The following is a 72,089-nucleotide window of genomic DNA, read 5'->3' on the forward strand; positions in this document are numbered from 1 at the left end:
CCTTTTTGTCTTCTACCAATCCAATACCAAACTAATCAGGTGGTTGTTCGACGAAACAAATCTTCGAACGTCATTGATCACGTGCTTCTGATAAAGTCATATAGGCATCGGCACACTGCTTCGAAGTACACTTCTTAGCGATTTCGACGCATGCCTTGGAGCTCCAGTATCAAACGTAACATCACTAGTAAATACTACAGTATACTACAATCTGCAAAAACACTACATTAGTTACTATAGTAGTGGGGGAAAAAAGTATTTAGTCAGCCACCAATTGTGCAAGTTCTCCCACTTAAAAAGATGAGAGAGGCCTGTAATTTTCATCATAGGTACACGTCAACTATGACAGACAAAATTCCAGAAAATCAAATTGTAGGATTTTTTATGAATTTATTTGCAAATTATTGTCACGGTTTACTTAGCCAGAACCCAGAAGCAGACCAGGACAAGGTACGTTGAGACAAAGGTGAGTGTTTATTAATAGATTCCGAGTGAGGCTGAATAATCCAGGGAACAGAGCGGGTGGCGTGGATGGGTTGTTGAGGGTGCAGTGGTTGGTCCGGTACTGGCTCGGCAGCCGCCGACCATCAGGCAGAGGTTGGGTGAAGGTTCCGGGTGAGAGACTGCAGACAGAACAAAACGGAGGTCAGTACACAGCAAGTCAAAAAGGTGCAAAACAACAAAACTAACACTAATGGCTCAGAGACTGATACGCTGACAAACATACTGTTCATGGCTAACGATCCGGCAGGAACTGGATGTTGGGCCAGAGCCTAAGAAGGGTGATGATCAGGACCAGGTGTGCAGATTGCTGATGGGATGCAGGTGCGGAAAACAAGAGCGCTCCCCGGAGCGTTCCCGAACCCTCGGGAAACTGGAGATTACGAACAGGAACACTAGTCACCAGACAGGACCCGACTCAGACAGCCGGGATCGTTACAGTACCCCCCTCCGACGAACGCCACCGGGCGGACTCCCGGAGCGCCAGGATGGAGGCGGTAGAAGTCACTGATGAGGTCCGCATCTAGGACCTGTCGCCGCGGAATCCAACTCCTCTCCTCAGGGCCATACCCCCTCCCAGTCCACGAGATACTGGAAACCCCGGCCCCGCCGTCTGGAATCCATGATGCGACGCACCGTGTAGGCAGGACCACCTCCGATCATCCGAGGAGGAGGAGGAGGAGGCGGAGGAGGCAACAGAGGACTGAGGAAGACAGGCTTGAGGCAGGAGACATGAAAGGTGGGATGGACTCTGAGCGTCCTCGGTAGTTTGAGTCGAACTGCCACTGGATTGATCACCTTCTCCACCACAAACGGACCAATGAACTTCGGTAACAACTTCCTAGACTCAGTCCGTAACGGAAGATCCCGTGTGGCCAACCAAACCCTATCCCCGATGGTATAGGTGGGAGCGGGGATCCGGCGACGATTCGCCTGGAGCTGATACCGGTCCGAAACTCTAAGGAGTGCCTTTCTGGCCCGATGCCAGGTCCGGTGGCAACGACGAATATGGGCCTGAACAGAAGGCACTGAGAGCTCCTTCTCCTGAGAAGGAAACAGGGGAGGTTGGTAGCCATACAGGCACTGGAAGGGAGACATCCCAGTGGCAGATGTAGGAAGAGTATTGTGGGCATACTCAACCCAAGGCAACTGAGAGACCCAGGAGGTGGGGTTGGAAGAGACCAGACAGCGTAGCGTGGATTCCATCTTCTGGTTGGCTCTCTCCGCCTGACCATTGGATTGGGGGTGAAAACCAGATGTGAGACTGACTGTAGCTCCAATGGCCAAACAGAAGGACTTCCAGACAGCAGAGGTAAACTGAGGGCCACGGTCAGAAACGATATCACTGGGCAAACCGTGGACCCTGAAAACCTCCCTAACCAGGATCTCGGACGTCTCCGAGGCAGAGGGAAGCTTGGCAATAGGCACAAAGTGGGCGAACTTGCTGAATCTGTCCACGATAGTCAGAACGACCGTGTTCCCCTCAGAAGCGGGCAACCCAGTGACGAAGTCCAGGGCCAGATGCGACCATGGTCGCCGGGGAATAGGAAGGGGGTGAAGTAGTCCAGAGCTGGGCCGATTGGTACTCTTATTCTGCGCACACACTGGACAGGCAGCAACAAAACCCCGAGTATCCTCGGCCATGGCAGGCCACCAAAAACGTCTGCGAAGAAACGCCATTGTCCGAGCCACGCCAGGGTGACAAGCCATCTTGCTGGCGTGGGACCATTTGAGGACAGCAGGACGAACCGACTCAGGCACAAACAACCGACCCGGGTGGACCGTTACCGGGACCGGGCTGAGTCCGAAGGGCCGCCAGCACCTCCTCCTCAATCTTCCACATAACTGCTCCCACGACGCAGTTCCGGGGGAGGATTGTCTCGGTCTTGGACCCACTCTCCTCCGTCTTGGAGAACATCCGGGACAAGGCGTCCGCCTTGCCGTTCTTAGATCCAGGTCGGAACGTCAGGGCAAACTTGAATCGTCCGAAAAACAACGCCCACCTGGCCTGACGGGGAGTTGAGACGTTTAGCCGATTGCACGTAAGCAAGATTCTTGTGGTCAGTCCAGACAATAAACGGTTGCTCCGCCCCCTCCAACCAGTGGCGCCACTCCTCCAAGGCAAGTTTCACCGCGAGAAGCTCCCGGTTACCCACATCGTAATTCCTCTCCGCAGGCGAAAGGCGACGAGAGTAGTAGGCGCAGGGATGGAGTTTACTGTCCGTGGAGCATCGCTGCGACAGGATGGCGCCAACTCCCACATCAGACGCGTCCACTTCAACGACGAACTGACGGGCCGTGTCCGGTTGAGAGAGAATCGGTGCGTTGGTGAATCGCCTCTTCAAATCCAGAAACGCTCGATCCGCCTCCGGATTCCACTTGAAGGTCCTGATACTGGAAGTCAAGGCAGTTAACGGAGCGGCCACACGGCTGTAATCCCGGATGAATCTGCGGTAGAAATTCGCAAACCCCAAAAATCTCTGGAGTTGCAATCTCGTACCGGGCTGGGCCCATTCCAGAACCGCTCTAACCTTCTCCTGGTCCATCCTAATCTCTCCCCTGGAGATGATGTACCCGAGAAAGGATGTCGTGTGGGCGTGAAACTCGCACTTCTCGGCCTTCACGAACAGGCGATTCTCCAACAATCGCTGCAGAACCTGCCGGACATGCTGGACGTGGTCGGAAGGTTCCTTCGAGAAGATCAGAATGTCATCCAGGTAAACAAACACAAAGAGACCGATCATATCTCTCAGGACGTCGTTCACCATACTCTGGAATACCGCTGGAGCATTGGTCAGTCCAAACGGCATCACCTGATACTCGAAGTGACCCATCGGTGTATTGAAACCCGTCAACCACTCGTCCCCCTCTCTGATCCGGACCAGGTGATACGCATTGCGTAGGTCTAGCTTGGTGAACACCGTAGCACCCTGTAAGGAGTCGAAGGCAGAACTCATCAAGGGCAGGGGATACTTGTTCTTGACCGTGATGTCATTCAACCCCCGATAATCAATACACGGTCGAAGAGAGCCATCCTTCTTCCCCACAAAGAAGAATCCTGCCCCCAGGGGGTGATGACGAGGGACGAACGAGACCAGCAGCTAGGGACTCCTTGATGTAGGTCTCCAACGCCTCACGTTCAGGTCGGGAGATACTGTATAACCTTCCCTTGGGGTAGACAGCTCCAGGGACCAGGTTGATGGCACAATCATATGGTCGGTGGGGAGGGAGTGACAGAGCCTTCTGCTTACTGAAAACTTCCCCCAAATCGTGATATGTCTCGGGAACCAGGGACAACTCTAGGGGTTTAGCCTCAATCACCTGACTGGGAACCGAATGGGGGCAGGCAGTCTTGAGACAAGCATGACAATCAAGGCTCCAACTCGTTACCTTGCCCGTCACCCAATCGAACGTGGGATTGTGTTCCTTCAGCCAGGGGTATCCAAGGACCAGAGGAACATGGGAAGACGGCAGAATGAAGAATGAAATCATCTCAGAATGATTCCCCGACAACCGCATCTTAACCGGTTCAGTCCTCATCGTGATACGTGCCAGACTACTGCCGTTCAGAGTGGTCGCTTCAATGGCTTCCGGCAATTGCTCCTTGGAAAGCCCCAGCTGTTCCACCAACTCGGCATCAAGAAAGCTTCCATCGGCACCTGAATCGATAAAAGCGTTAAGCGCTAAGCTCTGATTCCTGTTCACAAGGGTAGCCGGAAACGGGGTCTGACAGAGGTACTGAGAGGTTGAAACTGGCTCGCTAAAAGTCCTCCCAACTTTAGCGAGCCGGGCAGTTTGACGACCGCCGGGAACAAGTGGAGATGTAATGTCCCGAGCTACCACAGTAGAGGCAGCAGTTGGTCTTACGTCTATGTTGACGCTCCTCCTTGGTTAACCCGTGCCGCCCCACTTGCATGGGTTCAGAATCGGGATAGAGGACCTCTCCACTAATCCATTGTGGTGGAGAATGATCGACGTGTTCTGGTCCACCACCCGACCCGACTGGGAACTGAGAAGCTGATCGATTGGACGGACCCCATTGCTTCTCCCTCCTTCGCTCTCGGACTCGATTATCCACCCGAATAGACAAAGCTACCAAGCTGTCCAGGTCACTAGGCTCCGGATAGGAGATCAACTCATCCTTGAGCTGCTCCGACAGACCCTGGTAAAAGGCCGCTTGCAGAGATTCCTCGTTCCACCCACTCTCCACAGCCAACGTCTTGAACTCGATCACGAAGTCGGCCACGCTGCGAGTTCCTTGGCGAAGCGAAAACAGGCGCCTAGCTGCGTCCCTCCCTCGGACGGAATGGTCGAAGAGCTTCCTCATCTCGGCCGTGAACCCCTGGTATGAAGCCATGCAGGGATCCTGTCGTTCCCAAACGGCTGAAGCCCACTCCAGCGCTCGACCACGCAGCAACTCAATCACAAAGGCTATCCTAGCCTTGTCTGTGGCATAAGAGTAGGGCTGTAGATCGAACACTAGTCCACACTGCATAAGGAAGGAACGGCATCTTCCCAGCTCCCCCTCATATTTATCCGGCGTCGGAACCTTGGGCTCACGGATGGACACAGCTTCAGAAGCGGCAGGCGAGATGGGTGAAACCGGTAGTGGATCCTCCACCGGACACTTGCGTTGGTTCTGGACCTCCGTCAGACCGGTAGAAAGGTTCCGAACTGACAACGCGATCTCCTGTAGTACCATGCTATGATGGCCCAACATCTTCTCCTGCTGGGTAATAGCATGGCGAACAGAGTCCAGGTCCGCTGGGTTCATTACTGGCCGGATCGTTCTGTCACGGTTTACTTAGCCAGAACCCAGAAGCAGACCAGGACAAGGTACGTTGAGACAAAGGTGAGTGTTTATTAATAGATTCCGAGTGAGGCTGAATAATCCAGGGAACAGAGCGGGTGGCGTGGATGGGTTGTTGAGGGTGCAGTGGTTGGTCCGGTACTGGCTCGGCAGCCGCCGACCATCAGGCAGAGGTTGGGTGAAGGTTCCGGGTGAGAGACTGCAGACAGAACAAAACGGAGGTCAGTACACAGCAAGTCAAAAAGGTGCAAAACAACAAAACTAACACTAATGGCTCAGAGACTGATACGCTGACAAACATACTGTTCATGGCTAACGATCCGGCAGGAACTGGATGTTGGGCCAGAGCCTAAGAAGGGTGATGATCAGGACCAGGTGTGCAGATTGCTGATGGGATGCAGGTGCGGAAAACAAGAGCGCTCCCCGGAGCGTTCCCGAACCCTCGGGAAACTGGAGATTACGAACAGGAACACTAGTCACCAGACAGGACCCGACTCAGACAGCCGGGATCGTTACAATTATGGTGGAAAATAAGTATTTGGTCAATAACAAAAGTTTCTCAATACTTTGTTATATACCCTTTGTTGGCAATGACACAGGTCAAACGTTTTCTGTAAGTCTTCACAAGGTTTTCACACACTGTTGCTGGTATTTTGGCCCATTCCTCCATGCAGATCTCCTCTAGAGCAGTGATGTTTTGGGGCTGTCGCTGGGCAACACAGACTTTCAACTCCCTCCAAAGATTTTCTATGGGGTTGAGATCTGGAGACTGGCTAGGCCACTCCAGGACCTTGAAATGCTTCTTACGAAGCCACTCCTTCGTTGCCCGGGCGGTGTGTTTGGGATCATTGTCATGCTGAAAGACCCAGCCACGTTTAATCTTCAATGCCCTTGCTGATGGAAGGAGGTTTTCACTCAAAATCTCACGATACATGGCCCCATTCATTCTTTCCTTTACACGGATCAGTCGTCCTGGTCCCTTTGCAGAAAAACAGCCCCAAAGCATGATGTTTCCACCCCCATGCTTCACAGTAGGTATGGTGTTCTTTGGATGCAACTCAGCATTCTTTGTCCTCCAAACACGACGGGTTGAGTTTTTACCAAAAAGTTATATTTTGGTTTCATCTGACCATACGACATTCTCCCAATCCTCTTCTGGATCATCCAAATGCACTCTAGCAAACTTTAGACGGGCCTGGACATGTACTGGCTTAAGCAGGGGGACACGTCTGGCACTGCAGGATTTGAGTCCCTGGCGGCGTAGTGTGTTACTGATGGTAGGCTTTGTTACTTTGGTCCCAGCTCTCTGCAGGTCATTCACTAGGTCCCCCCGTGTGGTTCTGGGATTTTTTGTGGTTCCGGGGTGAGATCTTGCGTGGAGCCCCAGATCGAGGGAGATTATCAGTGGTCTTGTATGTCTTCCATTTCCTAATAATTGCTCCCACAGTTGATTTCTTCAAACCAAGCTGCTTACCTATTGCAGATTCAGTCTTCCCAGCCTGGTGCAGGTCTACAATTTTGTTTCTGGTGTCCTTTGACAGCTCTTTGGTCTTGGCCATAGTGGAGTTTGGAGTGTGACTGTTTGAGGTTGTGGACAGGTGTCTTTTATACTGATAACAAGTTCAAACAGGTGCCATTAATACAGGTAACGAGTGGAGGACAGAGGAGCCTCTTAAAGAAGAAGTTACAGGTCTGTGAGAGCCAGAAATCTTGCTTGTTTGTAGGTGACCAAATACTTATTTTCCACCATAATTTGCAAATAAATTCATAAAAAATCCTACAATGTGATTTTCTGGATTTTCTTTCCTCAATTTCTCTGTCATAGTTGACGTGTACCTATGATGAAAATTACAGGCCTCTCTCATCTTTTTAAGTGGGAGAACTTGCACAATTGGTGGCTGACTAAATACTTTTTTTCCCCACTGTATACTACAGTATTTTCCAGACGTTTGACGTTAGGTTCATTTTAGGTTCTGAATGAAAGGTGAAAATACTTTTCCAGATGTCGAAAATATGTCTTTCCGGATGTTGAAATCAGGTTAATTTCGGTTCTGAATGAAAGTTGAAACGACGTAATTTGCAGCGATGATATTCAAAGTAGTCCAACCTACAGAATAAACCAACAGACCACTTCAACTAGAATAACATTCTCAGTAACGGTTCTTGCTATGACTGTGATATGTGGTTATCTACCTTAGTTGAATGCACTGACTAAGTCGCTCTGGATAAGAGTGTCTGCTGAATTACCAAAATGTAAATGTAAAAACAAACACTTGCAAAGCATGCTGGTAAAAATAAATATGTGCTACGCCCCGCAAAAAGTAAAAATTTGGTCGGTCCGGACCAGACATTTACATTTTAGTCATTTAGCAGACGCTCTTATCCAGAGCGACTTACAGTTAGTGAGTGCATACATCCTTTTTTATACTGGCCCCCCGTGGGAATCGAACCCACAACCCTGGCGTTGCAAATGCCATGCTCTACCAACTGAGCTACATCCCTGCCGGCCATTCCCTCCCCTACCCTGGACGACGCTGGGCCAATTGTGCGCCGCCCCATGGGTCTCCCGGTCGCGGCCGGCTACGACAGAGCCTGGATACGAACCAGGATCTCTAGTGGCACAGCTAGCACTGCGATGCAGTGCCTTAGACCACTGCGCCACTCGGGACACCAAATCTGAACAAATCATAGACGTCTAGGCTGTGGTTTCACAAGTTTGAACAGTACAGCACAGTTTAGTACAGTAGAGTAGAGTAGCTAATAGAGATCCCTAATAAATACAAATACAAAATACAAATACAATAGATTACAGTACGGTACAGGACAGTAGAGTTTATTCAGTAGAGTAGTGTACAGTAGTTTAATTCAGTAGAGTACAGTAGAGTACAGTGCAATTCAGTACAGTATAGTTTAGTTCAGTAGAGAAGGGTACATTAGAGTAAAGTAGGGTACAATACAGTACATTATACTGTACTATACTCTACTGTGCTGTACTGAACTATACTTTTCTTTTCTGTACTGTACTCTGCTGTGTTCTACTGTGCTGTACTGTGATGTCCAAACTTGTGAACCATAGATGTCTATGATCGGTCCAGACCGGACCAAAAATCAAAGTCCGTAGACATTGAAATAAAGGCCGGTCTAGGCCGCACCAAAAAAAAAGATGGCCGGTCCGGACAGGACCAAGGGACTTCGGCGTCGGTCCATGCTTAGTGGGTAAGCATTATGACGACAGTGAGCTCTTGCAACTGGTCTTGTGAGTAAAGGGTTAACATGACATGACAATGACCTCTCTTACGGATCAGTGGAGGCTGCTGAGGGGAGGACGATACCATTCCACCAATAACGCTCCAGCCATTACCATGAGCCCGTCCTCCCCAATTAAGGTGCCACCATCTCCTGTGTTACAGATACACAACTGTGTTTCCAGCGTATAATTGTCCGGACACTTGCCTGTAAAGCACAGAAGCAGTGTTTGAAGTGTATTCCTAATCAGTTTGAGGCCCAGACAAATAATGACATAATTACAACCAGGGAGATTTCTATCAGACCTAATCCACAGGGTCATGTCCCCACAAAGCCTCTGCACTGTCCTCATCAGAATAACTATTCTAAGAAAGTGTGTGTTTGCGCGTGTGTGTGTGTCTGTGTATGTGTGTACACCTTCACAGTCTCAACCCTGCCTTTATTGCTCTTCTCGCTCTCTCTCTCAAACACGTAATAATAGATATACAAAGAGTAACGATAACTTGGCTATATACAAGGGGTACCAGTACCAAGTCGATGTGCAGGGGTACGAGGTAATTGAGGTAGATATGTACATACAACTAGGAATAAAGTGACAGATAGTAAACAGTAGCAGCAGCGTATATGATGAGTAAAAAAAAGTTAGTGCAAAAAGGGACAATGCAGATAGTCTGGGTAGCTATTTTATTAACTATTTAACAAACTATTTAGCAGTCTTATGGCTTGGGGGGTAGAAGCTGTTCAGGGTCCTGTTGGTTCCAGACTTGGTGCATCGGTACCGCTTGCTGTGCAGTAGCAGAGAGAACAGTTTATGACTTGGGTGGCTGGAGTCTTTTACCCTTTTCAGGGCCTTCCTCTGACACAGCCTGGTATATAGGTCCTGGATGGCAGGGAGCTCAGCCCCAGTAATGTACTGGGCCGTCCACACTAGTAGCCTCTGTAGAACCTTGCGGTCGGATGCCAAGCAGTTGCCATACCAAGCGGTGATGCAGCCAGTCAAGATGCTCTCAATGGTGCAGCTGTAGAACTTTTTGAGGATCTGAGGGTTCATGCCAAATATTTTCAGCCTCCTGAGGGGGAGGAGGCATTGTCGTGCCCTCTTCACGACTGTGTTGGTGTGTTTGAACCATGATAGCTCCTTAGTGATGTGGACACTGAGGAACTTGAAGCTCTCAATCCGCTCCACTACAGCCCCGTCGATGTGAATGGGGGCGTGCTCGGCCATCCATTTCCTGTAGTCCACCATCAGCTCCTTTGTCTTGCTGACGTTGAGGGATGTGTGTGTATGTGTGACATTGTGTTCTGAGTTTTTTCTTTGACTAATCAACACTTTTATAACCTGCAGTTGATTGCCCTCACACCTGCTGTGAGATTACAGGGACTTTGACATAAAACCACAGGCTAATCATTAACATCAGCTATTGGTAGCATATAATATTTTTATATTTCAGACCAAAACTTCCTCAGAGTTCTTGAGAGTTCCTGATATAAGCGTAGCAGTTAATGAGGGAAATACCTAAAGTTAAACCGAGCATGGAAGAGTGAAGGGAGGGAAGGGAAAAGGAATGTGAGAGAGGAAGGAGATAGAGAAGAAGAGGAAGGACAGAAGCGAAAGAGGAGGGTCTCAGATTTTTCTGATGCTAAAGCAGTGTGGGGTTCTCCTTTGTTGTGGCTGTGAGGGTCTCTGGCATGCTGATTTGTGACTGAAGATGAAAATCACATTGCCAGGGATTACCACAATGCCATGGCCTTGGCGTCTGTGACAGTAGCTGGAGGAGACTCATCTGACACAAGAAATGTCCAAGCTGTGTGCGTGTGTTTAGCTACTCTTTCTGGCCAGGTGCTGAGCTTAGTTGACTAGTGAACACGGAGTGTTTTCAATTTGTTCACAGTGGTTAAGTTCTTCACCTGAACAGAGACTGGGTAAAATATAACAGAATCTATTGTGAAATGTTTGTGACGTATCACATAGAAAGTCAGATTGCTGGAGAAATAACATTTCTTTGTAGGATTGAGCTAAATATGAGAACTGATGCTAAGTAAAAACAGGTCCGTTTTGAATGGGAGGAATGTTAATAATTGTCATTATAAAAACAAATACGTTATCATGGAGCAAATAATTAAACTAAGCAATCAACACTTGCTGCTAAGAGATGACAGATGTTGGAGAGTAATGATACAACATTTCTAAGTTGAATCTATGTCATGCAGTTTAACAGAGTATTGCATTGATGCTTTGTCCTTAACTTACCCTGTGCTGTGCATGGCCGGCTGTTTGACTTTGATTCCTCTTTCTAGTGTGATGTCCAGAAGTCCAGAACCTGGTCTCCTGTACCTTCTGAGCTGATAACAGTTCTACAAAAAAACTGGCTCAGTTCAGCAGGAACAGGTGTCTGGCCCACTGATCATAGGGTCCCTCGAAGGTCTAAGTTTAGCCTGCTACGCGATACTTACTTGCCTTATTTTATGTGTCTGAGTGTTTTGTATGTCTTCTGTAGGCTAGCCTACTTATAGCTTTAAGAGATGTTCTGGATATTCACAACCTTAAAGGAACTCTGTGGTGTATTCATTACATCTTCCCACAGAAACCGTTTAAGGCCAGGCACCACACCTTCATAGGGTAAATTGTTTCCCTTAATCCTATCACAATCAACTTTTACCAGTTGAATGCAGACACAAATAAAATAAAAAGTATATTGAAAAAAAAGTTAATATTTTATTAAAACATGCAAATGAGGCGATATCTAATTAAATATGCACATATTTGCATATCGCGCAAATCCATTTTTCTGGACACTGGATGAAGTCAGAATAAAAATGGTGGTTTCATTTTGTTAAGACACTCCAGGACAAGAGCAGATTGTGGATAGATACTTTTCTTATCTTTCTATCTGTATAATACTTAATTAAGACGTACATCAAATGCATTTCTGGTGCATTTTTCCAAATTAAAATGTATCTAGATATTTTTTTTTTTACAACATATCAACAATTCCCTCTGGGCAAATCTGGAGAATATACTGTATCTAAGGATAACCACACCACATTTGGTGAATGCAGATGCTTCTGAAGCTGAGGAAAATGAGATGGCGTGTGGGAAGAGTCTGACTTTTGGGAAATGGCAGTTAAAGACAAGTACACTGAATTTAGACTACCAAACGCCAAACACCTATTTAGACCCAATCACCATCTCTTCAAAGCAAGTTACTAATTACTACTAATAATTGCTCCCACAGTTGATTTCTTCAAACCAAGCTGCTTACCTATTGCAGATTCAGTCTTTCCAGCCTGGTGCAGGTCTACAATTTTGTTTCTGGTGTCCTTTGACAGCTCTTTGGTCTTGGCCATAGTGGAGTTTGGAGTGTGACTGTTTGAGGTTGTGGACAGGTGTCTTTTATACTGATAACAAGTTCAAACAGGTGCCATTAATACAGGTAACGAGTGGAGGACAGAGGAGCCTCTTAAAGAAGAAGTTACAGGTCTGTGAGAGCCAGAAATCTTGCTTGTTTGTAGGTGACCAAATACTTATTTTCCACCATAATTTGCAAATAAATTCATTAAAAATCCTACAATGTGATTGTAGTGTCTTAGAGTCTGTGATGTGCTGACCTTTGCAAAAAGTGTGTTAGAGGAAACTTGGCTCTAGGATTTTGCTGATGTTGCAAAATGGGGTAACAGATGAACTTTACTCTACTTTGCTGAAACATCTGGAAAGCATTACTAAAGTTCATGGAAAAATGATATGGGGAGAGATGTGGAAAAGGCCAGGGATTGGTTTTTAGAATCACACCATATTACGTCATAAATGATATAAAACCATGTCTTGAACAATAGGAGAGAGGAATAGCGAATTACAGAATTTGGCTCTTGCTGTTCTTAAGATATCTGCAGGGATCTGTAAATTCGATGCTGAAAACCCTTTGTTATAATAAACCTTTATAAACAAAGTACAGTGTCGGCGGACTCCTTATCATCACAGCATGGATCAGCAAAGGTGTGTCTTTTAGACACTACATGATTTTCTGGAGAAAAAAATTCTCAATTTGTCTGTCATAGTTGACGTGTACCTATGATGAAAAATTACAGGCCTCTCATCTTTTTTAGTGGGAGAACTTGCACAATCGGTGGCTGACTAAATACTTTTTTTCCCCACTGTATTTGCTTCCATTTAAAAAATGTTTTGCAGCAGAATTGGCGTAATGAATACGCTCTCTGGTCTGATAATTTCAAAATAAAAGACTACTAACCTGATTGGCTAAACGCAATACGCAACATCCAGGACTAGCATTAGCTACTCTAGCATGGTGGTGAAAAATGGTGTTTCATAAAGAAAATATGCATATTTAGTCCCGTGTAGCTCAGTTGGTAGAGCATGGCATTTGCAACGCCAGGGTTGTGGGTCTGATTCCCACGGGGGACCAGTATGAAAATGTATGCACTCACTACAAAACTGTAAATCGCTCTGGATAAGAGCGTCTGCTAAATGACTAAAATGTAATACATATCTGACTGTTTTTTCCACCTTCTCGCTATTAAAATCGAGTAAAGGAGGAAATCGATGCCTTTGCAGTAGTACTGAGCGATTAGTCCTTTTTAGCTCGGTTTGGTTTCGGTTAGATTATAAAAAAATTATCACGGTTTACTATTTCGGTTTCAAGTGTTTTTGTAAACATTAAATGCATTATTAAATAATTACATTACATTTGTTTTATGGTAATTCAAAAGCCCAAAATAGTGAACATTGAATTGCCAAAACATTGAAAATATTATATTGTAACTGTCAGGTCCACATTGGGTAGAAAGTAAAGTAAAAATTCCTTCGCTTGCTTGCTATTCGGTGGAGAGGGTGGTGGTCCAAGTCTGGGTTTAAGGATTTAAAACATCTGTCTGAAATGGTAACATTCACTCGCAACACCATGGGCCAGAAAAGGTTGAATACATTGGCCATGCTGTCAATCCAGCATGACTTCGTTCAAAACAACTGGAAACTCGGAACTGGGAAATCTCAGACTTGGCCATGCTGACAACTGGGAACGCTAGCTCCGACTGGGAAAATACGTTTGGGAATCCAACTCAGAATTCCAAACCGGGAACTCTGGCCTCTTTCTAGAGCTCCGACCTGAAGATCACTGAGGTCGAATATTTTTTTTTTGAGTTCCCAGTTGTCTTGAAAGCACCTTTGATGACAAAATTTGCCCACAAGAAGGACCACCGCGCCACCTTCCTGTTCAAGTGAGCACAGCACAACAACGGTGAGTCCAAAAATGTCTTGTATGCTGCTGCTAAATTAGCTGTGATGTGCTTTTCTTCACGAGGACGGGATACTATATACTGTTGTTGGGTCTGTAACCATGTTTGCCAGTGACAGTCTCTTCCCATTCAAATATTTGTTTTCAACTAAAAGTTCAGTAATAGACCCATGTAATTCTAGTTGATATTGCAAGGGTTGTTTTTTGTTTTGCTGTCACCGTTATAGTGAAATTAATGTATTGTTTAGTGTTGTGTAGTGGCTTTGCTGGCATGCATTTAAAAAAAAAGAGTTTGCCCCACCAAGATTTACATGCTAAAATAGCCACTGTGTACATTCCTCTCTCATGCGGTCTATCTATGCGGTCTGTGTGTATCTAATGTAATGTAGCAGGCGTAAAAATGAATCCATCTCTGCCTGAGCCGGAAAAAACAGGTGCAATGGATTATGGTCATTGTAGTTAATTACCACTTTCTGCACTGAACTAGGCTTAATATTTGCTTAATGAAAACTATAACTCCCTTCAGTCCAGCATCCCACATAGTTATTGAGTTGATTTCTCTTGTGAATGATTAGATTTCTCTGTAGAGAAACGGCGGGTTGTGCTCACAAAAAACCTAACTAAATGAAATTCAAGTAATTGACATAGGTCAATTAGTTGTTTAACACCCGGAAATGTCGGTTCATCGCGTAGCACTACCTTGCAGCCTGAATGGAGAATATTTTATATACGAACCGGTCCATGGGGATAACGAGTGTATAGCCGGCTGCATACGTTCCTTTTGGATAGTAAGATGAAACGACGCAATGTCGCCATCTGCCGGCCTTTGGGTTAGCCTAGGCCGGGACTAGGCCAGAGATACCTGGTATTGGGCAATGAATGGAGGACCGTAGAACACTCCACCCAGCAGACTGTCGACCAATCGTGTATAGATTGTCATGCTGCGTCACGCGGTAGCTAAACTAATCGTCATGCAATCCCTTCTCAAAGTCAGGGTATGGGGTCCACACAAAACATGACATAATACAGAACATGAATAGACAAGAACAGCTCAAGGACAGAACGACATCAATTTTTAAATGTCACACGTAGCCTACATATCAATACATATACACAAAGTATCTAGGTCAAATAGGGGAGAGACGTTGTGCCTTGAGGTGTTGCTTTATCTGTTGTTGTTTTTTAAACCAGGTTTGCTGTTCATTTGAGCAATATGAGATGGAAGGGAGTTCCATGCAATAATGGCTCTATATAATACTGTATGCTTTCTTGATTTTGTTTTGGATTTGGGGACTGTGAAAAGAGCCCTGGTGGCATGTCTGGTGGGGTAAGTGTGTGTGTGTGTGTGTGTGTGTGTGTGTGTGTGTGTGTGTGTGTGTGACTATGCAAACAATTTGGAATTTTCAACACATTCATGTTTCTTATAAAAAGAAGTGATGTAGCCAGTCTCTCCTCAACTCTTAGCCAAAAGAGACTGGCATGCATAGTATTTATATTAGCCCTCTGATTACAATGAAGAGCAAGACTCACTCTGTTCTGGGCCAGCTGCAGTTTAAGTAGGTCTTTCCTGTTCCATCCAGTTCCTGGGGCTGAAATATTTCACAGCAAATGAGTTACATGCCGTATCACCTTCTCAGGTCCTAGAGCCTGAGAAGGGAGATATGGAGAACTAAAAGAAGGAGGAAGTGGGAGTTTTGTTTGTTTTGGCAATGTACAATTTTTATTAGGGTGGATTGTTAGAATCACTAAGTATGGATTTATTTATTTATTTGTTTCAAATCGTCCAGTTGGTGGCGGCAAATATAACTTTTGGATGTATTCTGCCATAAAACCCACAGAAGAAGAAGAAGTTGGGTTGGGGAACTATTGCCTTGGGACATCAGGCCAAAACATGAGGGGAAGCAAGTGTAACACCGAGGGACATCATTTCCGGGATATTTTCAAAAACGATTTCCTCACATTGGTAGCTAGCTACTTGCCAGCAGTTAAGTTATAATTCTATTCAGTACTTTTTGATAAGCATGTTTCATAAATCTTGAATGAATAATTGTTAATTTGCAGGAATGTTGAGTAACGAGACTTTTCAGAGACAATTATCAACCATTGTCGAGGTATTAGTTGCAGCGGCAGTTGCGGAGATGGGAAGACTCCTCGATGAGTGCTCTGCTGCTGTTATGCCTCTAAAGTTGGTCCAGCAGAATGATGGAAGTATTTTGCTGAAGAGTAGGCTTCAACGTGTGAACAAAACCAGTACAGTGAGTACAACATTTGGTCGGTTACTGTTGGGAAAACGAGTTTGCAGGCGACTGGCGACAAACTTGGCTAGCAAGCAAACTTTTACCAGGGGTGTACAGTATTCATTACGTTGTACAACGGAAACCGTTTAGAACCAAATGGAAGCAAACTGAACGACACTGGGAGTGCCCTAATTTATCCAATAGAAACTCTCGTTTTGTTGCAAAACGTTTCTGGAAAACGAACAAACACTTTGAGAAAATGAACTGCAATTTTTTAAGTTTACTTCAAACGGAAAACGTTTTACAACGAAAACGAGAGTTTATTTGAAAAATTATGGTAGGTCCCTCCCCGTTTCGTACTATTTGCTTCCGTTTGTTTGTTAAACGGTTTCCGTTACAATACGTAATGCATATACCCCATCTAACGTTAGTTAACTACCTACTAGCTCACAAACTATGCAGCATTCTGCCTTCTTCCTACAGTTTTCAGCCATTAGTTTCGCCCATGACTGCCTCATGTGAACTACAATCCCGACGCTGTGTTGAGAAACGTCAATAATCATTGCTTCCTGTACTGTTTTCGAAACATATGGCCCCTGGCCTTATCTTTCATCAGGTAGAAAGAATCCTTCAGTTTTTCACAGATCCATACAGCAATGGGTGCCTCTATCCGACGAAACAACACTTCCACTACACTTCCGAGTTACACTTACACACAGGTGGTCGGAACATGCTAGATAGATAATTAGCACAGGTAGTCGCCTCTTGTCTTAAGTCTCTTTTCTGTAAACAAGCTCTGTAACAGATGGATACGGCCGTGTGGGAACACTAACCCTATCAAGGTGTGTATACATTTTAACCTTTGGTTTTTTGAAAATTATTTCCAGGTGATATGAAAGATAAGGTCCTTATGCTCCCAAAACCGTACCGCAAGCGATGCAAACTGAGCGTCTAGGATCTTAACAAAACTCCCCCTTACAGAAGACTGCTTCGTCCAATGACTTATGTGTAATGGAACTGAGTCATTGTCAAGGGCTAGCTACTTACAGTTGAAGTCGGAAGTTTACATGCACTTAGGTTAGAGTCATTAAAACTCGTTTTTCAACCACTCCACAAATTTCTTGAACATACCGCTCAGGAAGGAGACGCGTTCTGTCTCCTAGAGATGAATGTACTTTGGTGCGAAAAGTGCAAATCAATCCCAGAACAACAGCAAAGGACCTTGTGAAGATGCTGGAGGGAACAGGTACAAAAGTATCTATATCCATAGTAAAACGAGTCCTATATCGACATAACCTGAAAGGCTGCTCAGCAAGGAAGAAGCCACTGCTCCAAAACCGCCATAAAAAAGCCAGACTACGGTTTGCAACTGCACATGGGGACAAAGATCGTACTTTTTGGAGAAATGTCCTCTGGTCTGATGAAACAAAAATATAACTGTTTGGCCATAATGACCATCGTTATGTTTGGAGGAAAAAGGGGTTGGCTTGCAAGACGAAGAACACCATCCCAACCGTGAAGTACGGGGTGGCAGCATCATGCTGTGGGGGTGCTTTGCTGCAGGAGGGACTGGTGCACTTCACAAAATAGATGGCATCATAAGGAAGGAAAATTATGTGGATATATTGACGCAACATCTCAAGACATCAGTCAGGAAGTTAAAGCTTGGTCGCAAATAGGTCTTCCAAATGGACAATGACCCCAAGCATACTTCCAACGTTGTGGCAAAATGGCTTAAGGACAACAAAGTCAAGGTATTGGAGTGGCCAAAGCCCTGACCTCAATCCTATAGAAAATCTGTGGGCAGAACTGAAAAAGCATGTGTGAGCAAGGAGGCCTACAAACCTGACTCAGCTATGTCAGGAGGAATGGGCCAAATTTCACCCAACTTATTGTGGGAAGCTTGTGGAAGGCTACCCAAAACGTTTGACCCAAGTTAAATAATTTAAAGGCAATGCTACCAAATACTAATTGAGTGTATGTAAACTTCTGACCCACTGGGAATGTGATTAAATAAATAAAAGCTGAAATAAATCATTCTCTACTATTATTCTGACATTTCACATTCTTAAAATAGTGGTGATCCTAACTGACCTAAGACAGGGAATTTTTACTAGGATTAAATGTCAGGAATTGTGAAAAACTGAGTTTAAATGTATTTGGCTAAGGTGTATGTAAACTTCCGACTTCAACTGTACCTACTGAACCAAAGATACTTCCCCTTTCATCTGTGACTGAACTGTCGTTAGCCCACCTAGCTAGCTACCTGAACATCAGTTGGAACCTGCTACGTCACTAACTTCATATTTTAATCTTTCAGAGACAATTTTCATCATTCATGGAGATGTTGGGTAAAACATCGTTGGAAAAAATGGCGATGTTAATGAACGTGATCATGGTCGAAAAGGAGAAGACTGCCACAGGCATGAGCGCACAACGGAGTGTCAGTCGGGCGAGGGGGACAGAGGAAGGAGCACCAAGAGGTACACACCCATAGGGAAGATGGCCTTTCTCCTTGTCTCCTTCTCAAAACCTATTGGAGTGGGAGGGACCTCTGCATGGCCTAAAATTAAAACCCGCCAAATGCGGGTGCCTATTTCACCGGCCACGTGTGTGGGTGCAAGCATTTCACCCGAATTTGCATATACAAAGACGCTCAAAGTCAAGTATGAGCACATTAATAGCAAAGTAAATGCTGCAGTAGTTGCAAATTACGAATCCTATAATATTCCACCCAATTGTGTGGAAATTTACTTAACTTTGTCCTTGTGTTTATTGGCTATTTACATTGTTTGGTTCACAAGCTAGGTTGTTTTTCAATGTTTGAGTTTGCTTCAAATGCTAGTGAAGACGTATCCACTACTAGTCAGATTCTCTATCTCACAGGCACATTGTCACTTAAAGGGGGTGGGGGGGGGTTTAATGATGAAAAACAAATATTTAGACTGGTTTAAAAAATCTGGGTGCTTGGTAGATAAAAAAATATTTTCAGGCCCTGGACCTCTGGCTTTCTCATCCAATGGGTTTTTAGAAGGAGACGAGGAGAGGGGATGCGAGGAGTATGGACAGTGCATTCGGAAACTATTTAGACCCCTTTACCTTTTCCACATTTTGTTACGTTACAGCCTTATTCTAAAACGGATTAAATGTTTTTTCCCTCATCAATCTACACACAATACCCCATAAGCAAAAACAGGTTTTTAGGAATGAATGCAATTTTATAAAAAATTAACTGAAATATCACATTTACATAAGTAATTTATTCAGATCCTTTACTCAGTACTTTGTTGAATCACCTTTGGCAGCGATTACAGCCTAGAGTCATCTTCGGGATGATCCTACAAGCTTGGCACACCTGTATTTCGGTAGTTTCTCCCATTCTTCCCTGCAAATCCTCTCAAGCTCTGTAAGGTTGGATGGGGAGCGTTGCTGCACAGCTATTTTCAGGTCTCTCCAGAGATGTTCGATCGGGTTCAAGTCCGTGCTCTGGCTGGGCCACTCAAGGACATTCAGAGACTTGTCCCGAAGCCCCTCCTGCATTGTCTTGGCTGTGTGCTTAGGGTCGTTGTCCTGTTGGAAGGTTAATCTTCTCCCCAGTTTGAGGTCCTGAGCGCTCTGGAGCAGGTTTTAATCGAGGATCTCTGCTTTCCCTCGATCCTGACTAGTCTCCCAATCCCTGCCTCTGAAAAACATCCCCACAGCAGAATACTGCCACCACCATGCTTCACCGTAGGGATGGTGCCAGGTTTCCTCCAGACGTGACGCTTGGCATTCAGGCCAAAGAGTTCAATCTTGGTTTCATCAGACCAGAGAATCTTGTTTCTCATGGTCTGAGAGTCCTTTAGGTGCCTTTTGGCAAACTCCAAGCAGGCTGTCGTGCCTTTTACTGATGAGTGGCTTCCCCCTGGCTACGGCCTGAATGGTGAGGGCTAGGGCCCCTCTACCATACGGCCTGATTGGTGGAGTGCTGCAGAGGTTATTGTACTTCTGGAAGGTTCTCCCAGCTCCACAGAGGAACTCTGAAGCTCTGTCAGAGTGAACATCGTATTCTTGGTCACCTCCCTGACCAAGGCCCTTCTCCCCCGATTGCTCAGTTTGGCTGGATGGCCAGCTCGAGGAAGAGTCTTGGTGATTCCAAACTTCTTCCATTTAAGAATGATGGAGGGCACTGTGTTCTTGGGGACCTTCAATGCTGCAGAAATGTTTTGGTACCCTTTCTCAGATCTGTGCCTTGACACAATCCTGTCTCAGAGCTTTACGGACAATTCCTTCGACCTCATGGCTTGGTTTTTGCTCTGACCATGCGCTGCCGACTGTGGGACCATTATATAGACAGGTGTGTGCCTTTCCAAATCATGTCCAATCAATTGAATTTACCACAGGTGGACTCCCAAGTTGTAGAAACATCTCAAGGATGATCAATTGAAACAGGATGCGCCTGAGCTCAATTTCGAGTCTCATAGCAAAGTGTCTGAATACTTATGTAAATAAGGTATTTCTGTTTTTTGTTTGTAATACATTTGCAAACATTTCTAAAAGCCTTCGCTTTGTCATTATGGGGTATTGTGTGTAGATTGAGGGGGGGAAAATAATTAAATACATTTTAGAATAAGGCTGTAACGTCACAAAATGTGGAAAAAGTCCAGGGGTCTGAATACTTTCCGAATGCACTGTATGCAATTGAGATCTTCCCATTGGCTATATCAGAAATATTTGAGAAACAAGCAAAGTATTTCTGGCTAGGGCTGGGCAATATAATGTATGTTTTTGCACGATATTCCAAATGCCTGTATCGCACTTTTTTCAAACATGAGCTCTTGTTGTCTTTTTGGTCTCGTCTGCGTCGCTCCTTCTGTGCTGTGAGCACCTTCCCATTTTATACCAGAGATCTGTATATAATGACGTAATGCTAATATTTCCACCCTAAAAATGGGAGTTGTTATTCCCAAAGGCGGGAAGATGGGCGACAAGCTTAGGTCCAAAATAAGCCCATAGATACGCATTGGGTGTGTCTTGGCGAGAGTGAAACGTCTCACTTCAGAGGGTTTGGGTTAAATGCGGAAGACACATTTCAGTTGAATGCATTGTTGTACAACTGACTAGGTATCTTCCTTTCACTTTGCCTCTTCCTCTGTTTACACACACATACCAAGCCCCTGCCACTCACACAACAAAGAAATCACTTTGTCCTCTGACAAGCGGTTTCAACTCGCTATTTGCATTTGAGGTTTGGTCCAACAGAATCGGTCATATGGACACCAACACATTGAGACATTATTTTACTGTAATAGAGGAGAAGTTAACCTTTCTAACAATACCCCTGTATTTCTATGGGCACAAGTACTGTTCATGACACAAACTGTTCACACCCCTCTTGTTGGTGGAGAGGATTTTGCAGGTTTAAAGCTTATTTCCTGTTGTCATGGGGTGCAAATAAGATTTTGTAGTTTTAAAGCAAATTTTCTTGCAATTCTATACAAGAAGAACTGATAATGCGCTATCCAATTTTGAAAATGCACCTTGGCCATTCTTAAACTCAGCAAATAACTTCACAGATCTTAATTGTAAAGGGTTTAAACACTGTTTCCCATGCTTGACCAATGAACCATAAACAATTAATGAACATGCACCTGTGGAACGGTCGTTAAGACACTAACAGCTTACAGACGGTAGGCAATTAAGGTCACAGTTATAAAAACTTAGGACACTAAAGAGGCCTTTCTACTGACTCCGAAAAACACCAAAAGAAAGATGCCCAGGGTCCCTGCTCATCTGCGTGAACGTACCTTAGGCATGCTGCAAGGAGGCATGAGGACTGCAGATGTGGCCAGGGCAATAAATTGCAATGTCCGTACTGTGAGACGCCTAAGACAACGCTACAGGAAGACGGGACGGACAGCTGATCGTCCTTGCAGTGGCAGACCACGTGTAACAACACCTGCACAAGATCGGTACATCCGAACATCACACCTGCGGGACATGTACAGGATTTTAACAACAACTGCCCGAGTTACACCAGGAACGCACAATCCCTCCATCAGTGCTCAGACTGTCCGCAATAGGCTGGACTGAGGCCTGTTGTAAGGCAGGTCCTCACCGGCAACAACGTCGCCTATGGGCACAAACCCACCGTCGCCGGACCAGACAGGACTGGCAAAAAAGTGCTCTTCACTGACGAGTCGCGGTTTTGTCTCACCAGGGGTGATGGTCGGATTCGCGTTTATCGTCGAAGAAATGAGCGTTACACCGAGGCCTGTACTCTGGAGCAGGATCGATTTGGAGGTGGAGGGTCCGTCATGGTCTGGGGCGGTGTGTCACAGCATCATCGGACTGAGCTCGTTGTCATTGCAGGCAATCTCAACACTGTGCGTTACAGAGAAGACATCCTCCTCCCTCATGTGGTACCCTTCCTGCAGGCTCATCCTGACATGACCCTCCAGCATGACAATGCCACCAGCCATACTGCTCGTTCTGTGCGTGATTTCCTGCAAGACAGGAATGTCAGTGTTCTGCCATGGCCAGCGAAGAGCCCGGATCTCAATCCCATTGAGCACGTCCGGGACCTGTTGGATCGGAGGGTGAGGGCTAGGGCCATTCCCCCCCAGAAATGTCTGGGAACTTGCAGGTGCCTTGGTGGAAGAGTGGGGTAACATCTCACAGCAAGGACTGGCAAATCTGGTGCAGTCCATGAGGAAGAGATGCACTGCGGTACTTAATGCAGCTGGTGGCCACACCAGATACTGACTGTTACTTTTGATTTTGACCCCCCCTTTGTTCAGGGACACATTATTCAATTTCTGTTAGTCACATGTCTCTGGAACTTGTTCAGTTTATGTCTCAGTTGTTGACTCTTATGTTCATACAAATATTTACACATGTTGCTGAAAATAAACGCAGTTGACAGCGAGAGGACCTTTTTTTTTTGCTGAGTTAAATTATATTTTTTACCCCTTTTTCTCCCCACGTTCGTGATATCCAATTGGTAGTTAGTCTGGTAGTGGCAGTCTTGTCCCATTGCTGCAACTCCCATACGGACTCGGGAGAGGTCGAGAGCCATGCGTCCTCCAAAACACAACCCTGCCAAGCCGCACTGCTTCTTGACACACTGCTCGCTTAACCCGGAAGCCAGCCGCACCAATGTGTCGGAGGAAACATTGTACAACTGGTGACCGTGTCAGTGTGCATGCCCCCGGCCCGCCACAGGAGTCGCTAGAGCGCGATGGGACAAGGACATCCCGGCCGGCCAAACCCTCCCATAACCTGGACGACGCTGGGCCAATTGTGCGCCGCCTCATGGGTCTCCCGGTCGTGGCCAGCTGCGACACAGCCTGGGATCGAACCCGGGTCTGCAGTGATGCCTCTAGCACTGCGATAAAGTGCCTTAGACCGCTGTGTCACTCAGGAGCCCCCCACTTTGTGCGTTTTACTATTACAACTTTCAAGAGTAAGTTTAAAGCTGGACTGAGTTATTTTCTTTTGGGGGGGAGGGGACACCCACGCCCCCCTGCCGACCCCTCGCCCCATAGTTTGGGAACCACTGGTTCTAGCCTAGTACAATTTGTACTCCTAACTGACCCACTTAGCTAGTTACCTCACCAGATAATGGTAACAACAAACAGTGCACGTGTATTTGTATGATGTAAATATTAGGCTGATTTCTAGCCATATCTATGACTAGGAATACGTTTTACAATGGGAGTTCATTGTATCAAACACTGGAGTTAAATTCTTACCTATCTGATTTCAAATGTGGAATATTTTTAGTTTTACTGTTATTTATGCATGTAAAAAAAAAAAGAAAAAAAAGAAAACGTATACACATACTGTTTTTTTAGGAGACAGTCTTCATTTCCACAACTACTGCACTGACCCTCTCTCTGAGAGTGCTCATCAAGAGGAGGATGACTTTGACCCCCAGACCTCACCTGCCTCTGCCTCAGAGACACAAGACGACCAGAGAAACATGGAGCCAAACTCGGGCAGGAATGGAGAAGATGCCCAGTGTGGAGGGGAACCTACTGGAGGTATGGGCAGGACTACACTGAATAGGGGTGGATATGGTAAAGTTAATCAGCCTTAATGAATGCTGCAATTTTATGAAACACAGTACTTGAATCAGTCACCTAATGACATTGTGGCACCACTACCATTTAACCAACTTTTGAGTGAGTGTTTGTTCTGAGTATCCTTAATCATAATCAGTCAACCTCATTTAATATGAGTGTTCCTAAGCATTTATTGGGAAAAATGCCTACAATTAAGCCAGACGGGATTAGTTTTACTGGGGGAGTTCGGGTAATGTAATGATGTGCACGAGCACAACACCACAGCTCTAATTTCTAGTCCCGTGCGTATCTGCCATGGCAGTAATTTTCGCATGGCAGGAGAGTAATATTTCCAGCCTGAATAACACTTTTTTTGTTTTTTTGGGGGGTCAAACTCCAAGGTCCTCTGATAAAACTATATCCTGTGTGAATCAACAACCCTGTGCTTTGAGGGGTTTTGCAGCGTTAACATGTGCTGCCCGCATTTTGGGTAAGATCATGGGAACAAATTGATGCTCAAAACCAAGTGCTATCCACATAGCCTACTTCTGTTTACACACACACACCAAGCCCCTGCCACTCACACAACAAAGATTAGAAATCACTCCTTCCTCTCTTGACAAGCGGTTTCAACTCGCTATTTGCATTTGAGGTGTGGTCATATGGACATCAAAACACATTGAGACATTATTTTACTGTAATAGAGGAGAAGTTTACTTTTCTAACCATGCCCTTTTTATGTCTCAACTGCTGAAATTACACGCCGAGTAGACCCTACTAAAACGGGACTTTCAATAAACATTGATTCTGGAAAATTAATGCACAGTTTGTCGCACGGCATTGCAGTAGCGCTAGCAGCATTTTAGCCAAAGACTGTTACACTAGCTGTCTAGACTGTTTCTATAAATGTGCAATAAGCATAAAACACAATTATTTAGGAAATTGGCAACTCGTTCTCATTCTGAGAAATAAGGTAGGCCACTTGTTTTTAACATCTGAACAAAGTGGTCAGGCTAGCATGCTGGTCAAACAGTTGGAGAAGGACAGAAGGGTGTGCTCATAACAATTCAACTGTTCTGCCTTGTTATCTAGCAAATAGATCCAAGTTGGCATAACTTGAAATATAAAGATACCGATAAAGATTGGCTGGCTACTCACTAGCACGTGGGCTTGAGAGATTGAGACCTGTGTTAATTTTCTATAATGCCTGCTACAAGAAGTTAGTCATTATTAGTGAATGTGCATTATGTATGGTTCTGCTTAAAGTTGTAACAAAAAGGGCATTTTCATTGACTTGAAAGCCAGATCAGTGATTATTGCAAAAAAGCAGGTTAAATTATTTTGATAATAATGTAATTATGTTAGTGGAAGGCTTATATTTAGCCTAGGTATAATTTCACAAGCCCTGAATTCATTAGATTATTGCTGATTGTTTGAAATGAAGTGTATTTGACCTTTAATTGTACAACAAAGCTTATTTAGAGAACATTCAAAAATCTAGAAAAATACTGTGACTCGCCCATAACTTTGGAAAACCTTTAGATGATTTTTAGGCCATATCGCCCAGCCCTATTTCTGGCTACATCAGAATAAAGGTTTCCACTTACAGTACCAGTTTTTTACATTGTAGAATAATAGTGAAGACATCAAAACTATGAAATAACACAAATGGAATCATGTAGTAACCAAAAAATTGTTAAACAAATCAAAATATATTCTATATTTGAGATTCTTCAAATAGCCACCCTTTGCCTTGATGACAGCTTTGCACACTCTTGGCATTCTCTCAACCAGCTTCATGAGGTAGTCACCTGGAATGCATTTCAATTAACAGGTGTACCTTGTTAAAAGTTTATTTGTGGAATTTCTTTCCTTCTTGATGCGTTTGAGCCAATCAGTTGTGTTTTGACAAGGTAGGGGTGGTATACAGAAGATAGCCCTATTTGGTAAAAGACCAAGTCCATATTATGGCAAGAACAGCTCAAAAAAGCAAAGAGAAACAACAGTCCATCATTACTTTAAGACATGAAGGTCAGTCAATACGGAACATTTCAAGAACTTTTCAAGTTTCTTCAAGTGCAGTCGCAAAAACCATCAAGCGCTATGATGAAACTGGCTGTCATGAGGACCGCAACAGGAAAAGAAGACCCAGAGTTACCTCTGCTGCAGAGGATAAGTTCATTAGAGTTATCAGCCTCAGACTGCAGCCCAAATACATGCTTCACAGAGTTCAAGTAACAGACACATCTCAACATCAACTGTTCAGAAGAGACTGCGTGAATCAGGCCTTCATGGTTGAATTGCTGCAAAGAAACCACTACTAAAGGACACCAATAAGAAGAAGAGACTTGCTTGGGCCAAGAAACACGAGCAATGGACATTAGACCGGTGGAAATCTGTCCTTTGGTCTGATGAATCCAAATTTGAAATATTTGGTTCCAACCGCCGTGTCTTTGTGAGACGCAGAGTAGGTGACCAGATGTTCTCCGCATTTGTGGTTCCCACCGTGAAGCATGGAGGAGAAGGTGTTATGGTGTGGGGGTGCTTTGCTGGTGACACTGTCTGTGATTTTATTTAGAATTCAAGGCACACTTAACCAGCATGGCTACCACAGCATTCTGCAGCGATATACCATCCCATCTGGTTTGGGCTTAGTGGGACTATCATTTGTTTTTCAACAGGACAATGACCCAAACACACCTCCAGGCTGTGTAAGGGCTATTTGACCAAGAAAGAGAGTGATGGAGTGCTGCATCAGATGACCTGGCCTCCACAATCCCCCGACCTCAACCCAATTGAGATGGTTTGGGATGAGTTGGACCGCAGAGTGAAGGAAAAGCAGCCAACAAGTGCTCAGCATATGTGGGAACTCCTTCAAGACTGTTGGAAAAGCATTCCTCATGTAGCTGGTTGAGAGAATGCCAAGAGTGTGCAAAGCTGTCATCAAGCCAAAGGGTGGCTACTTTTGAAGAATCTCAAATATATTTCGATTTGTTTAACAATTGGGTACTACATGATTCCATATGTGTTATTATTCTACAATGTAGAAAATAGTAAAAATAAAGAAAAACCCTGGAATGAGTAGGTGTGTCGACTTTTGACTGGTACTGTACATTTGATCATTTATTCATTGGTCATTCAAAGGTGTGTGAGCTTGAAGTATGCTAATTGTGTGGAAATGTATCCAAATTCAGCAAGTGTTCTAGCCTAGTGCAATTTGTACTCCTAATTGACCCACTACCTCACCAGATAATAGTAACAACAAACAGTGCACGTGTATTTGTATGATGTAAATACTAGGCTGATTTCTAGCCACATCTGACTAAAAAGGAATACGTTTTACAATGGGAGTTTATTGTATCAAACGTTTGAGTTAAATTCTTAGCTAGCTAATTTCGAATGTGGAATATTTTGATGTGGTGTTTTTGATGCATGTCTTTTTTTTTTTTAAATACACATACTGTTTTTTTAGGAGACAGTCTTCATTTCCACAACGGCTGCACTGATCCTGTCTCTGAGAGTACTCATAAAGAGGAGGATGACTTTTACCCCCAGACCTCACTTGCCTCTGCCTCAGAGACACAAGACGACCAGAGAAACACGGAGCCAAACTCAGGCAGGAATGGAGAAGATGCCCAGTTTGGAAGGGAAGCTACTGGAGGTATGACCACTGAATAGGGGTGGATATGGTAAAGTCAATCAGCCATAATGTTTGCTGCAATTTTATGAAACATAGTACGAATCAGTCAGCTAGTGGCATTGTGGCACCACTACCATTTAGCCAACATTTGAGTGTTTATGCTTAAGAATACTCCGGATAATCAGTCAAACCCACGTTTAAAATGAGTGTTCCTATGCATTTATTGGGGAAAATGGCACGAATTAAGCCCTATTCGGACGGGATTCGTTTTACTGGGGGAGGTCTCTAATGTAACCTTTACAAAACACCATAGCCGTAATTTTAGTCCCGTGCGAATCTGCCACGTAAGTAATTTTCACATGGCTGGAGAGTAATAATTTCAGCCTGAATAAACTACAGTTATTTTGATGAACTCCAAGGTCTTCTGATAATACTATATCCCGTGCGAATCGATATCCCTGTGCTGTGAGGGGTATTACAGCGTTTAACATGTGCTGCCTGCAGTTTGGGTAAGATCATGGGAACAAATTGATGCTTAAAACAAAGTGCAATGCACGTAGCCTACAGGTGAATGATCTGTTTTGTCATATAAAAAACACGCTGGGGTAATAACTACATAACCAACGTTCTAAAGTAATACAAGTGCCATTGAATAGGGCTTTTAGACTGTTGAGGAATACTTTTCTTTAGGGTGGGTATATTGTTTGCTGTTTAAATTTTTTTCTGAGACATGGTAGTTAATATCCACCATCTCATTCATACATGCAATGCAGTAGTTTGTTTTACATTTACGGCTCAACAACCACAATTACCCTCTCTGTTGCAGATGTGGTATTGCTCTCTGAATTTGATCATCAAGAGGAAGTTCACCTTAATCCCCAGCTCTCACCTGCATCAGACCCAGAGAAACAAGACGGCCAGCCCTCAAACATGGAGCCAAACCCAGGCAGGATTGGAGAAGATTTCCAGGATGGTGATTCTTCAAATACAGCCCAAAGTTCAGATACAAGCGCTGCCACCGGAGCAGTGAAGATGCCGTTCATTTGCGACGTTTGTGGAAAGGGTTTCATTTGGAGATGCACTTTTAAAGCCCACCGTAATCATCACACCAAACCCTTTAGCTGCCCGCAGTGTGGGAAAGGTTTTGGTACGAAGACTGGGTGTAATAATCATCTCTTAGCGGTGCACTCTAAAGAGAAGCCCTTCAAATGTACAGATTGTGGGAAGGTGTTTGCATTGAGGAATAGTTTGGTCAAACACAGGGATCTCAACCCAACTCTGCACACCTGCACAACATGTGAAAAATCATTCTGTGGGGAACGTGCACTAAAACGGCACAACTTCAGTGATCACCCGGAAAAGGCATACATCTGCTCTTTGTGTCCAAAAACCTTTCGGTCATGGCCAACATGGAAACGTCATAAGGCAGAGCACTCGGAGGAGAAGTATTGCTGTGAAACCTGTGGCAAGCTTTTCTGTTCATCTTCATCCTTAGCCAGTCATCAGAGAACAACTCATAAAGCAAAGGCTTATAGCTGTGATGTATGTAATAAAGGTTTCAGGGATGTAACCAATTTCCAAAAACATATGACCTCCCATATTAGAAAAGGCCATGTTAGTCTAGAAAAAGCTTTTGCCTGTAGTGTATGTGAGAAATGTTTCTCCTGTGCACGCACTCTCAGAGATCATACGACCATTCATACCGGTGTAAAACGTTTTGGTTGTAGCATATGTCACAAACGTTTTCGTCTTTCAACCAGTCTCAAAGATCATATGACTTTACATACTGGAGAGAAACCTTTTGTGTGTGGTTTATGCGGCAAGAGTTACTGTCGGGCAAGCCAGCTCAAAGCACATGCGCTTGTCCATACCGGAGAGAAACATATGGCCATCACCCATACCAGAAGAAAAGACTACAGTTACGTCTGTGACGTATGTGGAAAACATCTCCCTGATGTATTCAGGCTCAAATGCCATATGTTCGTACATACTGGTGAACAACCTTTTGCCTGTGATCTATGTGGCAAAAAGTTCAATCACCCAAGCAATCTCAAAAGACACAAGCTGTCTCACACAGGGCAGAAATTGTATGTTTGTACTACTTGTGGTAAAGGTTTCACCCGTTCAACAACCCTTAAGATACATCAGCGCAGTCACACTGGTGAAAAGCCTTACTTGTGCAATATCTGTTGTCAAGGCTTCACCTCACATGCCTACGTTAAGAAACACAAGATGATTCACCTGCCACCTCAACTTCGTTCAAGACCGCAGAACACTGGGCCAAAGTCACATGTCTGCAGCTACTGTGGTAAAGGCTTCTGTTACAGATCTGTGTTGGATCAGCACATGCGCACTCACACAGGAGAAAAACCATTCAACTGTCTCATTTGTGGGAAATGTTGCATGTTTAAGGCTACTCTTGAAATCCACATGCGCAGTCACACAGGGGAGAGACCATTCAAATGTCGCAATTGTGGGAAAGGGTTCATGTGTAAGAATACTCTTGTAAATCACATGCGCACTCACACAGGGGAGAGACCATATGCTTGTGATGAATGTGGCAAGAGTTTCTCCCAGAGCAGTCATTTAGTATCTCACCAGCGTGTGCACACTGGTGTCAAAGCATTTGTGTGCAACAAATGTGGGAATGCCTATGCCTGTAGCCGAAATCTGAAAGTTCATAAGTGCAAGTTCAACCAGAAAACAGTCCATGGAAAGAATGTACAGGATCACTCTGTAGAAAACCTCTCACATGATCACACTGGACCCAGTATCCCAAAAGCATCGTAAGGCTAAGTTCATCGTTAGAACCTTCGTAGGAGTATCGTTAAATCTCCAAGCTGTTAACCAAAACCATTGTTACACTTGAAAACACTTGTTATTTACCAACTGCCTCAGACCTCATAAAACAGCTAAGTTGAGTCTTTAGATGTCCCCCCCGCATCACTTAATACAGAGAAGATCTCAACTAAACACAAGCAAGTTGTTTAGGCTCTCTGTGACCACCAATAACTTCAGAACTAAGTTGACTACAAGTACAAAGTTGCCAATGTCTTTGCAATTGTTACAAACCGAGGATAAAAATATGCTTTAACTGAAAACCAAGATTACTGCATTAAAAGATAAATAGGCCTACAGTGTAGGCTACATGCCTATATTTCAATCATATTGAAATCAATTTCATGTTAATTCAATTGGGTTCTATTTAGCTAATTGTAGGCAACTGTATGTATTTTTTGCCTCAATATATTTCATGTGTAACAACGTGCGCAATGATGTGCCAAATCTCGATTTAGTGCATTATATAGGGTAATGCTTATAAGCCGCCTCAATATTTGCAGCCATAGGTGATATCTCTAGAAGCTGATCCGTTGTGTATTGTGGAATAATTATGATGTTATGGTAAGATTTGAATGGAGAAAGCTGATCCGAGAGCAGCGCTGCTTTTCTTAAGATCAGTAGCGACACGTGGTGATTTGGAAACGCATGTTACATCGCAGTTTATAGAAACGATGAATTGTTAACACTCGTATGCCTAAATTCCATCGCTATCAGGAAACTGGCCCTGGATAAGAGGATGGGCTTACTTCATAGATGTTCACAGTTTCATATGAGAGAGACTATAATTTGAATTCTAAATTAATAGTGGGAAGAGTTTCGCCTAGATAATTCAGTTGTATTGTTTTTATTTAATGGAAATACATTTTGAAAGTATTTGGTGTTCAGGCTTTTTCTGTAAATAAACCAACCACCTTAGTTAGGGTGGTCATTGTTAAGAAAAAGGGACTCGTTTTTTTCATATATACTTAAAGGCTTTTCCAGAAAGTTATCTGAGTACTAATAGTATGTTATTTTCTGATTCTTTGGGGGCGTGATTGTATCTTTTTTGCAGACATGGTTTGTAAAACATAAGATCTCACAACACCTGGTTAAATCAAGGGATATACAGTGCCTTCAGAAAGTATTAATACCCCTTTTACTTATTGCACATTTTGTGTTAGCCTGAATTTGGAAAATTGATTTAAATTACCTTCCAGCAGGACAATGACTCTAAGCATACTGCTAAAGCAACACTTGAGTGGTGTAAGGGGAAACATTTAAATGTCTTGGAATGGCCTAGTCAAAGCCCAGACCTCAATCCAATTGAGAATCTGTTGTATGACTTAAAGATTGCTGTACACCAGCAGAAGCCATCCAACTTGAAGGAGCTGGAGCAGTTTTGCCTTGAAGAATGGGCAAAAATCCCAGTGCCAAGCTTATGGAGACATACCTCAAGAGACTTGTGTAGTGTATTAGGATTATGCCTTTGTTAAATGTTTTTCATGATGGAATGTTGTTTATGTTAGTTCAAAAGTAGCAGTTGTAGGGTGACGCCCCAGGGGAGACGGGTGATTGGACCGCAGAGGGAGCCACCCATATTTTCACATTGTTTATAAGTATATGCTGTGGGCATAGGGGGTTAGAGCAGCCATTAGAATTCGAGGACACTGCTCTCCAGACCCTGCAAGTCTGTAACTCATGCTGAAAGCTTGTGATATAAATAAAACTTATGATCCAGGTTCAGTATGAGCGGACTCCTTTGTTTGACAGCAATGAGCACCAGCATTCGACGCGACACGATACTTGCAACTGTAATTACTGCAAAAGGTGGCTCTACAAAGTATTGACTTTGGGGGGGTGAATAGTTATGCACGCTCAAGTTTTCTGTTTTTTTGTCTTATTTCTTGTTTGTTTCACAATAAAAAATATTTTGCATCTTCAAAGTGGTAGGCATGTTGTGTAAATCAAATGATACAAACCCCCAAAAAATCAATTTTAATTCCAGGTTGTAAGGCAACAAAATAGGAAAAATTCCAAGGGGGGTGAATAATTTTGGCAAGCGACTGTATGTAAGTCACTATTGGCCTCATGGTGAAATCCCTGAGTGGTTTCCTTCCTCTCCGGCAACTGAGTTAGGAAGGACGCCTGTATCTTTGTAGTGACTGAGTGTATTGATACACCATCCAAAATGTAATTAATAACTTCACCATGCTCAAAGGGATATTCAGTGTCTGTCTGTTTTTTGTTTTTGTTTTACCCATCTACCAATAGGTGCCCTTCTTTGCGAGGCAATGGAAAACCTCCCTGGTCTTTGTGGTTGAATCTGTGTTTGAAATTCACTGCTCGACTGAGGGACCTTACAGATAATTGTATATGTGGGTACATGTTAAACACTATTATTGCACACAATGAGTCCATGCAACTTATTATGTGACTTGTTAAGCACATTTTTACTCCTGAACTGATTTAGGCTTGCCATAACCAAGGGGTTGAATTCTTCGACTCATGATATTTCAGCTAAACTTTTAAAAACATAGTTCCACTTTGACACAATTCAGGCTGTAACACATCAAAATGTGGAAAAAGTTGAGGGTTGTGAATACTTTCTGAAGGCACTGTATTTCATTATTTGAATTTAATATTGAAATTACCAAATAAATATTTTTGAGAAATTGATAGTCGACCAAAATTAATTTTTCACAAACTGTATGCACTGGAACTGTAGGCATGGTGCTGGAGATACTGAATATGATTTGAAAAAGTGGTCAAATGACGAATAATATTGTACAATTAATTTGAGTTCATCTTACTGAAGGAGAGTGATCTTCTGCGTGCCTTTCAGTTGTACTGTAAAAGACTATGCCCTATGAATTCACTCTTATATGGTGGATGTAAAAGTGATTTTACAGTTCCGTCTACAATGGATATACATTTATTTCACATACAGTATTTGTGTAGTGTTCCATAAGTTAAATTGTAGGTGTCTAGTGGGGCCTTCATGTGCTTGTGGGAAACTGCAAAGTGATAAGTCATAGGTTGATGAGTTAGTTAGCTTCATCAGCTAGCTTACTTTGCTAATAATAAAGTTAGCTAGCTTGCTTAACATTGACAATATGGTCAAGCTAGCTACATTATCCACATCGATAAGTTTGTAATTGGCAAAAACCGATTTTGTCATCTGGATGAAAAAGTTCAGTGCTGAACGTCACAACTCGGCACCTCGGGTAACAAAATGTTCTCAAAGTTTCCCACTGTAAATTACGAGTTGGAGGGTCATTCAAATGAAACTTCCCAGTCGGAACTCCGAACTTCCGATAACATGTGAATGTCCCCATAGGCCTACAGTCACAGCTAGACATGTTGAAGCAAATGCTGCGTTCATAACCAAGTGGTGAGGTGGTAATTACCAGCAGGCCTGGCCCACCCTACTGTACTTCCCTTATCCGTCCAAATAAAATATTGAAATATTGATAATTTATTTGACCGAGATGCGCGCTGACAGAAAGACATCAATCTCAGATAAAGCATCTGAGCGAGCGAAACAGCGCCCCTCTGTCTCTGTACGTGTTGCCCATGTATCTGATGCTGTTGCCCATGTATCTGATGCTGTCTGGCCAGAAATAGTATGGCATGTCATACTCTTTTTGGACAGACAGTATCAGATACATGGGCTACATATAGTACGAGAGAGGGGCGCTGTTTTGCTCGCTCGGATGCTTTCTCCGGTGGAATAGTTAGTGCACTGTTCGGGTTAGGGATGTGCCTAGTAATCGGACAAAATGAGTATTTTAAAGGATATGGGCAATTGCCCCGTATAGCTCAGTTGGTAGAGCATGGCGCTTGCAAATCCAGGGTTGTGGGTTCGTTTCCCACGGGGGGCCAGTATGAAAAAAGTTATGCACACACTAACTGCAAATCGCTCTTGATAAGAGCGTCTGCTAAATGACTAAAATGTAAATACCATTATGATCCAAGTATTTTTTGTTATTGTCCGTGATGTAAACGTTTGTAATTTTAGGACGCCGGACCCGGAGTGCATCTTTCAATGAAATGCAAGGTGCTACAAGGTCTATATAACTCACCTGTCTAGTTTGCCTGTCTGTAAATGGAAGGGTGGGCTCTACGTTTGTCCTGCTGCACTGATTGAATAGAGCGACGCTGTATTTCTATGTCCACTCACTTCATAATTTCACCGGACCACTTCTCCTTGCATGTTTCGGTGTGATAATTTATTTGATGCTGCCTTCTGTTTGCCTGCTACTATGTTAAATCAAATGGGTAGGACATTTGCTCAAGCTATCAATGTGCATAGTATCTAACAAGCGGGGTGAGGGTAGGGAGAAAATATGAAACGTTTATGCGCATTCTGAGTGACAAACTGCCCGCTGCAAATTGAGGACACCGACCCCTCCGCGCGCTCCTCCTAATCTGCAGTTTATTTTGCAAGGAGATTGGAATTTTGCCAACGTCTATTTAGATTTATTAAAACACATCTGTGTTTTTAAGATCATGAGTATCATCCGACTATCAACTGATAGGAGTATGGTCAGGTCGGCACAGCCCTAGTTTGGATGCTGGAATTGTTTTGGAAGAACGTACAAAGGTAACCTACTTTTTGAAGTGATTTGTTTGACAATCAGATGAAAACATCATGACTGGTTGTGTTCATGCCACAAAAGGTACAATTTTTACAGTTCAATTACATTTCTTTACTATAAAACCCATCAAAAAAATTACACGGGAGGTCCTGTGAAAAAAAATCATGCCCCCCTATTGAAATCAAATGCCTGTCCAACTGATTCGTTCTGGCGCCGGCCCTGATGACCAAATCCAATCAAAGTTAATTGATCACGTACACAGTTTAGCATATGTTATAGAGGGTGCAGCGAAATGCCTATGTTCCTAACAATTTAGTAAAATGTGAAGTCGTAAATTCCAGTAGGGTGCTTTGAACTAATTGATAAAACGCTGATTGGCTAATGGCCAACAAGCTGCGTCAACCATAAACTAAAAGTACAGCTATCATGCTTGTAAACAAATTAGTGTTCAAAAAACATATTAATAGATTGCTTTTGACACTTTTGTATAAATGCTGTTATCGAGGTTATTTCCTTAGTAGGTGACGTGACAGAGGTCAGCATGTGGGAGAAGTTGGAGTCTTACAAGTTTCCCACTAGTAATGGCAAACGTGCATTAAGATGGCAGAGTACAGATGTGACGTCATTGTTTTAGCAGTATCCAGAGTTTAAATTTATGGGGCGCAACATAATTCAATGCACCAATAAATCAGCATAATCTACTTTCTCGGTTTTTCAAATTGCTGGCGTTTTGGGATCTAGAATTGGATCATGTATACTGTGCTAATGCTGACACAAAAAAAAGAATAACGTAGAGCGATCTATAACATGGCAAATTTAGCAAACGAAGCATTTGTGATAAGTGCATGAAGGCAGCCATATTTATGCACGTCTGTCATTACAAGTTGGAGGGTCGTTCAAGTGGATTTTCCCTGTCATATGTGGTAAATACCACCTTCCCACTTGTTTATGAATGCAGCAAAAAACTCCTATCTATCTATCATATATCTCTATCTACAGTATCTAATCTATGCAGTGCTTAAATTAGAAAAATAGCAAACTGGCCATCAATTGGAACCATTGACTTGGGATAGGCCAAAACATGAGGGGAATGTTTGAAGGATCGAAGAAGAAGAAGAAGAAGAAGAAGAAGAGGCCGGGTTGTGACAGGTAAATGGCGTCCCTTGAGAAAGCAAGAACAAGATGTATGTCAGGAGAAGTGCAGTATTATCATAAGGAAACGTATACTTGTAATACGGAGGAGGAATGGAGGGAAAAAGAGAGGCAGATGAGGTCTAAGAGAGAGAGGGAGGAAGATTGTGAGCTTGAGTCGGTTAAAAATGGCGGGAAAAAGGGAGAAGGTTTGTTAAAGAAGAATGGTAGAAAATGTAAGCAGAGTGAGCTGAAGACAGGAGGAGAAATGGAAGTGAATGAGGGTGAAGTATGAGGTGGTAGGTGTGGTGAAGTACTCATAGCCCGAGGCTTGCACCGAGGGTCAGGATAAAGATGAGTCTGTGACAGTAGGAGTGAAGTTTTTGGAAGAAGTGGACCCTTGCCTTTTGGCTGATCCATTTGTGGTTTCAGGGTGATTGAAAAAAATGTTGGGGTATAGTTGAATCCGTGAGGGTAACCAGAAGTGGTCTAGTGATAATTGTTTGTGTTTCTGTTGGTCAGAGGGAGAAGGCGCTCGGAGTTAAACAAATGGGGGCCAGAAATGTGAATTGTTTCTCTCTCAAGAAAAGGGCGCTTGAAAGGAGTGATTACTGGGGTAGCAGTAAATGTAAAAGTTTACCAACTGAAGGGGAAGATTCCTGGTGTTTGTGATGCTCGTCGTTTGGTGCGACGCAAACAGGGTGGCGAGAGTGGGGAAACAGAAGAGTCATTGTCTGTTCTTTTGAGTTTTGAAGTTGAGTCTTTGCCTGACAAAGTTAAGTTAGGATATATATGTTATCCTGTACGAGCTTATGTGCCGAATAAATTACGTTGTTACAGGTGTCAAACTTATGGGCATGTGGCAGCAGTGTGTAGGAGGGAGGTACCAAGGCATGCAGAAGGGCATGAGACAAAGGAATATGTAGCATTGGGGATAGTAGTGGTATGTGCAAATTGTATGGGTGCCCATGGGGCTGGGGATCATAAATGTCCTGTGCGAGAGAGGCAGGTTGAGATTTCCAGGGTAAGAGTAGTGCAGAAGTTGTCATATGCTGAGGCAGTGAAGAAAGTAGAGGAAGATGGGTCAAGGGGGAGCAGTGGTGAGAGTAGTAGATCTGTACCAGGACAGAGGGATAGGCCAACAAGTGATATGTTTCAGTAAGATTGGATTTTTAGCTTTTATAGCAATGGTTATCAATTGTACTGTAGGGTTGGAGGTTGTGGTGGCAGCTGCAGAGAGGTATTTGGGTGTGCGAGACTTGACATCAGAAGAGTTACAGGGTGTGTTAAGTGGTGATGTCCCATCCTTTCAGGTTGAGGGCATGAGGTAGGAATAAATAGATTTAAATAGTGGAGTAGGGTGGTGTTAATTTGATTTTATTATTATTTGAATTTGTGAGTCTAGTGTTAGATGGTAGGGTATTTCTTTATTTTATTTTCAAGCAAAATATAAGGAAGTTGTACTCCAGTCTAGTAGGTGGCGGTAATGCAACATATTGGATGCCAACCGCCGTTAAACCTCATCGAAGAAAAAGGAACGTTTTAAGTGTAACACGCCGTAATGGGATTTAGTTTTTTTCCAGCGCCATCCAGTTGGTGGCGGCAATACAACATAAATTGTGGTACGCCATAAAATCTCAACGAAGAAGAAGTAGCGTAACTGCGAGTGACTTCATTTCCGCAAACAATTCAATTTCCTCACATTGCCGTTGGTATTAGCAGTCGAAATCACTTAGGTATAATAAGAACGGTCGAAATGATAATTAAGAACTGTTAGCTTGCAGCAATGTTGAGTGATGAGACTTTTCAGAGACAATTATCTACCATTGTCGAGGTATTAGTTGCAGCGGCAGTTGCGGAGATGGGAAGACTCCTCGATGAGTGCTCTGCTGCTGTTATGCCTCTAAAGTTGGTCCAGCAGAATGAGGGAAGTAGTTTGCTGAAGAGTAGGCTTCAACGTGTGAACAAAACCAGTACAGTGAGTACACATTTGGTCGGTTGTTGGGAAAACGAATTTGCTGGCGAATGGCGACAAACTAGACTAGCTAGTAAACTACATAAACTGTTACTAGTAGCTAGCAAACTGTTGAGGACAAACTTTTACCAGGAGTGTATTCGTTAGTCAGATTCCGTTGCCAAACGTTTTTCAACGGAAACCGTTTACTCAAGGAACCAAACGGAAACAAACAGAACGAAACGGGGAGGGACCTACCATAATTTGGCCAATACAAACTCGTTTTCGTTTAACGTTTTTCGTTTGGAGTAAAAGGTTTCTGTTGCAAAACGTTTTGCAACGGAATTTTTTAAAACATTTTTAAAGTAATTTAGCAGACGCTCTTATCCAGAGCGACTTACAGGAGCAATTAGGTTTAAGTGCCTTGCTCAAGGGCACATCGACAGATTTTTCACCTAGTCTCGGGGATTAGAACCAGCGACCTTTCGGTTACTGGCACAACGCTCTTAACCACGAAATCACCCCAGGGGTCGTCTGTTGCAAAACGTCATGAAACAGAAACCGTATACTCCAAACGAAAACGAGTTGGACTATTGTTTAAATTCAGGTAGGTCCATCCCTGTTTTGTTCCGTTTGCTGTTTGCTTCCGTTTTGGTTCTTAAATGGTTAAGTTTCTGTTGAAGACGTAATGAATACACCCCAGCTAACCTTAGATGGCTCACTAACATTAGATGGGCACGGAACCAAAGATACTTACTTCTCTTTTAATCTGTGACTGAATTGTCGTTAGCCAACCTAGCTAGCTACCTGAACATCAATTGTAACCTGCTAGTTCACTCTAACTTCATATTTTAATCTTTCAGAGACAATTTTCATCATTCATGGAGATGTTGGGTAAAACATCATTGGAAAAAATGGCGACGTTAATGAAGGTAATCATGGTCGAAAGGGAGAGGACTGCCACAGGCATGAGTGCCCAGAGGCCTGTCAGTCGGGCAAGGGGGACAGAGGAAGGAGCACCGAGAGGTACACACCCATAGACTATCTCAGAAATACTTGAGAAATTAGTAATTTCTTGAAGTATTTCTGACTATATCAGAGAAATACTTACATTGATCATTTAATCATTGGTCATTCAAAGGTGTGAGCTGAAGTATGCTAATTGTATGCAAATGTACAGATGAACTAGCCCATGTCAGCTAATGTTTTTTTATTTCGTTTTTTTAACCCATATTGTTGTAATTTTTTAGTCACTCAAATATGACATGAATACACATTAGACATGGCGAAATGTATGGAATTGCAGAACATTTGCTTTAAAACTGAAAAATCTTCTTTGCACCCAATGACAAAATGTGTACAATTGCATGAAATAAGCTGTAAACCTGCAAAATTCTCTCCACCAACAAGAGGGGTGTGAACAGTTTGTGTCATGAACAGTACTTGTGCCCATATAAAAATAGATGTGGCGTGTGCACGCAGGGGGGGCGTGGGATGTTCCCCAATGCTGGAAGGAGGGCCCCCGAGTGGAAAAAGTTTGGGAACCCCTGTTCTAGACTACTAAAATGTATACTCCTAATTGACCCATTTGGCTAGCTACCTTTCCAGATAATGTTAACAAACAATGCACATGTGTATTTGTATGATGAATACTAGGCAGATTTTTAGCCATATCTAACTAAAAAGACAAGACCTTTTACAATCGGAGTTCATTATATCAAACATTGAAGTAAAATTCTTAGCTGATTTTGAATGTGAAATATTTTTATGGTGTTTTATGGTGCATGTCTTTTTTAATACACACTGTTTTTTAGGAGACAGTCTTCATTTCCACAACTACTGCACTGACCCTCTCTCTGAGAGAGCTAATCAAGTGGAGGATTACTTTTACCCCCAGACCTCACCTGCCTCTGCCTCAGAGACACAAGATGACCAGAGAAACACGGAGCCAAACTCAGGCAGGAATGGAGAAGATGCCCAGTTTGGAAGGGAAGCTACTGGAGGTACATTGTACTTGAATCAGTCAGCTAATGGCATTGTGGCACCACTAGCATTAAGCCAACTTTTGAGTGAGTGTTTATGATATAAGGATACTCTGGACAATCAGTCAAAACCATTTAAAGTTAGTGCATTTATAGGGGGAAATGACACCAATTAGACTGTATGGAATTATTTTCTCTATTCTCGTTAGTATCGTGGCAAGGAAACAAAACACGAAGCGGGTTTAACTTTAGGAAAACAGACCTAATGTTGGAAACATTGTCATCCAGAGTCACATTTATTTATTTCCCAAGCTATACCGCACAATATTTTACATACAGCAGGTTTTTAAAGAACCATAGAGTTTGGTCTGCTTCGTGTTTTACTCTTAGCCATGGAAAGAATATTGTGATGCTGGTATCGTCCCGGCCCTAGTGTTTGCTGTTTAAATTATTTCATATCCACCATCTCATTCATACATGCAATGCAGTAGTTTGTTTTACATTTACGCCTCAACAACCACAATTACCCTCTCTGTTGCAGATGTGGTATTGCTCTCTGAATTTGATCATCAAGAGGAAGTTCACCTTAATCCCCAGCTCTCACCTGCATCAGACCGAGAGAAACAAGACGGCCAGCCCTCAAACATGGAGCCAAACCCAGGCAGGATTGGAGAAGATGTCCAGCATGGTGATTCTTCAAATACAGCCCAAAGTTCAGATACAAGCGCTGCCACCGGAGCAGTGAAGATGCCATTCATTTGCGACGTTTGTGGAAAGGGTTTCGATTGGAGATGCACACTTAAAGCCCACCGTAATCATCACACCAAACCCTTTAGCTGCCCGCAGTGTGGGAAAGGTTTTGGTACGAAGACTGGGTGTAATAATCATCTCTTAGCGGTGCATTCTAAAGAGAAGCCCTTCAAATGTACAGATTGTGGGAAGATGTTTGCTTTGAGAAAAGGTTTCGACAAACATAGGGATTTCAACCCAACTCTGCACACCTGCACAACATGTGAAAAATCATTCTGTGGGGAACGTGCACTAAAACGGCACAACTTCAGTGATCACCCGGAAAAGGCATACATCTGCTCTTTGTGTCCAAAAACCTTTCGGTCATGGCCAACATGGAAACGTCATAAGGCAGAGCACTTGGAGAAGAACAAGTATTGCTGTGAAACCTGTGGCAAGCTTTTCTGTTCATCTTCATCCTTATCTTGTCATCAGAGAACAATTCATAGATGTCATAAGGCAGACCACTCAGGGGAGAAGGGGGAGAAGTATTGCTGTGACACCTGTGGCAAGCTTTTCTGTTCATCTTCATCCTTAGCCAGTCATCAGAGAACAACTCATAAAGCAAAGGCTTATAGCTGTGATGTATGTGGCAAAGGTTTTATGGGTATAACCTATTTCCAAAAACATATGACCTCCCATATTAGAAAAGGCCATGTTAGTCTAGAAAAAGCTTTTGCCTGTAGTGTATGTGAGAAATGTTTCTTATGTGCACGCACTCTCAGAGATCATATGACCATTCATACCGGTGTAAAACATTTTGGTTGTAGCATATGTCACAAACGTTTTCGTCTTTCAACCAGTCTCAAAGATCATATGACTTTACATACTGGAGAGAAACCTTTTGTGTGTGGTTTATGCGGCAAGAGTTACTGTCGGGCAAGCCAGCTCAAAGCACATGCGCTTGTCCATACTGGAGAGAAACCTTTCACCTGTGATGTATGCGGCAAGCGTTTCCATCTCCCACGCTCTTTTGAAAGACACAAAACCATCCACACTGGACAAAAACCTGTCTGTAATTCATGTGGCAAATGCTTCAGGGGTGCAAGTGCTCTCAAACGACATATGGCCATCATCCATACCAGGCAAAGAGACCACCGGTACGTCTGTGACGTTTGTGGCAAACATCTTCCTGATGCAGCTAGGCTCAAATGGCATATGTTCGTACATACTGGTGAACAACCTTTTGCCTGTGATCTATGTGGCAAAAAGTTCAGTAACCCAGGCAATCTCAAAAGACACAAGCTGTCTCACACAGGGCAGAAATTGTATGTTTGTACTACTTGTGGTAAAGGTTTCACCCGTTCAACAACCCGTAAGATACATCAGCGCAGTCACACTGGTGAAAAGCCTTACTTGTGTGATATCTGTGGGCAAGGCTTCACCTCACATGCCTACGTTAAGAAACACAAGATGATTCACCTGCCACCTCAACTTCGTTCAAGACCGCAGAACACTGGGCCAAAGTCACATGTCTGCAGCTACTGTGGTAAAGGCTTCTGTTACAGATCTGTGTTGGATCAGCACATGCGCACTCACACAGGAGAAAAACCATTCAACTGTCTCATTTGTGGGAAATGTTGCATGTTTAAGGCTACTCTTGAAATCCACATGCGCAGTCACACAGGGGAGAGACCATTCAAATGTCGCAATTGTGGGAAAGGGTTCATATCGAAGAATACTCTTGTAATACACATGCGCACTCACACAGGAGAGAGACCATATGCTTGTGATGAATGTGGCAAGAGTTTCTCCCAGAGCAGTCATTTAGTATCTCACCAGCGTGTGCACACTGGTGTCAAAGCATTTGTGTGCAATAAATGTGGGAATGCCTATGCCTGTAGCCGAAATCTGAAAGTTCATAAGTGCAAGTTCAACCAGAAAACAGTCCATGGAAAGAATGTACAGGATCACTCTGAAGAAAACATCTCACATGATCACTCTGCATAATAGGATTGGCTTACTTCATAGATGTTCAGTTTCATATGATGGAGGAAAGACTTTGGTATACGTTTAAAACCTCTTAGATGTTCTGATAACGGTTCCGACCGACATGATCGCTTATAAATCGATCTGTGGATACTGTAGATCATAATGGCTTGCATTGAGCGAGAGCCCTGGTTACCACGGACGCAGTAGTATTTTTTTCTGAGACTGTGACGTAGGATGTGAAATCTGAAACGACTTAAAGCTGGGAAGTCCCTCCTACCATTTTCATTTGCTCTTCTAACTGTCCAACTCCTGACTGAGCCCTACATCGCAGCCACTGACACATGCCTGCAATTGTTACATTGTAACGCAGCAGGAGAGAATGTTTTTATCACGGAAGCAGAGATCAATTTATAGCCATTAATCTAAAATAATTCATAGTTTTTAAACAAACACTTTCTGTCATAGACAGACAAGATTAATATGAGATGAAAGGCGAGTTCTTAACGAGTTCAGGAAGACAAGCTAGAGCTCTGTGAGACGGTCACAGCGATGGGGGCAGACGTTTTGATCAAGATACCTTTAGAAAATATGCACATTTTCTGTAACTAAACATACAAATGTGTATTTTAGTTATAAGTAAGGTGAAATCTTATAGTTTTATTTGATTATGCTATATTTAGAAAGTATGCAAGTAATTTCAGGACTTATTCATACAGTTTTGTTGAATAGGAAATGCATAAAATATTTCATTTATACTGTGTACTTGAGCTTGTGTCCTCAAAAGTGACTACACCTCAGCAATTTATAACTATTTTTACCAGAAAGGTGAGATTTTAACTGCATTACTAGTTATTGTTTATGGACCTCTCATGATAAATAATTACTTTGGGGGATTACGTAGATTACATTTTCGATTACATTTAGTTACATTTAACTGGTTTTAATGATGAATGGATAGTGGTAATATTTTTACCCAGAGAATTCAGATTTCAGTTGTGTTGTTTCATTTGATGGAAATACATTTTGAAAGTGTTTGGTGCTCAGGACCTTGATATAAACAAACCACCTTAGGGTGGTCATCTTTAAGAAAAAGTGAGCCAGGTTTTTTTATACTTCAAGACAGGCCTTTCGACAAGGCTCTCTTGAGTCCTACTGGTATATTATTTTCTCTTGTTTTGGGGGTATGATGAAAACATGTTTTGCAGCAGCACTGTGCAAAAGATAATATCAACCTGGTTAAATCAAAGGATATATTTCATTTTTTGAAATTACTACACTGAAGAAAATTATAAACATGTTGGTATTTGTAAAGTGTTGGTCCCATGTTTCATGAGCAGAAATAAAAGATCCTAGAAATGTTCCATATGCACAAAAAGCTTATTTCTCTGTTTGTCCACAAATTTGTTTACATCTCTGTTAGTGAGCATTTCTCCTTTGCAAGATAATCCATCCACCTGACTAAAGAGACTGATCATTACACAGGTGCACCTTATGCTGGGAACAAGAAAAGGCTACTAAAATGTGCAGTTTTGTCACGCAACACAATGCCACAGATGTCTCATGTTTTGGCATGCTGACTGCAGGAATGTCCACCAGAGCTGTTGCCAGAGAATTGAATGTTCATTTCCCTACCATAAGCTGCCTCCCAACCTCGTTTTAGAGAATTTTGCAGCCTGGGAGACAGGGCTGACTGTCAGGCATCGTTCAGGGCTTAAATACCCCACGAGGGCTTAGTTGCCCCACGAACACTTCGCTGAAGTTATGGGACATGTAGCTTGCTAACGTTCTAATTTATAAACTGACAATGACCTCCAAACACAAATGAAAGCATGATAACATGAAATGTACCATCCCTTAGTGTAGCAATCAATAAAAACGTATGTGCTGATCCACCGTGGGCTGTCGCCTCAGCCATATCAATACGTCCAGTCTTATTGAAATAGTTTATCTTGTGATCTCGACAAAACAACTTGTGTTATGTAGAGATCATGAGATAAATAAGTAATGATCTCAACATAACTAGGGAATCTTTTTTTTAAATTAATATGTTCTCTCTGAACTTCTGTACTGTAGCCTATTTCACTTCCTCAAAACCCTCAGAATGAATCTAAGATAACTCAAGAAATCTGTAATGAATTTTGACGTTTTTGCCGAAGATGTTTTAGTTGCCCAATTTTACATCTAAGGTGTTTGGTGCAGTATTTCTTAAGTAAAAAAATTTGCAACATGTAATATGTAAACAAAGTCGGAGCTGCTGGGCAGGTCTGTCTCACTGTCTATGCTATTGGATAGAGACCAATCACAGCAGCTGTACACCTCATGTTAGTAGGCAAATGGACATCGTCAAAATCAAAACCCAACCTTCATTTACCCGTTGTGACGCACGGATGTTCCAAACTCTGTTTTATACAAGACTGACTTTATGACCAAAAATATCCTAGTTACACTTTGTAGTACATTTGCCACTCGAATAACTGTTTCTGACTCATATGGATGCCACAGAGGCCGTTTTCAAAGGGAATTGTTGCTATTTTTTATTAATTGTTTTACAAACAATGGAATGGTTTATTTGCGCTAATAGAAGTTTCGTAGTGCTTATGTTGTTATTATGAGTGTACTGATATAAGTAGGACACGTGACATCCCAGCAACTTTGTGAAAAATCACTTTATTATCAGAGTTGTGCCTGTTGTTTACGTGCTTATCTGCTCTCTCATTGGCTAGAATGGTCCCACCTGATCTTGCCTCCTCCCATATGCCTTCCATTTTTGAAGACATTTATTTTCATTATTAGAGCTGCCACTAGAGTATCTGTGAGTTGGACAATTTTTATCCCCATAATAATTAATAGGCTTTATATAGTGCTTTTCCACCAACTACTCAAAGTGTACTCATTGTAGGGGGAAACTCACCTCCTGGGTGATGCACAGTGTAACAGTGTTGCTTCCGTCCCTCTCCTCGCCCCTACCTGGGCTTGAACCAGGGACCCTCCGCACACATCGACAACAGTCACCCTCGAAGCACCGTTACCCATCGCTCCACAAAAGCCGCGAAACAACTACTTCAAGGTCTCAGAGCGAGTGACGTCACCGATTGAAACGCTACTAGTGCGCACCGCTAACTACATTTTAGTCATTTAGCAGACGCTCTTATCCAGAGCGATTTACAGTTAGTGAATGCATACATGTTTTTGTTTTTTTGTTTTTTTCATACTGGCCCCCCGTGGGAAACGAACCCACATCCCTGCCGGCCAAACCCTCCCCTACCTTGGACGACGCTGGACCAATTGTGCGCCGCCCATGGCTCTCCCGGTCGCGGCCGGCTGCGACAGAGCCTGGACTCGAACCTGGATCTCTAGTGGCACAGCGCCACTCGGTGGTCTAAGGTCTATTATTTTGTAAAGTGGTTTCTTGCATCATACAACACAATACAATTTACAGTCACCTATTTGGTCCATGGTGTTACAAACCAAGTAAAAAAAATCAAGAATTCATGTCAAGCCCTTCATAATGTAAAAACGTATTTTAAAGTATCATGCAATATAGGCCTGCATTGAACACCACATATAGGCTATTGTAGGCTATATCATATAAATAAAAAGCTATCTAAAACTGTAAGGGTACATCCTCTGTGTTCACTGTAAACGCGCGCGGGAAGTTGCGCAAAAGTCTCACAGCGTTCAAGTTTCCGCTCACAATACCTACAATTTGCTCAGTTTCCCCAAAAACTATTTTATAGGGGAAAAAAATCCTGTTTCACTTTGGAAAGAAGAAGGAAGATTGTTCAAGCATCGCTTCTCCCAGTGCTTGATTATGGTGATGTAATCTACAGGCATACGGCAGCCTCTGTTTTAAAACCTTTAGCACTGTGTTTTATCACTGGGGTACATTTTCATATAAAAGTTACATTAAAAAATGCAATATAAATACAAAATATGCATTTTGAACATGGCACCCAAATATACATTTTTGACTAGAAACATTTTAACTGAGCCAATTTCTCTTCTATATTATTTATCTAGTCAAAACATGTCACTACACAACTAGCTAGCCATTTCACACCGGTTACACTAGCAACAATTTTTGTGCCAGAACACATCAGCTGGAGAGTGATATATGCTAATTAGGAATGAGGGGGAGATTAGGTGGCCATTATGGAATGGGGCCAGGTCGGGAATTTAGCCATGACACCAGGGTTAACACCCCTACTCTTACAATAAGTGCCATGGGATTTTTTATGACCACATAGAGCCAGCACAACCTTTTAACATCCCATCCAACAGAAGGCACACTACACAGGGCAATGTCGCCTTCACTGCCCTGGGATCTCCTTAGACCAGAGGGAAGAGTGCTTCCTACTGGCCCTCCAACACCACTTCCAGCAGCATCTGGTCTCCCATCCAGGGATTGACCCTGTTTAGCTTCAAAGGTAAACCAGCAGTGGGATGCAGGGTGGTATGCTGCAACACACTTTGAAAGGCGGGGACCAACCTGTTGACAAAAGTGATCGAATGCGCCCATTGATTGATTGATTGGAGACAGCTTGTGTCAATAACATCTACCTGCAGAAAACCTAATGGATCATGCTGGAAATAAGTGCCAAAAAAAACTACCAAAAAGCATGGCCCTACGCTATGACGACGTTAAAAAGTGGTGTGTTTCTTTAACACCTCATGAATAATGTAATATTGGGGCGGGGTTGGATATTAACTAGCCGCCATTTTGGACACACCGCATGCTCAAATGCTGTAGCCTGCCAGGTTCCAACTTAAACCAGGGGGAATGGTCATAATTTAATCACAGGGCAATATGTTTGTTCTTGAATCCTTCGGCTCGTAAAAAACGTAATTAGCTTTAGTAGTGTATGTAACCCAGGTTTTCTTCCAGTTGATTTTGAAAAACACATTCTCAATATGAAGGGTATAATTGAAGATCCCACACACACCGAAAGTGCTGGTTTTGGGTGCGCCGTGACAAACCGTTTTGGTCAGCTTTTAGACGACGAGGCCGACCCTTTCGACATTATTCGCCAAGCGCAGGTGGAAAAGCAGAAGAAAAAAAAGGATGAGCTGAAAAGAACTGATACCACAGCCAAACCTGTCAAGAAGGAGTCTCAAAAGGACAAGAGAACTCCATTGAATGCTGGGGAAGGCGACCATGCACAGGCTAAAACTGTACAGGGTAAGTCAATGCAATGCTGGGGGAAGGCCTAGTTAACGTAGATGTGAAGATGGACAGTATTGACAGCACGTGTCCGGTGTAGTTATCTAAAACAATTCCGGCGTGTCAAACTTGCATAATTGACACGGTAATTATAAGGATGGACTCTTCCTGTCCTTCGCATGTCCATCCATGTGTTATGGAACTCCGCGGGATTATGCACATGTTGTTCGCTGTCTGCTTCTGGCTAGCGTAGTAGCTGACTTAGCTAGTTAGCCAACAAGGTAGTTAACGTTAGATGGCTAACTAGGCAACTTTAGTGCAACATGGGGTTTGTGCTAGGTAGTTAAGTTTATATTTTCAGTGAAACTTTTCGCGGAATTGCTAATACTGTATAGGTTGTAGGCTAGTGTTAGCTAAATCAATCACGTGCTAGCTAGTTAGGTTTAGCTAGATACCTACAGTAGATGGAGGCCTTTTGAAGTGGCTTGTTTGGGGTGGTTGCATAATTTGTCATCTTCATTTATGTGCAGGTCAGAAATATCCTCCTCGAGGTGCACCTGGCCAGGTGACAGAGAGGGGGGAGCAACGAATTGCCTTCCGGGATCGGAGGCAGAACGACAGTGAGGCTCCCCTAGGATACTCAATTGAAAGGTAGTTATACACTAGAGGTGGGAATTTCTGCGTTGGCCGATTGAACATGACATTGGCTGCGTTTACACAGTCAGCCCAATTCTGATGTTTTTTCACAAATTGGTCTTTTGACCAATCAGATCACCTCTGAAAAAGGCAGGGTGTTAAAAGGACTCATGTGATTGGTATAAGACCAATGGAAATAGTGTACAATTATCAGAATTGTGCTGCCTGTGTGAACACAGCCATAGGCTATTCAAGTATTAACATGCAGTTTCCTTTTTATACTGACCCCACTTTGCAGATCTGAGAGAACTGGGTAGTTGCATCCATGTTAACTCCATCTGGCCAACCAGTGCCCTTGGTGGCGCCATCATGCTCCTTACTAGGGGTGTGCCGAACTCGTTGTAATTGTATCCGTTTCACACTTGATAGGCTACTCGTAATTGGCTTTACTTGTGCTCGGAAAACCTAGAAGTGCAGTAAAGCCTATACTAAAGTGAAGCGCAATCACTCAGCACCTCTGTTCCTTCACTCATTCACATATTGCTCACGATCCCGACATCTGAAATGCACATGACTTACTTTCATAGTCATAATTATCAACAAAATTGGTTAATAAATAATGCATAGCTGGCTACTGCCGCCTGCATTTATTCCAGATGTTATTGCCCTAATAGCCTAGGCTACATTGTTTCACTTTCGAGAGGAGAAAAATGTCTCTCCCAATGTGTAGCCTATGCCACATTTGTACTATCAAAATGAAATATTTAAATGTGTAATTTTATCTTCTAATGATCTGTCGCTCAGAAAACATGTCTGGGAGAAATAATAATAGTAAGTGAACCTTGCGTGAGTCTGGGGAATTTTAGTTGAAGTCACGAGCACTGCTTGTCGGCTCCTGCATAGCAACCTAGCTGTGCCAAAAGCCCTGGTCTGCCCTAAAAAGCCTATGTAAATTACGGTCCCCAGAATGGCCAAACAAAAACATTTAGATGGCAGTTTTGGTCTCTAAAATTCAGCAATATGTTGCGCTTCAATCTCAAATACTTACGGCTTCATGCGCCATCTGGAGTTTTCCATAGGAATACATGGATGACGTTGGCGCTATCATGATCTACTGGTTTTAGTGTCTATGGTTTGACGCTGGTGCACAAAACCGAAAGTAAGATGCAAAAACAAAACTTAAGAACGGGAAGCCTAGAAATGGACCACATAGAACAGATCTACCGCTGCTTAGACTTGTTTTCAATGAGATCTAGAACTCGTATTTCTGTGAATTTGGTCGGGTCGTCCAAGAAGTGTATTTATATATAGCAGCATTAACCTGTAAACAATTCATGGTAACCTTTTAAACAATCCATTTTAGACCTGCCGTTTATTTGAAATCGGTATTTATTTGCTGAAATGTGTGCCTTTGCCCGGCTATGAAAAGGGACAGGCAGCTATGCGACTACGTTTAATTGAACTTTTTATGGTAACTAACCACTACCCCCCAACAGGCCTGTGGATCAGGGTGAGCGTGCCGGAAGGGGCCGAGGTGGAGGCCGTGGAAGAGGAATGCGTGGCAACTTCAGATCCACAGATGGCTTTGACCAGAGAGGCAAAAGGGAGTTTGAGCGCCACAGTGGCAGTGATAGAACGTATGACACAATACTAATCACATTGCTCTTAAATCAAGTTTGTCGGTTTCACAATGCATGTGAGTGTTCTACTTGGATTATGATCAAATAGTTGAGGTTGGTGACATTTGAACTTTTGCCTGTTGCAGTGGTGTCCGGCCAGAGGAGAAGCGAGGGGGCAGTGGTCCACGTAACTGGGGATCCATGAGGGACCACATGAGGTGAGTATGCACATTAGGACCGTACATGTGAGTCATTTGACAGTGCCTCAGTGTTTGCGTAGCTATAGGAGTACTCTGCTGTCCTAGTTTGGACTATAAGTAGGAGTAGCCACAAACCCAGGCTTCTCACATTCTGTTTATAAGCCTGGGGAAGTTTTCCTCAGGAAGTCTATAAAAAGGGGTTTAGTACAGTAGTCTAGGTGAAAACCAAATATTTTGCATGGGTCCAAACAGGTTGTTTCAGAATTTCTGACTTGCAACAAGCTAGCTAGTTTAAGTAGCGCCACATAGGCTTCTAAAACATTGTCCAACACTGTCGGAAAAGACTGGGACAAAACAAGGAAACAAAGCTCAAACAAGAAAATGCCCCTCCTGATGGGACAATATCATTTATAGTCGGACCCAATCAAATGCGAGCGTTGAAAGCCAGTGCTCTCATTCAAACGTACAATCCCATACTGAAGTTGATCAGACTTCCAATAGTTGTCAAGATGAGATTTGGAAGGATGGAATGAGCCTTAAGTTGTGGCTTGTATCTTGAAAAAAAATATTAAAATGAGAGCCAATATTCCTTTTGATCTGAATTAGAAGTCCCTCATTGAGTTGTCCTTCAACCAATGTGGCTTGGCACGTCTTCATCAGCACTTTCATATGTGTTCGTCATCGAAGAATTGTCTTGAATGATTCTTACCGTAGTTATACTGTTTATGCTATTTTAGTGCTGCGGCTGATGGGGCTCCCACTGAGGGAGGGGACGGAGATGAGGTGGCGGATTCCGCAGAGGCTGGAGCAAATCGGTGAGTGAGCCAAATGACTGACCAGCACAACGCTGTTAATCAGACCACACAGTGAGACCGTGCAAATAGTATACATGTATAGCGTACCTCTTTGTGCAAATCCTCTACAATACTCACTAGATATTCTAGTCTATACATACCCTGAACTCAGACATTTTAAATGCTCACGTTTACTCTAGTTATAGAATGAGTTTCGGGGTGTATTAGATTTTCCATCCCCATAGTAATCGGATTCTCTGCAGCGCCCCGGAGACTGAAGGCGAGGGGGAAGCAGTAGTTGAGGTTTCTGTGGAAATGTCTCTGGACGAGTGGAAAGCCCTGCAGGAACAGAACCGGCCCAAGAAGGAGTTCAACCTGCGCAAGGCTGATACCATTGTGCCCTCTGACTCTGTGGTCATCCACAAGTCTAAGAAACAGGTTGAGGTGAGGAATCTTGCACAAATGCTGCAAAAACAGGCTGCTTAATATCACTGCTTGTTTCTGTTGGACTGGATTTCTATGGTCTGCTGATGGTGCTCATGCGTCTTGTTTCTCTTGATCAACAGGAGCACGTTGAGGAGGTTGAGGAGGAGGATGACACTGCATCCCTCCGTCGCCCTGCCAATGACATCACGGCCAAACTGAAGATTGACTTTGGCAGCCTGGGACGACCATCACGGGGGACCAGAGGAGGAGGAAGAGGTGGACGAGGTGGCCCAGCCACACGGCCTGAGACCATTTCTCCCCAGAAGCCTCCTGAGAAGGTATGTCTGGACTGCGTGGGTCCTGTTAGATATACGTCTAAGGCACTGCATCGCAGTGCTAGCTGTGCCACTAGAGATCCTGGTTCGAATCCAGGCTCTGTCGTAGCCGGCCGCGACCGGGAGACCCATGGGGCGGCGCAAAATTGGCCCAGCGTCGTCCAGGGTAGGGAAAGGAATGGCCAGCAGGGATGTAGCTCAGTTGGTAGAGCATGGCGTTTGCAACGCCAGGGTTGTGGGTTAGATTCCCACGGGGGGCCAGTATGAAAAAAAGTTTTAAAAAATAAAATAAGAATGTATGCACTCACTAACTGTAAGTTGCTCTGGATAAGAGCGTCTGCTAAATGACTAAAATGTGAATGGGTTTCAAACCATTGCCAAGGGCAGCAAGGATGGTGGGCAGGTTCATTTCACCCTGGTGCCTTTTTTCAGTTGTGAATCGCACTGCAATTGGCCTTTGGGTAGCATGTTCCTTACCCATGTGCTGATACACAGGTATCCCAGGGTATCAAGTTGACTGTGATTGATTCTCCCTAGGCCCGATTCCAGCAGGGACAGGCCCCAAACCCTGATGACCCAGAAGACTTTCCTGCCCTTGCCTAAGGGAAGAGGACCAGCACTGGACCAGAGCCCAGTCCACAGGTGGCCCTTTACCTGTACTGTGCCTTAGTGGATTTGGCTGCACTTCCCAAGAGGAGCAAGAAATATACTGGTTTTGCTCGTATACATCCCAAAGGACTGTATATATCAGAGTTCCTATCTGCTCTCTGTATAGTTCAGATGAATAGCCTTTCATTGTAATGGGAAATATGAATACTTGACCTGTTTATAAAAAATAAATACTGTTGACATTAACACGACTTGATACTATTTGTACAACCACAAGCGTAAACCAACAGTGATAGACCCCTTATTGTTTCTCCAGTGATGTCATATCATTGAAGCACATGGATTGCTTTAGTTGAATGGCCATTTGTGCCAGTGCCTAGACAGGTGTGCCTTTGTCAGCCACAAGGGGGAGCATCAATATTGTTGTTTGAGTCACTGCAAGCCATCTCAAATCTGCCTCACTTTCCTCACAACAAACAACCCATCTAAATAAGAAAAAAATGTTTAAACTGCATGCAATACTTACTCCTTCACAGTAAATGATTAGTTTGGTGTTCATCTTTATTGTAGGATATCTATTTGACAGGTTTTAAAAATACTTTCTCTGGACATGTAACCTGCATGAGTAGTCCATAACAGAGCGCCTCTACCCTGCTGTTGACTAGTAGTAATGAACTAGAATGCATGAGAGCGCTTCCTGACAAAGGCCTTTTATACCGGCGGTGCTGCAGCCAGCTCTACCACTTCCCCTGTGGCACAATCCCATGTTTGCTAAACTGGTCGGTCACTTGATGCCATTTTATTGCAATTTTGTCTAACCTGTAGTGTTAATGCGCAAAATAATTTGTTTTCATGCATGTTAGGGTAACCCTGTCCCCTAGTGAGGAGATTCGGTTGTAAGTTCAACATTTTCTTTGCCCTTACTGTGCTTCTGAAAATGTTTGAATTTGTTGGTCAGGGAACAACTCAGTGGTCTGCTCATCAGTTGAGCTATTCATTGAATCTGACCTGTCTGATTTTCTTGGAAGGAAAGCGACAGGTAGGCTACATGAGGTCTGCCTCTTGGTGGTCACCGTGAGGCCTAACGAAGTCCCCTGGGCGTCTGAGATGCTGATGGATGGCCAGGGCCTCTGTTAGAAGATTTGAGATACAAATCAATGTTCTATCAGTTGTCCACACTGACTGGTGTCTGACCTTGGCTACAGACACCATTAATTAGAGTACTGTATAATAGTCTCACATGTGGACTCATCAATCAACTTAGGTTTATGAGAAATGGTTTTAATCGCAAGTTAAAGTAAATTAACAGGATATCAGCGTCATGAATGGCACAACTAAAGTTGATTTGCATGTAGGCCTACTGGAACTAGTGAATCATTTGAGAAAATGTAACTGGTTTTGAGAATGCAAGACTCCAATGTCTATTTTTCTTCCTGGAGGGCTCATTGTATTGATTAGCAGGTAAAGGTCAGGGTGGGGGGGATGGCTGCCATCCTGGGGTTTTTAGAAGGGTTGATATTTCATCTAAAGAAATCAAAACAAGCCTCTTAAATAGACCCTATGGGGAGTGGCGCCCTGTGAGGGAATTGTTTTCTTTTTCTCACAGGACAGGAGAGGGCGCTTGAGTCTGTCGTTCATCTGCCAATGACGCAGTCTGGTTATTTACAAGGAATTTCTAAATGCCCAAGTTAACATAAGTCAAAAGGCACTTAAAATGTAGGTAATTTGTTCATGTTAAGGTAGCAATTCAATGAATCATAACGGATAGCGCTCAGACATGTACATGTCACAAAGGGAGGGGGTGGAGAATGAGCATGAATAAATGACATGCTTTTCTGACCCACTCTAGGCTGGTTACAGTGCACAAAGACCACCACAGTAAGGTTATTTTTCTTGGCTCTATGCTAGTACTCTGATTATATCAGCTTTTTCAGGGAATGGTAAGTGTGTGTGTGGAGAAAGTATTCTACTCTAATGGAGAGCATGTTACTGCCCTGCCAAGCTAGGACCTTGGGCCAGAAGATGAAGAGCAACATTTTTCTCTCTGAAAAATGTCTAATAAGATCTGCAAAGTGCTCAGATGGTAAAATCAATAGGCCCACTAAATGTAAATGCTGCCATAGCCACATAGCTGGTATACAGAGGATATGAATAGCAAACCTAGGCCTTTTAGGAATATTGAGATTGAGCTCACATGGATGTTTCTTTTCAGTAACAAAGATGAAACAATGATTAGGTCTACAAACTGTAACATTGCCAATGGTTTTACCCAATACAAGATAAGCAGTAACACTTATTTTGAAATCAAATTGACTTCAAAAGGAGCAGGGCCTCAGTTAAAATGTAAGGTTGCTGTTGGTTTTGTTCCCTGCTAAATCTAAAAGCCTTACGCTTGATAGTCACCTGATACCCCCTTTGAGTCTTTGAAGGGGTTATTTTTATTTTGCTCTTGTTTGAATAACATTAGCCAAATAATCCCTGTGATTATTTGGCACAGTGCATGTTTAATTTAAGAGCCCTCATCTCACTGGCTAGTTTTATATGGACAGGCAGAAGTACACCTAAAAACTACCAACATAACTAAACCAGACTTGTGTAGGTTAACAGTTTTGAATTGGTGTATGTAAAGAGACAGTACAGAGCTATAGACACAATTCACAGTTTGGCCTCAGCAGAGAACCCAGTACCAACAGAGGATCCCAGCCTAGAGGGTAATTTCCTGGCTGGCCTGTCAGGTGTTCTGTTAGTGAGGTAAACGTGGAGCCGTGATCCGTGAGCACACTGGCAGTCTCTGCCTGTCTCTGAGGAAACAATTAGGACTCTCTCTTCATGGAGTGGCATACCACCCTTACCTTCAGCAGAGAAAAAAATATCTCACACATTCACAATGTCAGGGAGTATTTAGCCTGGTTGGTCTTGTGTAAGTGCACTTGTGAACATTTCTTTTGTTTTCTGTTTTGCACACGCAGAGGCTACCAGTTGTGTGTGTTTTCTTGCGCCTCTGGGTTAGACAATTCTCCTCTGGTTCATCAGTATCTCAAATCAAATAAATCAAATGTATTGGTCACATACACATGGTTAGCAGATGTTATAGCGAGTGTAGCGAAATGCTTGTGCTTCTAGTTCTGACAGTACAGAAATATCTAGCAAGTAATATCTAACAGTTCCACAACAAATACCTAATACACACAAATCTAAGTAATGGAATAAGAATATATAAATATATGGATGAGCAATGTCATTGTCAGAGCGGCATAGGCTAAGATGCAATAGATAGTATAGAATACAGTATATACATATGAGATGGGTAATGCAAGATATGTAAACATTATTAAAGTGACTAGTGTTCCATTTATTAAAGTGGCCAGTGATTTTCAAGTCTGTATGTAGGCAGCAGCCTCTCTGTGCTAGTGATGGCTGTTTAACAGTCTGATGGCCTTGAGATAGAAGCTGTTTTTCAGTATCTCGGTCCCAGCTTTGATGCACCTGTACTGTCCTCGCCTTCTGGATGATAGCGGGGTGAACAGGCAGTGGCTCGGGTGGTAGTTTTCCTTGATTATCTTTTTTGCCTTCCTGTGACATTGGGTGCTGTAGGTTTCCTGGAGGGCAGGTAGTTTGCGCCCGGTGATGCGTTGTGCAGACCGCACCACCCTCTGGAGAGCCCTGCGGTTGCGGGCGGTGCAGTTGCCGTACCAGGCGGTGATACAGCCCGACAGGATGCTCTCAATTGTATCTGTTGGTTTCTTCACGGCCAGAATCTACCAGCTGTTTTTAAAAGAGGCCTTTGTTGCCTGGAGAGAAGTCTCTCTTTGTCTCTCTCTCTCTCGTTCTCTATTTTTCTCTCTCCCTCCTTCCCTCCCTAATTTCTCCCTCTCTCCATTGTGGGATGTGTCTCAAGGTTACCCTTCACTGCAGGTGTATGTGAGCCTCAAAAAGAACCTGTTGTATTGATTTAGACTGGAGGGCTGATGCTGACAGCAGCCTTGAATCCCGAGGAACAGACAGCGGAAAGGAGAGACCCACAGGCAAAGGAAATGGATTCTTGAATTAAACCATATTTCTACTGTGGGTTATTTAACTGGCATTATATACAGTATTTTGGTTTGAGGGAATTATAGAGGTCTTGAGTCATAGATTTATGATGAATGAATATGGATATCTAAGTTTAAACCATACCTCATATACAGTAACTGCTGCTTGTAAGCACCTGTGCATTAGAGTGTCTAATTGCAGAGTCCTCCGTAATGAACAGATGCCTTCAAGAAAGATAACACCACTAACAGGTGTCAGAGATGTAGAGATCTTCATTTGGGCTGATGGGAACCTGGCATAACACCACAGACACTGTAAACATATTAAGCTTTGCTTCAATGGCACAGTGACATATTTAACAGTTTATTACAATTATCAGAGGAGAGGATACAGCACTACTGAACAACAACATTCCAGCCTTGTTCATTGTAAGTATTTTCAGAACACATACAGTCCAGTCTTTCAATTGGAAACTAAACTGGACAGTGGGGCATTGCCAAACTAAATTATTTGATCTGAGAGGCTGCTCTGTGTAGAGAGACACCCAGATAATGCAGTTTTTACCGTTGGTTATGCGGTCCATCAGGGCGGGTCGTGCCGATCTATAGATCACAGTGGGACACAATGGCGCTCAGCACCAGGAGGAGTGGGAAAGGCTTCCTCCTGGTGTTCCTGAAATGAGAGATGCAAAGTGCTCTCGTCACGAAATGAAAGCCAAACCGGAGGTCTCTAAGCAGGATCTAGATAAACCTGTTGACCCAGGGAGAATGGGATGGGAATCCCAAATAGGACGGCAAGTCAAAACAATAGTGTCTATGTATTCCAGATGGAAATTATATGGGTAACAATAGGGCAGGTGTAGGCAAATAGATTCAGCTGTGGGACGATTTTCGTCAGAGTGATGGTCGGGGGCCAGAACATCATTATAATAATTTGTACGCCGCAGATTGACCACCACTAAGCCCAGTAAGAGATTGTATTTGAAAATAGCAATCATTTCATACTTGATTGTATATACAGTGAGGGAAAAAAGTACTTCATCCCCTGCTGATGTTGTACGTTTGCCCACTGACAAAGAAATTATCAGTCCATAATTTTAATGGTAGGTTTATTTGAACAGTGAGAGACAGAATAACAACAACAAAATCCAGAAAAACGCATGTCAAAAATGTTATAAATTGATTTGCATTTTAATGAGGGAAATAAGTATTTGACCCCCCCTCAATCAGAAAGATTTCTGGCTCCCAGGTGTCTTTTATACAGGTAACGAGCTGAGATTAGGAGCACACTCTTAAAGGGAGTGCTCCTAATCTCAGCTTGTTACCTGTATAAAAGACACCTGTCCACAGAAGCAATCAATCAATCAGATTCCAAACTCTCCACCATGGCCAAGACCAAAGAGCTCTCCAAGGATGTCATGGACAAGATTGTACCCCTACACAAGGCTGGAATGGGCTACAAGACCATCGCCAAGTAGCTTGGTGAGAAGGTGACAACAGTTGGTGCCATTATTCGCAAATGGAAGAAACACAAAAGAACTGTCAATCTCCCTCGGCCTGGGGCTCCATGCAAGATCTCACCTCGTGGATTTGCAATGATCATGAGAACGGTGAGGAAACCGCCCAGAACTACACGGGAGGATCTTGTCAATGATCACAAGGCAGCTGGGACCATAGTCACCAAGAAAACAATTGGTAACACACTACGCTGTGAAGGACTGAAATCCTGCAGCGCCCGCAAGGTCCCCCTGCTCAAGAAAGCACATATACAGGTCCGTCTGAAGTTTGCCAATGAACATCTTAATGATTCAGAGGAGAACTGGGTGAAAGTGTTGTGGTCAGATGAGACCAAAATCGAGCTCTTTGGCATCAACTCAACTCGCCGTGTTTGGAGGAGGAGGAATGCTGCCTATGACCCCAAGAACACCATCCCCACCGTCAAACATGGAGGTGGAAACATTATGCTTTGGGGGTGTTTTTCTGCTAAGGGGACAGGACAACTTCACCGCATCAAAGGGACGATGGACGGGACCATGTACCATCAAATCTTGGGTGAGAACCTCCTTCCCTCAGCCAGGGCATTGAAAATGGGTCGTGGATGGGTATTCCAGCATGACAATGACCCAAAACACACGGCCAAGGCAACAAAGGAGTGGCTCAAGAAGAAGCACATTAAGGTCCTGGAGTGGCCTAGCCAGTCTCCAGACCTTAATCCCATAGAAAATCTGTGGAGGGAGCTGAAGGTTCGAGTTGCCAAACGTCATCCTCAAAACCTTAATGACTTGGAGAAGATCTGAAAAGAGGAGTGGGACAAAATCCCTCCTGAGATGTGTGCAAACCTGGTGGCCAACTACAAGAAACGTCTGACCTCTGTGATTGCCAACAAGGGTTTTGCCACCAAGTACTAAGTCATGTTTTGCAGAGGGGTCAAATACTTATTTCCCTCATTAATATGCAAATCAATTTATAACATTTTTGACATGCGTTTTTCTGGATTGTTTTGTTGTTATTCTGTCTCTCACTGTTCAAATAAACCTACCATTAAAATTATAGACTGATCATGTCTTTGTCAGTGGGCAAACGTACAAAATCAGCAGGGGATCAAATACTTTTTTTCCCCCACTGTCTCTTTTTGTATTTGTGGGAATACTTCTGAACAATTTCCTAAATTATAGATTTTTTGGCTGAATTCCTGGTGATTTTACTGTATTTCTTTTAACCTAAAAACCCCCAACGATTATTATTATTTTTTACTAAAAACTTTGGGGGCCCAAAGAAATCACTTGCAGGACGGTTTTGGCATGCAAGCCGCCTGTTGCCGACCTCTGCAATAAAGCGAAGGCCTAATGTTGATACACGAAAGTGTCATAACTGAAAGAAGTTTCAGGGCATGGCTAAGGCACATGTGATGTGAGAGTGAAGATGGTGTGACAGACTTGCAGAGAGAAGGCAGGCCTGCAGTTAATAATCAGTAATTAATTGTAATTATGAAGCAGACAGCAGATGGAGAAGTCTGGCTGCATGGAGCATGATCCACTCCAGTGACTTGTCTGACTCCTTCAGCTCTCCTCCTCCTCCCACTGGTTAACCTGGGAGGTCACGAGGTCAGGTGCGGTACCATTCCTCAGCCTGAGCCTCGACACAGTGACAGGATGAAACACAAGACGCTGCTGCTCATCTCAGCTCAGCTCTCATACTACTGATTTTAAGATGTAATCAACCGCTGACAGCCCTCTGCTTAAAGATAAACAGGAGGTTCTTAAATCTTCATTAGTCAGTGGCAAATTAGGTTTGCACACAGACACACACACACACACACACACCCCAGGCATATCCATCACATCTTAACTGAAAACCATGGTAATGGTGTCTATTGATTTTTTTCTTCCCTGGACCAGTCAAGCATGTAGAGTTTGGGTGCGAGGGAATGAAATTACCTTCACTCTCGAGGTTGTCAGGAAAATGTTACACAGGAAAAGGCCTTTATTGTGTATGTGGCAAATACATTAATTTACATTCAACAACATTCTTGCCTATTAGCAGCTTTCATCAAGTCAGCAATTTCTCAGTGACATTTTTCTCTCATTAAAACCACTTGATAATAGGTCTTTACAACCTCCTCAAAACTGTAAGTCAGTCTCAGCCAAAGAGATACAGTACAGTTGGTCAGCTCAGCTCTCCTCTCCTCCCAGACTACGACAGACACACAGCTGTACTGTAGTGGTGAATAAAATCCAACCCAGGGCAGATTGGGTTGGTCCCTGCCTGCTGTGTGCATCTACATCCCCCCTCTGCTCTGCTCCCACTGAGCCGGCAGCTCTGAATCAGTAAACACAATGCCGTCTTTAATTAGCCCTCCGTTTCTAATTGATTAAAATTCCCTGCGGCGCAATTATGCTGCCATCGCATAGACATGCTTTCTCTCTCTCTCTCTCTCTCTCTCTCTCTCTCTCTCTCTCTCTCTCTCTCGCGCTCTCTCTCTCTATTTCAGTGAGTCGTAATGAGACAGGGTGGTGTGTCAGAGTATTGAACCACTGCCAGCTAACTAGCACACAGGCACAAGATACTTTACCACATGGGTTGGCAGGGTGAAAGGAAACGGGCATAGCTTGGCTAATCTGCCCACCTTCTGCTGTGCTGTGCTTGCCTGAGCGCTGTGAAATCATGGGTGTTAAATGGCCACCTCATCATAATTCTGTGTGGGATGCGTCTCACAGCAGTGGTACAGCAGCTATGAGGTCCGTATTATTGGGAGAGAACAGGCCCATGATGAGAAGCCATTCCACCCCATTGAAATAACACTCAGGCAAATTACTCCAGGAACACGACTACAGGCTACACCCTCATCACAGAGTCATTTCTCCCTGAGTGGCAATAAAGCATCCTCACGCACACAGACACCTCATGAATTTCAATGAGGTCACAATCATATCCGACTTTTAAACAATGGCTGAGGAGGACTTTTGATGAATGGGAGTTTCTTGTTCTGTGTGCTGCTTTTACTGTTTGGTTGATGATGACATTTCTGACCACAGTTGGACTGTGGAGGTTAGAACCCAGAGATGCACTTGAACAAAATCAGTATCACGTATACAATGTCCCAACTCAAAAACACCCTGTTCACTTATTCATTGACTTGTTTCATTGAGTTGTGCGTTTCAGCTCATCTAGCAGATCTAGCTGCTTTTCATCTGTGTATTGAGGCACCAAGGCCATATTTAGATACATGTATTGAGAGGCAATATGTCCATTGTATTAGCATGCTGCAGCATTGAAGATTTCATGTTTGAATTATTATGCATGTTTGAGTTACTATGGCATAGAGTTTATTTTAGTTTTTATTTTGTTGAGTACACGAGTACAAATATTCTTGATGTGTAAGAAGAATGATTCCATGCACCTGGTTACCAGGTTTGAATGACTAGGACCCCATTAATGACAACAATAGTTGTAGGCTGCAGTTACTGTGTGTCATATACAGATAGAGAGCATTTATTTGACCTGTATGACCTTTGTTTGAGGTCAGGACCAGGAGGACTATAATCTCTTTATCAATTTCCAGTCAGAGACGCAGTTGTGCTGCATCTATCCCAGCATGCTTCACTCTGGCTATCATGCCAAAACCAACTGATTCTGCATGTACTCAAGGAATAACTCAGACACAGTTTGACATTTGGCATATAGAGAAAAGATATTGGATTTATAATTGAATTAGTGTGTAGAGAACTCTTTCAGGGACTTGTTTCAGTGAAACAGAACAACAGCGTGTTTTTCAACCTTCCATTTTTACTGAAAATACACTACTGCCTAAACCTTGGCTGTGGCAAGTGACACATGCATGGATTCCATTTACTATGACTGAAATCAGTATTTATCCAAATGAACAGTGATGCATTTTATTACAGCTAGCCAGAGAGTTAACTTAGCCAATAACAAAAAGGCTGAGGCATATTTTCTTCTGTACATACATTTTCACTTCATTGAGGGTAAATTCACAGAAATAATATTTGCCGATATTAATGTTAATCTTTTGTTGAATGATATAATGATAATTTCAGCATTTCCTTGACTATTATTTCATACCTCAGATTTCAGATGAGTCCTGAGGGAAAACACAGGATCCTGAATTACCTGGAGCATTTCTAAACGGCTCCATTTATTTCCACACATGATGACTGGATGGTTGTCTTAACCTGGCTCAGTTCTATGTGCTGGGAGGCACCAGTGCTAGCCTTAGTATTCCCCTCTTGCTTTTACTGTGTAATTTGATCAGGTTATTCATAACATTCAGCGGACGCCTCTCCCCAGAGTTAGCGTGACATTGCTATTTGCAGAGGATAAATGCATTAGCTGGCCCACTGCTAGGAAATTGAGCATTTAATATTTGCACTTGATGTGATGTACAGGTAACTGCCAAAATAAAGGAAACACCAACATAAAGTGTCTTAATAGGGCGTTGGGCCACCACAAGCCAGAACAGCTTCAATACACCTTGGCATAGATTCTACAAGTGTCTGGAACTCTATTGGAGAGATGTGACACCATTCTTCCACATGAAGTTCCATCATTTGGTGTTTTGTTTATGGTGGTGAAAAATGCTGTCTCTGGCGCTGCTCCAGGATCTCCTATAAAAGTGTTCAATTGTGTTGAGATCTGGTGACTGAGACGTCCATGGCATATGGTTTACATCGTTTTCATGCTCATCAAACCGTTCAGTGACCACTCGTGCCCTGTGGATGGGGGCATTGTCATCCTATGGGAGCATAGCCATGGTAGCCAAAATAATAGACTACCCAGCATTTCTAGACATGACCCTAAGCATGATGGGATGTTAATTGCTTAGGAATTGCACAGGAACACCACCTGTGGAAGCACCTGCTTTCAATATACTTTGTATCCTTCATTTACCTAAGTGTTTCCTTTATTTTGTCAGTTACCTGTGTATTAACAGACAGATTCTAAGGCACTTGGGTCCTCTATTGGCAACCGAAGGGCATTTGGCATTTGGATGTAAGGGCAAAGCAGAGAGAGGGAGATATAATAATAACAATAATAACAACAACAATTCATATTTGTGTTTTTGTCTGTTGGAAAGGAAGCCTACTGGTTGCTGGCTCTAGCTTTACAGAGGTGAGGCAGTAGACAGCTATCAGCAGGAGCCCAGTGGCACAGCGTCCGCACGGCCAGCTAATTTCACTCACAAGTCACGCAGATTCAGTCAGTGAGGAAACGCTGAAGAAAATGGTACAGAAGAACAACAATGGGACAATCCCACAGACTTTAGCTGGCACCGGATAAATCAATACACTGGCTATTTCTCCACACCAAAAAGGGATGATTTTTTGAAGTTGTACTTTTAAGGCCCAATCACTCTGAGCATCTGTTCACATACAGAATAAAGGCAAACATCACCTTCCCTGCACATAATAACTTACCTGCAGGCGTTATCTCAGCCCTGTTTCTTGTTCCCTTAGAATGAATGAAACTCTTTACCAAGGTATGTGCTGGTGGTGGTGGTAGTGGGATGAACAACTTAAAAGGCAGAGCCTAGGCACTACTGGTGCTAGGCTTGCTACATTCCCACTGGTATGGGATGTTTAACTTAATTGACACTGACTGGGTCACATTCAATATTGTCTGTGTAGGTGTTGTTTCAGTAACTCTGTACAGTGTGAGGTGTTGAGAGATGAGGAAGCCCCATATGCACAGAGCATCATGAGACACCACTCTGACCCATGCTCTGCCCCCCTACCTCCCTGTACCACACTGAGTGACTGGTGGGTAGAGAAGGTCTCATATCCTGCCCAGTGGTCCCCACTGACTGTGCTGACATTCTTCCCAGGTTCATATGACTTCCCTGCTGGCGGCCATCTCAAGACCACCCTCCTTTGTTTCTGTATTGAGGAGTTCTGCCTCAATACACAGCAGTGTCTCACTATTCGCTAATGATTGTAATGTGTATTCTGCCTCCATGCATCCATTATCTGATGGGGAAATGGTTACAGGGTGTCCAAGGAGGGACAGAGCGTGGGGCGAGAGAACATTAGGAGAATGTAACAAAATACAGTGCAGGCAGAGATATGGAGGGAAGGAGGGAAGGAGAGGTTGAGGGGTGGATAGAAGGAAGAGTAGGCAGAGGAGGAGGTCATTAGACGGTGATTCATCCCCCTCTCTCTCTCTGTGGGATGGGTTTGTTAATCAGGCTTTGATAAGAGGACAGTATTCAGACTTGTGAATGGCTGATGGGGAACACGGCTCTAATGCGGCTGCCTGCGCCCACTCTCCTTCTCCTCTCCCTCTCCTCTCCCCAGCTTTGAGACACACAGGCGTGACATGCAGTAGCATGAGGACGGCGCTGCCTGGTGAACGACACCCTGGCACTGCTGGAGCCTTTACCTGTGATGATCACACTGTGTTCCCTGTGTGGTCAGGCCCGCTGACAGCCCTGCTCTAATGAACGCCCATCAGCAGGAGAAACCCGTCACTACAGGGTCACACAGGCTGGCACGCAGGAATGGAGTGAGAGATGGAGGGATGGAATAAGTCAAGCAAGGGGCATCATTTGGAGGAGGGCATGGAAGAAAGCGGGCAGGTGGCATTATTAGCCCTTTTCACAGAATTGTGTGAACCCACTGCACTTCCATGCCCCTGATCAATGCCCAATTCCCACTCTCATCTTGGTCAATAAATAATTAAGGCAGGGAAATTGGAATACAAAGACGTCAGGCCAAATGAATAACATAGACATTGATTGTGGTATAATAACAGGTTGCTTGTCATACTTTGCAAATGGGCTAATCTGTTGTCAAAAAGTCCTCCCAATAGAAATCCTGCATGTCCTGATTGCCTCCGTAGGATGTTGGATTACCTGCTCCCATCACAGCTGCAGGCCCTTGAGTAATTGGCACATAACTGCTTTCAACAAGCCTGTCTCTTATAGAATGAAGTGCTAATGTTGCATTACATTGCTCGAACCATTAGCCCAGTGAACCTGTATTGCTGTTCCCCATCAACCTTAATGCTATTGTTCCTCATCACATTGAGTGATCTGCTCATAAATGCTACCTGAGGTCTGAGCTGGGGCCCGCTGGTCGCACTGCCTGCTCTCATTATGCCTTGGGCTGTTAAAGGCCTAATGAGGTGGATTGAAGTGCTGTTATCCCCCATCAGGGCCCAGGCACATCTCAAACAGACCCTTTACAGTCCCGCTCAGCTCCTCACGGTACGTTGTTGTTCTGTTTAATTACAGCAAACGAGCAGCATAAGCTGGAGAGACAAGAGTAATGTCAGGGGTGGTTGGAGGGAGTTGTGGTTGTGCTGTGGATCCTTTCCCTCAGTTTATATAGGATCAAACAGGCCTTGAGGCTGGTATTTCTATGAACAGTATATTGCTTATCATATTGAAGTTCATATATTGTCTACCCTATGCCTGCCGTTGTGGATCTAAGGGTGGAAGAGGAAGAAGACTGCAGGCAACAGTATGTCATAGTCAGTGTGTTGAGTGAGACGTAGAATATTAACAACTGTTTTGACTGTTGTGCAATAAGTCCTTGCCTAGTCATGTCGAGTCTTGTGAATCTACAGTATGTATGTCTAAATGTTTAATTAATTGTGGGAAAACTAAATACAATCTTACAAAAAAAGAATATCAACAACATATGAAAGCTGAGATTATATTGTTTCTTTGGCTTTTCATTGACTTATGCCTGAGAGCTCTCCTTTCCTGTCTCCAGTACCTGATAACAATCCCATCATGTTCAGATTATAGACTATCTGATCTCAGTCCAGCCTCTGAAGGTGCAATATACAGTATCACTAGCCAATACAGCACACCGACTGATTCTAGGCCAGGACCATAAAGACAACCATATGCCATTTTCAACACACACTGATCTGAGAGCAGGCCTTGAAGAGATCCATCTGCCCAGCGGAATGGAATATAACAGGGCAATTTAGGAGCTGAGAGTCCCAATTGGCACATTATCAATGTTAACTAATTCAATTGCCCTCTCTGCATCTCCACTTGGCCATCTGTGTACTACTAAACATCTCTGTCTCAACCATATGTTGCCTTGGTATTGATCTGGGGTAGGCATAACAGCATTACACTCCCGCTCTGATGGAGAGCCATGTTTGAATACAAAGAGAAACCTGATGGTTAGAGGAGAGGGGAGGTAATTAAACACACAGCAAGTCAGTGTGCTGTCCTGGGGCCGTATCCACAAAGCGTCTCCGAGTAGAAAACTGGTCGTAATGGCTGGGAATAGAGACATTTTACTCCTACTCTAATGGGTCAAAATAAAAGCTGTGCAGAAGCCTCTTTAGTTATAAGAGTCCTACCTAGTCGACAGATATTTAGGAGACCTCATGAGCTGTCCTAACCAGTTAGGAGTTACCAGCAGGTGTCTTGATAATAGAAAAAGATAGCGAGTCAGCGGGTTCCTGCGCAAACAGACAGGCAATTGCTTGGGAGTTATTGAAATTTTTGGATAAATCAACCCATAAGTAATCTTGAACTACATGCAACAGCATCTCTTGTGCTTTTGACAATGATTTCACATGGGGCCTAAGTCACATGATATTCCTAAATACTTATAACCACTAGGCTAATAAATAATAATAGATTTTGATTTTGATTATTTCATTAACATGAATCATATTATTTCAAGTTATCCCTTTGGAGCACAATATCACGTGTTTAAAAAATGTACCTAAATTGGGCATGCCTTTAAGTTGGGCAGTTGAAAGCATCTGGGGCATATGTTAAAGGGGCAGTGCAGTTAAAAACGTGATTTCCTTGTTTAAAAAATAGTATATTTCCACACTATGAGGTCGAAACAACACTCTGAAATTGTGAAAATGATGATAATGATTTTTATGTAATTTATGTTTTATTTTTTATGCCTGGATGTTCAGGTGGGATGGAACTTTTGGCCCACATCATGACGTCACAATGATCTGATTATGATAGACCAATGACTGTTCATCTGGGTAAGGGGGTGGGCTCTAGACCATCCTATCAGTCAACCAGGGCTGTGTATGTAAATATCTTCAAATTTGTTTCCTAATGGCCACATGATCAGACAGCATTTCAAGGTCCAAAGGAGGCTCAGGGAAATAGATTATCAAACATATATTTTTTGAGTTATTTTCATTAAATAAACACACACACTGATTTCTTAGACATACAGTGATGATTTCAAAATTACATTACAAAGACTGCATGGGGGCTTTGATTGTGGTTGGTGAAAATAATAGACCTTTCAAACGTGTTATGCAACATTATCAGCAATTGACTTAGAGTTTGAGATTTAGAGTTGTTGAACGGGAGACGGGAGTGAGTGTGTTGATATAACGGTATATTATAAAAATTCAGCTTCTAACAACCATCAAACTGTATGATTCAGTGCAATATGCCTATCACATTAATCAAAATATCAGAATGTGTTAAATTATGCATGGCAACATATTAGGCAAGAATTAAGAGTAGGCAAAGTGGTCATGTCAGGCGAAAATTATATCAAACGTGTTACCATTACAACATTTGATGTACATTCACATTCACCTTGGTTGTATGAAGTGTGCTATAGACTCTATTAGGGTTGCAAAATTCCAGTAACCATCCCCAAATTCCTGGTTGGAAGATTCCTGGAATAACGAGGAAATAAACAGGAAATCTGGGAATCCTACACCCAGGATTTTAGGAAAACCAGGGAATTTGGGGAAAGTTACCGGAATTTTGCAACCCTACACTCTATAGAGTTCACAACTGGCGAAACCTCATTGCGATTGGTTATTCCCCATCATCGCGATTGGTTATTCCCCATCATTTGCAACAATGTCAATGAGCGTCATCACCATCTTTCCTTTGTGGTACCTCAAACTGCCGTGATTACCAGGCGAGAAAAACTTTTATGAGTTGATTTTACTCCTGGCTCAGACTTTGTCTGGGCAGTGTCTTAACATCATCCTAAAACCTACTCTGAGCTGGGAGTTCTTTTTGTGTTAAAACAGGTTTTAACATGATTCCTAGGACCTTTTCTGAGAAGCTTTGTGGATACGGGCCCTGTCCTCAGATCAACCAGCTGAAACTGGATTGTGGCCCGCTATCCTTCTACAGACTGTTATGACAATCTCCATAAAGCATTGCCGGGGCTGAGTGATGTGATGTTTTGTTTTTAGAACACATCTTTATGGTATAGTGAATGTGAGTAATGTGATGTTTTCCCTGCTCGCTGGCTGACTCCTGTTCTCCCGTAGTGATGGGCTGCTTGAGATTTGTTGGCTGCGCGAGGCTAGGACACTGAAGTGCTGTGGAATACAGGACTCCGTAGCCCCTCTCTGTGATTCTCCCTCCAGGGAATAGATTGCCCTGCTCTGTATTTTGATAGTGTTTTCATAGCAATAGGAAAACGATTGGATTTGACAGATACTGTACGTCCTGCTGTTTGAGTGAATCAACCCAATGTTTCTCCATTTCATATTGATTCACGCTTCTGATAATAAGGAAAATAGTCAAAATATAGCGTTTAGAATTTCTTACTTAATATTTTTATCTACTTACCCCTGTAAGGTTATATAAAGATTTCAGAACCACTTGGCTGTGATTATGCAGATGCTTTGCTCATGTTGTTGCTCTGAATGTAGATGGACTCAATAAACCATTGTCCAAATTGAATGAGCAAATGACCAAGTTGCTAGTCCAATGACCCGTAACAGGGATGCTTAAAGAGTGGGATAGAGAGGCACACACAGGTGCCTGTACTCCTATTGTAGGTGTGACAGCATTAGAGCATTAGCCAGAATGGACTGAATTACTCTGTTCTGTCTCTGCAGTATTCTGTTCCCTAAAATAAACTTTTCCCCTCCAATTTTGGCATCATATTTGAAAATAGCTTTTGTCTTCAGCCCCCAAATAGAAATAACTTGCTATAAACGCTCTAGGTTAAAAGTTTTTAAGATTTTGTCACCAGTTTAATTCTAATGAATTACAATTATACACTATTTGGCTCAAATATAAATAAGAGGTAATTGATTGATAAGTGTATTAAGGATATACAAATTAACCAAGCAACATAGACAGCCCTATTATATTTATTGGAAGTTTGTTTCTTATCTTTCATGTGCATTCGCATTTTCACATGGTTGGATTAACCTGCATGCATTCTAAATGTGCCACACTGTGCTCTGCTTTGTACTTGACTAATTTGATGCCCTTGGGGATCTTTGAATGCACACCAGAGCTTGAACTGCTTGATTTGACTTGAATAGCCTACTTGTGAAATAGGTCACTTTTTTTGTGTGTGCTGAGTAAGACAGCTGAATTTGATTCGAAATAAATTGAAAATGGATTTTTGTACAATCTGACATCCGTTTGTTTATAGCTGCCCTTATTAGGACTATATACACTGAGTGTACAAAACATTAGGAACACCTTCATAATATTTCGTTTCACCCCCTTTTGTCCTCAGAACAGCCTCAATTCGTCGGGGCATGGACTGGTCGAAAGTGTTCCACAGGGAGGCTGGCCCATGTTGATTCCAATGCTTCCCATGGTTGTGTCAAGTTAGCTGGTAGTGGATCTCTACTCCGAATAGCTCGTTCCATCTCATCCCACAGATGTTCAATTGGATTGAGATCTGGTGACTGGGCAGGCCACTGCAGTAAGCTGAATTCATTGTCATGTTTGTGGAACCATTCCTGGCCAATCCTAGCCTTGTGCCATGGGGCATGATCCTGCTGAAAAAAATTATTCGCAGATGGATACACTGCTGCCATGAAGGGATGCACCTGATTGGCAATGATGTTCATTTATCAAGTGGCGCAATGTGTGCCATGAAAACACACCCCACACCATCACACTACCACCACCAGCCTGCAATGTTGCTACACGGCATGATGGATGCATGTACTCATGTTTTTTTATCCCCATACCCTAGTCCTCCCTCCCATCAGCGTGAAACAGCAGGAACCGGGATTCATCAGACCAGGCAAAGTTTTTCAAATTTTCCAGTGTCCAGTCTTTTCGTTCCTTAATGTATTTTCGTTCCTTTCCTTCCTGGATGGCCTTTGGGTGGTGGACCATTCTTGATACTGTAGTGTCGAGTTAACGTTGCTAATTATGCTGTGAAACCAAGGAGTCCGCTTATACTGTACTTTGATTATACGTTTTATTTATATCTCAAGCTTTCAGCATAAGTTTACAGATGTCTGCAGCATCTGGAGAACAGTGTCCCAAAAGAATATGTCTGTTCTGATCTTCTTTCTCTCAACCCAGTACTTATAATCTTTACCAGGATATGGGTGGTTTCCCATACTGACCAATCACCTGTCTCCACCCAACAGACTTCCTCTGTTCTATGGGGTGTCCCTCTAAAACGGATCCCTCTAAAACTGAATAAACATCCTCTCAGGTTCCACTTGAAAACATTAGCAAAGTCATAATCACTCATACACTACATATTCCCCCCTTCGAGACAAATTAAGTCTCGAAAACAAAAAGAATAGGATTATGACAAGTAACAATCTCTCTTATTGATTATTTTTAACAATAAACCAAAAACACATTTTTCTATTGAGTGTAAATATATTTCTATGAAATATGAACAAATCTCTTTGGAGTGTGAATATATTTCTATGAAATATGAACAAATCTTTATGGAGTGTGAGAGCGAAAAACCTGCCTGGCAGCCTTCTTTCCAAATATCCATCCATCAATCAAGACAGTAAAATTCTCTCACGGCCCCTCTGCCCCAGGCAACCACCTAAGTACTCCAGATCAATTCATAAATCTTTATCAATGCATTTGAAACTATGATGCAATTAAATACACATGAAAGCCCCAGCAAACAAAATACTATCCAAAATGTCCACACTCAGGCTGGTCGACCCATCGGACCCTACTGTGGATTCTCTCTATCCCTTCCTAGACTCCATGTCCCTAAGCATCCACGAAATAAACAAAAACATCTGAGATCCCCACATGTATCCAATAACAGCAAATATCATTCTACAAAAATTAATACAGAAAGAATATGACACAAATTATGTATTACACATGCAAATATGTCTATATATCATTGCAGACACTGGAATGTAGTCCACTACACTTCATCTCCTCAGCAGTGTCGACTTCCAATGCATCGTTGATGATGGAATCGGAACATTTCCACACCTTCCTTGTTCCATCTCCTCCAGTCCCTTCATAGTGTCCTTGTTTGAGCATTTGAATCTCTACATATTCCCCCAAATGCTTCTGGAAGAAAAGAAAAGACCAAACAGTATCTTTTGCAAAACAACACATTCAAATTAAAACATCAATATCAACTAAGAATATAAAAATGATATATAAAATGAATCACATTCTATTTCCCCCCTTTGATTCATAACAAAATACTAAAATCACACTAATATTGAAAAACATTTGAAAAATTATGAGATAATCAAAATGGATATTTATCCATCAATACTCCATCCAGTCCCACTTGTCCATCTTCATCCAGATCAGGAACAGTCAACAACGGCATCTGAGTGTTGTCTCCAGATATCACAACTCCAACCCATCTCAATATCATAGCCTTCGCAAAGGTCAGTAACAAAGTACCAAAGCAAAACATCACACACAGTGCTATCAGAGCTGCTACTAAAATCTGAACCATCACTGCTCCCACTGGGCCTAACTGATCTTGCAACCAAGTCTTCGCTGACCATCCTGCTCCTTCAGATCTACCAAATGCATCCCTTATATTCTTCAATGCATCTATAACACTAGTGATATTATCGGAACTATCTGGGATCAAAGTATAACAATCATCCCCCGTCAAATTCATAGCCAAACATAAGCC

The 72,089-nt window shown here is 43.2% G+C and overlaps 3 protein-coding genes across 6 annotated transcripts; all 3 read left to right on the top strand.

Moving 5' to 3' along the window:
• The first annotated feature begins 15,676 nt into the window (after positions 1-15,676).
• LOC121582528 (zinc finger protein 665) lies at positions 15,677-31,041 on the top strand. 2 transcript variants are annotated; one of them, XM_041898393.2, is made up of 6 exons: positions 15,677-16,061; positions 16,838-16,885; positions 18,364-18,526; positions 23,879-24,067; positions 27,561-27,749; positions 28,555-31,041. In XM_041898393.2, exons 1-6 carry the CDS (start codon positions 15,870-15,872, stop codon positions 30,516-30,518), a joined length of 2,745 nt encoding a protein of 914 aa, XP_041754327.1. In that variant the 5' UTR covers positions 15,677-15,869; the 3' UTR covers positions 30,519-31,041. The 2 variants fall into 2 exon arrangements, with proteins under 2 accessions (XP_041754327.1, XP_041754328.1); XM_041898394.2 differs by lacking the exon at positions 16,838-16,885.
• A 6,912-nt stretch (positions 31,042-37,953) lies between these two features.
• LOC123484761 (oocyte zinc finger protein XlCOF6-like) lies at positions 37,954-43,708 on the top strand. Of its 2 annotated transcripts, none has more exons than XM_045215463.1 (4): positions 37,954-38,255; positions 39,095-39,257; positions 40,046-40,234; positions 40,755-43,708. In XM_045215463.1, exons 1-4 carry the CDS (start codon positions 38,064-38,066, stop codon positions 42,950-42,952), a joined length of 2,742 nt encoding a protein of 913 aa, XP_045071398.1. In that variant the 5' UTR covers positions 37,954-38,063; the 3' UTR covers positions 42,953-43,708. The 2 variants fall into 2 exon arrangements, with proteins under 2 accessions (XP_045071398.1, XP_045071399.1); XM_045215464.1 differs by lacking the exon at positions 37,954-38,255 and adding an exon at positions 38,699-38,838.
• Positions 43,709-47,657: 3,949 nt separating this feature from the next.
• LOC121582550 (intracellular hyaluronan-binding protein 4) lies at positions 47,658-52,960 on the top strand. Of its 2 annotated transcripts, none has more exons than XM_041898423.1 (8): positions 47,658-48,113; positions 48,626-48,746; positions 50,228-50,368; positions 50,497-50,568; positions 51,288-51,365; positions 51,590-51,788; positions 51,911-52,108; positions 52,643-52,960. In XM_041898423.1, exons 1-8 carry the CDS (start codon positions 47,846-47,848, stop codon positions 52,706-52,708), a joined length of 1,143 nt encoding a protein of 380 aa, XP_041754357.1. In that variant the 5' UTR covers positions 47,658-47,845; the 3' UTR covers positions 52,709-52,960. The 2 variants fall into 2 exon arrangements, with proteins under 2 accessions (XP_041754357.1, XP_041754358.1); XM_041898424.1 differs by having other exon boundaries at positions 51,608-51,788.
• Positions 52,961-72,089: the final 19,129 nt, after the last annotated feature.

This window comes from Coregonus clupeaformis, unplaced genomic scaffold, assembly GCF_020615455.1.
Source record: "Coregonus clupeaformis isolate EN_2021a unplaced genomic scaffold, ASM2061545v1 scaf0448, whole genome shotgun sequence".
NCBI lineage: Eukaryota > Metazoa > Chordata > Actinopteri > Salmoniformes > Salmonidae > Coregonus > Coregonus clupeaformis.

Coding starts and splice junctions, on each gene's coding strand:
- LOC121582528 (XM_041898393.2), top strand. CDS start 15,870: ATGTTGAGTAACGAGACTTTTCAGAGACAATTATCAACCATTGTCGAG. Junction 18,527..23,878: donor AGAGGAAGGAGCACCAAGAG/GTACACACCCAT, acceptor CTGTTTTTTTAG/GAGACAGTCTTCATTTCCAC. Junction 24,068..27,560: donor TGGAGGGGAACCTACTGGAG/GTATGGGCAGGA, acceptor CTGTTTTTTTAG/GAGACAGTCTTCATTTCCAC.
- LOC123484761 (XM_045215463.1), top strand. CDS start 38,064: ATGTTGAGTGATGAGACTTTTCAGAGACAATTATCTACCATTGTCGAG. Junction 38,256..39,094: donor GTGTGAACAAAACCAGTACA/GTGAGTACACAT, acceptor TTAATCTTTCAG/AGACAATTTTCATCATTCAT. Junction 40,235..40,754: donor TGGAAGGGAAGCTACTGGAG/GTACATTGTACT, acceptor TCTCTGTTGCAG/ATGTGGTATTGCTCTCTGAA.
- LOC121582550 (XM_041898423.1), top strand. CDS start 47,846: ATGAAGGGTATAATTGAAGATCCCACACACACCGAAAGTGCTGGTTTT. Junction 50,569..51,287: donor TCCATGAGGGACCACATGAG/GTGAGTATGCAC, acceptor ATGCTATTTTAG/TGCTGCGGCTGATGGGGCTC. Junction 52,109..52,642: donor CCCAGAAGCCTCCTGAGAAG/GTATGTCTGGAC, acceptor GATTCTCCCTAG/GCCCGATTCCAGCAGGGACA.